Here is a 72,089-nt window from a genome sequence, read left to right on the forward strand (position 1 = left end):
GGTCGAAAATATTTGTCCGTATCGAATAGCAGCTATCAGGGGATGTTTGTAATGTGATTGTAAACCGCATCTAATGTCTATGTTCAACGTAGGCCTTTTATTACACCAAACCCACGGTCTTTTCTTTTGTATTTATTCAAGAGTTTTTGTAGGGCTATAAACGTGAAGAGCTTTCAAAATAGCTTTCGTAAAACAATTAATGTATTGTATTTCGTCATTTTAATATTTATTTGTATCATTAAATCGCCATGTACGTGTATGGCATAACACACTACATCAATACGTGTACAATTATTGCTTTATCGACGGCTCACGAGCAACCATTAAGATCTGTCTACACATCAAATTATTTTAACAAAAACATGTGATGTGCCCAAATATGGTAGTGATATACCTAAATATGGTTATGATATGACATCATCATGTTCATGGGCACATCGCATTTTTTTCACATAAAGTTTGATAGTATATACAGAGCTTTACATCCATTTGTGTATTGATTAGGCCTATTAGTAATTAATTTCGTTACAGAGTATCATTTATTGATTATTGATTCTTATTGATCGTCCATATGTTTGTATGACTATTTAATTGAACGAGCTAAGGCCAATTCTGTAATGTTTCTGTCCACTACAATGATGGAAATTATTACAAAACAGTGGCCAACATTAGATTTGCTTTTGTTTTTTTCAATCGAGAACTCTAAGGTGTTTCAATTTTACACCTGTAGGCCTATGTAAATCAATCGTTTATTGTATGTCATCAATATGGTATCAGTATACATGTCTTATGTCCTGGCGTAGAGATATTGTCATTGTCCTGGTCATTCAACAGTGAATTCTGAAACAGGGGACAGCAATTTATGAATGAATATAAGCATGAGCTTTAACAAAGTGGGCGGAGCTTTAGCGTGAAATTATTGTCGTCTTTACTATTTGAGGACGATAAAGTTGGAATAAACAGCACGACATAATGCCGTGCGAGAATCGACAGATATATCAAACTTATTAGGCCTACGTTACCTAGTGGGTGGACCCTGGCTACTAATGTAGTATATAAAGATAATAATGGCGCAAAATACAGGGCTACTCTAAGCACTTAACAATCCACAGAAAATGTTATAAAAGAGCAAAAGATTGATGTATTTAGGATAGTTTTGGGTTTTCTTCTTTCTAATAAACCACTCTGCTTTATCTTCTCACCGTAGATCTAAAATTAAATAATACATTCAGAGTCCAGAAATATTATTCGTCCGTCGTCTATCTGTTTCAAGATTTGACAACATTTAAATCCAGGCATGCTCTCTTGTGGCACGATTGTCATTTTATTTTTCTTTAAGTAAAATTGCATCATAAGATAAAAGAAAGAACACGTAAAAGAAACATTTTATGAACGCATTAACACAGAAGTTTCATATTGCAAATTATTTATCGTTAAACTTGCATTTGAAGGAACAGAATTTCACAATTTATAGCACTCGTGGTCGTTTCTATAAAACATAATTGAAATTGTAAAGTGCTCAGTTTGTTTCTTGGAAAGGCGAGATAAAATCTTTAGTAGTATTATGTTTAAATATATTTTATCTGAAAAGAGGCAATTGAAATGTAATGGTTTTAAAGTCTTTTGAAATGTAAAACAGTTATCAAATGTAGTAGTGTCTATTGGGCATGTCGATTTGCAAGGACCTGGTATTACGTCCAGCTACTCTTATCGATTTTTCTCGACGACCGAACACCGAAAAAAAGGTTGAAATTGCCAAACCAAACTCGACGTATTCGAATATTACATCCATTCGAAAATCGAGGGTTCAAAGATGTTTCCTAAAAATATGCAAAATAATAAAATCACACTTTGCCATTTTGTAGTTTTAAAAAAGGTTTACTTCCGTAAAAAAAACAAATAATGCTTTAACTTCAAAATAAACGGAAATTCAACCAAAATCCCATTGGCTGACATATTTTTAGGAAACATCTTTGAACCCTCGATTTCCGAATGGATGTAATTTTCGAATACGTCGAGTTTGGTTTGGCAATTTCAACCCTTTTTTCGGTGTTCGGTCGTCGAGAAAAATCGATAAGAGTAGCTGAAGCATCCCATTTGTCGTGGTCGGTGTCGCGCCTACACGTTTTACCCCAATATTATGCGCCACTGAAATTGCATTAAGTTCTATTTTCATTCATTGTAAATTAATTGTTTATTAGTATCATACGACCTGTATTTGTTTATTCCTAACTTTATATAAAATATGACTAGATCCTATTCGTATAAGATTCATTAATTGTTTAAGTATGATTATAAAAACGAATAACAACGTGATTTTCCATAATATATTCAAGAAAACATGAGCATTGTGTTCGTTCGAATGTGCGGCCACTCCGAATCTTTTTATATTGAATTGTAAGTTGTTTGTTTGTTGTAGCTCTGTTTCGATTAGTTTCTCTACGCAGATACCTTGCTGACACCACTGTAACAGAAAAATAAAATAATTATTTAATGCGAGTGAGAGAGAGTGATAACTGTAAGTAATAGTTCTACTTTCGTGGCGACTACCTAGCTGTAATACATTCATTATTCACAACGTTAACTATACTTTACTACACACGCGCGGTCCGATCCGAAAATAAACAAAAAACTAAAATGGCTATAGCCACTAACGGTCAACTTAGTTGAAACCAGGTAGTTGGAAGGTGAACACATGGATTCATCATCGTGAAACCGGAAATTACTTTGACCGCGTACAATTGAAATTGAGTTGAAAATCTACCGATGAAATCAGAAGATAAAAATATGGAACAATATCATAATAGTGAAAACTAATGTTATCAAATTTACATTTCGCGGTACATCTGAGATAGATTAGACAGAGATTTGTCTCGAAGTTTTTCCATTGTGCTCGCCTATGTCAGAATTAACCATAATTTATATATAGATACTAACTTTGTTCTCTCCGCATTTAGTACCATCTAGCGGTGGTCGCTTATCGGTCACACAGTCTTTGTTAGGAGAAGATGTACAGTACAGCTGGCCACACATATCCTGCGATAGTAATGATTAAAAAATAATAGAAATATTTCTTTTTCATATCACCCCTTATTATGGGACACTTTCGAGACCCAGCAAAGTGTCCCATTGTAGAGTTTACCTTGAATGGGGTTTGATTGTATAGTGATAGAGATATATTTCCCCTGGTACGTTTTACGGGAAAGTGTCCATTGATCTAGATTCTAGAAGAGATGATTACTGAATATGTATGAGCAGCCATATATTTTTTATTCAAGAAACCAACAAAGCAGTACAGTGTAGTTAATATATCGATGTCGAATTCATGCTGAAATATGGTAATTCGGCGAACAGAATTATGAAAAATGCATTACAGTACTTACCTCTCGATCACAACTAAACGACTTTTTTCGTCTTAGCATACTGCACTGATAGTCTGCCGTGTACGTCATCCCTGTAGAATGGTCACGTGATAGCACCTCACCCCCAATACCGAGAGTATTCAAACAGTTTGTCCTGCGTCCTCTGTTTTTATGTGAACCAAATAAAATCACATTTTATCGATGAAAAATTGAACAAATTATGTTTTAAAACTTTCTCTAGATTTTGACCAAAGAATCTAACACTTACTTGATAAAACTCTTTAATATGTGCCCAAAAATGGTGGTGATGTGCCCAAATATGGTATCGGATGGTATCATCGTGTCCATGTTCGCATCACATAAAGTTTGATAGTGTAGACAAAGCTTAACACTTACTTGATAAAACTCTTCAATGCATCACTACTACATGTCGACCATTGCATCGATTTTGGTCCCCCTGCTGCAAACCCTGACATAATGTAAGTGTTGTCAGGACATAATGGATTACTGTACTGGTAGTCGTGGTATATACCAAGTCTATAACAGAATTATCAATTTTATTTTATTTTGTTCAATCTATAATAGGCTGTTAGCTGATGGATAAAATGAATTGAGACCAATTCGAAATAGAATTACGTCATGCAGTATGCCTATATAATAGAAGTGTGTGCCTTTATCAACTAAATCAAAAGAAAATGGAAGAGGAAGGTAGGCAGCCTACTAATATAACTCTTTCCTTATTTTGTCAAACAAGCCTACATTTTTTTAAGGGTCCGTTTGTACTTTAGATAGATAATGTCCGGTGCCCAGAGAACCCTTTTTTCGCTGGATTTAGTTGGTGTGAACAGTTTTTATATGCCACACCCATTTACTACTGCTGTACTACGGGATGAAAGGATAGACATATCACCGTATGGCCTTTTAACTATTCATCGGACCACCGGACCAGTATCCGGACTCAGTGTGAACGTGCTTCACGTAGCTCAAACCTAAAGTTTCAAAATACAATTTCTAAACACAACGTGTTATATGCATTGACTGTTTGATTTATAGTGTAATTTTATGAAGTTTGGTGAAGCGAGGATTTAGAATGTAAAGCGGCTTAAATCTTAAATTAATGTTCCTGATTCAAATCAACGTAATTCGTTTCATGACAGTGTTGTAATTAATTGCTTTATATTTTAAGATCTGTTGAAGATTTTACTATGTTTAAGTGCATTTTGCTTCTTTTTGTTTTTGCATATTGTACAAGGTACCTAACCATCATGAAACCCGTATTATTATTAATCAATTCTAAATCTTTCGTTGAATTATTCGACAATAAAGTTGTCTTGTATCTTGTATTATAAGCTAGGGCATATTATGATGAAATGTGTGACAATTCTTGTAGGCCTACGATCCAAAGGTATACTTACAGGTGCCCAATCTCATGTGCAATTGACATCGCTAGCCCCATTGGACTAACATCCTCTACTATTGCCATCTTCATATCGTCTGTACATGTCCCGCCGACAAAACCCTTTCCCGTCGCGTCGAAATTAGAATTTATGTGCATATCCTTTCTGCAAAAAAAACATTATTTAGTAGGACCGCTGTGTATAGGGCTAATGAAATATAGCAGTCCTCCTTTGGAGTACTCCTGTTCATATTACATCCCTATTATGGGGACATTTTCTCATGAAATGATTGGAAATATATGTTTTAACATTGTGGCCAAGTTTGATATATATAGAATGTCATGTAATTGCAAATGTTATCTGGCATGTTGGATTATGCCCGTATTAGAGGAGATAATTAAGATGAGTGAATTATTGCATAGGTGGATTTGAAGTAAGCATGCTCTGTCACAATAGTAAGATGACCAGATTAGAGGGATTAATGTGCTCAGATAAATGTTGAAATGGCATAGTTAAAGGATAGAGTGAAATGAACTCATGGCCGAGAAACATGCAATGTCACACGGGGCGAGGGAATGGGTCAATTTAAAATTGAAAGGGGGTTGATGTTTACTGCATCATGTAAACAATGATAATATGGATGATGAAGACGTGATAGAAATGTATGTTACGTTACTAAAATTACGGTTTTACGTTAAGCTTGGTTCCCACTTAAGCTTGGTTCTCACTAGCGACGCAACGTAACGCAAACTACGCAACGTAAGCAAAAATGCCCTTCCAATAATTGTGTTTGCCCTCGCCTGCGTGATTTTGCAGCAATATTGCGTCGTCGGTTCCCACTTGTGATTACGCAATACAGCCCTTTGCGTCGATACGTCACTACTTTACTATGCGTTCAAGTGGAAACCAACCAGTGGATGGCCGAACGTGATTGGTCAAATTGCTAATGCTTGGCACCAACTAGAGACGTAACGCAACGTAAGTTAGTTGACGAATCACAAACGATGGATTTTTCGAACAACGCAACGTAGGAAAATGCTCTTCCAATCATTGCGTTTGCCCCTCGCCTGCGTGAAATCAAACCTACGATGTTTGCAGCACTATTGTGTCGTCGGTTCCCACTTGTGATTGCGCAATACAGCACTTTGCGTCAGTACGTCGTTACGTTGCGTCACTAGTGGGAACAAAGCTTTAAGTTGCGATTACGTTGTGTTCTAGTGGGAACCAAACTTTCCTTGTGACTTGCGTTGCGCTTCCGTCCTTGCATTGCATTGAATAAAAACAATGATAGTAGGCCTTCTTCTCCAGAATGAATGACCGGGGTAATAATGTTCAGCGCTTAGAGGTTTCAAAACATTAGGCACTATATAAATCCAGGATATTATTATTATTATTAATATTCTGTTTGTTTTATATGACTATGCTTTACGTGATATCTAACAAATCAATTAAAATCTAATTTATAAAAGGCACTTCATCTTTGCACTTGTTTACTCACCTCGTAATTAAAACTGCTACATCAAAGCTAATGTCAACATATCGACTCGGATCTCTTTCCAACCACCGTCTAAAGTCCATTAAAATGCTGTTTGCATCGTCCATGTCATCTATCAATTGCTTTAAAGCCAAAGTGATATTTGTTTTAAAATAATGTTATTATTATGTATTGTCCCCCTGAAAAATAATTGTTAATTCTTTTCTTTTTTTTTAATATGCCATTTTAATGTCACATAATAGTTATCCACTTTGAACAAAAATTGAACCAAAAAGAAATGTATTTATCTAAAAAACTGTAATTTAAAGCAAAAAATAGGGTTTTTGGTTGAAGTTGACCATTTATCTTGTCTATGAAAGTAATTAACTTTATTTAAACTACAAAATGGCCTATTAAATATTCGATTTTATTAAAATTCATTTTTTTTATGTTTTTGGGGGACAATACCTCTTTAAGTAGGCCTAATTTAACTTTATTAACACTCTACACAATAACCTATTAAACGTCTGATTTAATTAATATTCATCTACATCTTTAAAATAATGATACTGTACTTATTGAACTCTTTCCTGCGTTCAAATAAATAATACTCACATGAGGCTTGTTTAATATTTCAATCCCGGTCAACATAATACCAACATTCACACCGAGTGAGGGGGAATCCCAAAGTTTCGCCACCTTGAAAATAATATGATATAATGTTTTAACGGAACAACGGTGGTCGGGTTTTAAAGCTTGTTCCCACTAGCGACGTAACGCAATCTACGCAACGTAAACAAATGCCCTTCCAATCACTGCGTTCCCCCCCCCCCCCCCCCCCCCGCCTGCGTGAAATCAAACCTTCGATGTTTGCTGCACTATTGCATCGTCGGTTCCCACGAAACATGTTTGCTATCAAACTCAAGTTAATTTTAATGTTATTATGCTGTCGGATGTTCGGCAACATTATTCACGACATCACCTTAAACGGTGTCAATCAAGGACTTGCCAAATTTGAAAAAAGGCTCTCGATAAAATCAGTAAAAGCAGAGGCTGATATAAACTACTTTAACAATTGCAAAACGTTCGGCGTGTTTTCAAAATGTATAATATTATATAAACTTATATTTATTGTTATTGTACATTTTCCCCTGCATTTTCTAGTTTTTTCCAAAAACATGTAAAATAGGATAATAGGCCTACATCATGCCTCTTTAAAATCGTTTGAATTTACCGGCGTATTATTATTGCAGCCGAGATACATATTTTAATTACAATAAGCTTTTGATTAAATATAATAAGGCTATATAATAGTATGTCTATATTATTTTTACACCGTTAACGTTGTTTTTTATCGTGTGGACGACCGAGACGCATTGTGGTGATGGAGTAATTATGTACATTTTATATAATACGATTATTTACCACTTTTAGCATTTCCATGACGTAGTTTTCCGTATCGTCCCCATGGTAACTATATGTCAGGTGATCTATAACTACAAATAGTTCAATATATTTGTCATGTTTTAATGCAATTCGTGAGTTGACTCCCTGAAAAACAAATTTGAAATTTGTATTGAAAGTGCTAATACTAATAGTGAGAAAGATCGACAATATATGTTCTAATTCAAATATGATTTTGTTTGCACAAGTCTTATCTTGTTTCTTCAAAAGTTATTGGACCGGCCCCGAATTATCTCCCCCCCCCCCCCCCCCCACAAACTAATCAACATAATTATTAACAATTTGTTTTAATTATAGGCCTATTAAAATGTAATTTAATATTTTAATTTTTATGTTACTTTGGGGGTATTTACTGTCGAGTATCATTGCTCTTGATGGTGGTGTGTAATACACTGAGAGCCTTCATTTAAAGCAATGAGATACGTTCTTAGCTATCATAGCCTATTTTATAGTGTTTGGAGATCCCATTAGCCTCATCTGCACATACCCTTGTTACTTGTTCTCACCCTCCCCTTTCCTCCCCTACCTTTGGTTTCATTCTCCTTTCGGTATTTGGGATAGGTTGAATAAAAATGACGCGCCGTTGTTGATTAAGATTGATACGTGATGTTTTTGTTTATTATAGGGCCTAAATCAATAAATTTGCACCATTCCATCATTGAGGTATACCTCCATAAATATATCGTACACACAGAGAAGATATAGGCCTAATAATCAAACCTATCTTCATATCTGCGACAGAATAATACCTTACACAGTATAGATGTATGGTATAAGGATAGCTCTCGGCTATGAACATGCATAAAACGGATATCTTCCATTTGTGATAATACAGTAGATATCCGGTAGACTATAATAGCATGTATAATGTAGGTTATATCAGTATTGTGTAAATCGTAATCATAATTACCTGATCCGATGATACCGCGCCCACTCGGTCACAGATGACATAGATAAGCACCAGATTTAACCAATACATAGGCGCATCAGACACGTTCAGTTTTAGGCCTTAAAATGTAGGCCGGGAAATCCGAATATTACACCGTAGGCCTACTACCAGTTGAAATGGATGCACACCAAACGTGTTTTACGGGAAATAACAATAGTGCTTTAAGTACCAGTAGGCTATCAAACACATCGATGTACATGTTCAATAAACCTATTGATGAATCAACAATACCGTTCAGGTTCAATGAGTTTACGTGTTTATTTTATTATTCTCCCACCAAAATAAAACGGTAGGCTTAATTCTAAAATAACGCTTATTAATAATTTAAAAAAATATTTAATTTGTTTGCATGTTTCCGTGTATTAGGCCTACACATCCACACAAACTTGTTTTTAGTAAGGAAATGACTATAAAACAGTAAAAAACTGTTGTTATACTAATTAGTGACCGGGTCACTCCGGTGGCTCAAATGTCGGTACAAGTAGGCCTACAATGCAAAAGACAGGACATTCGATTAAGATCAGCACTTAATTTCACAATGTTGAGCTTGAGTTTTATCAATTTAAGAAAAATGCCGAATGTATTCAGTAATATAGAAAATAACTCAAGTTAAACTTTGTTATAATGAAGAAAAACTTTCTCTTAACTTCCTTAAACTTGTGAATGAAACTAAACTGAATATGAGTCAGTATTAAAATATTAGGACATTGAATACAATATCATGGGCCGGACTATTAGTAATTCGATTATTGTATAAATTATAGTATTGTTATTTTCGTTTCAATTTTAATGTATTGTTTCCACAAAAAACATGACCATAAATAAAGATGGTTAAATTGAACAGAGAGACTATTTTAGTACATTTTTTTTTCGATCAATTTTTGGTAAAAACGAATAGACCTAACTATTATGTGGCATATTCAACAGAAATTGTTAGTTGTTTAAAACTGTAAACCAGTTAATTACCCCGTGTGGAATGATTGAAGAATTTTGAATTGAATTGAATTGAATACATTTTTCTCACAAATTAAATTTCTCTGTTACTGACAGGTCATTACTTATAATCATTATTGTATTACTATAATTAATGTTTATATACATCGATTCTGTATTCATTTCACTTCGAGCATTTAGTTCCTAGAAATTGGACGCTCATGTTTCAATATTTCACCTTTTCATTTTCTTATTTACGATTTCGTCAAATAAAATTTTCCATTATTACTTCACTTGCATCAATTAATGTTGACAACAATTGTCATTGTTTGCCATTGATATATTTTTGGATTTGTTAATATCGTTATGCGGTTTTACGGTTTGTTTGCAGACACGTTTGACATTATGAAAAGGTGAATGAATATTGTTCATACTTGCTTCAAGTCAGTATAGTTATTGTCTGTTTTATGTTAGTATTCCAATCAGCCTTTCAATCAAAGTTTGTGTATTTTTAGCTCAAGTATTATACGTATGAAGCGCTACGTGTGCCAAAATATTTTTACCAATATTATATTAAGTTGAAATGCCGTCTAGAACTTATAGACTATTATACTGTTCTGATTCATTCATATAATACTTTTGCGTATTTAGTACGTTTAAATTACGTCGCCGTGTCACATCTCGACGATGCATGTATCCATTCCCTTTCTCTTCTCCGTAGGACTAAATGCTGCATGCTATCTTGACAATGTTTTATTATCCGATTTCTCAACAAACCACTTTCCAGTAAAGTCGCTGACGTTTTTACACGTTAAGATAGCGTCGTTTGATACCTTGATTAATAAAGATAAACAAATTAATCAATCGGTTAAATACATTGTGACAACACAGGATAGGGCCTACGGTAATGTTCGAACTGTCTGGTGTGTGACGAGGATGATGCACTACTAGTAATTTGTGGGCCCGTAAACTCGACACAAGTAAAGTTGGATAGGCCTAGATCAGTTTCAAATAATAGGCCAATATTAGGCTAATGAACCATCTTCATGCTGCAAAATATTAACAGCTGCGCTACTCCCATCTGTATTTGAACAGTAGACAGAGAGGGTGTAGGTTTGTAGAGTCGAGAGACTTCAGACCCGTCCCGGCAAATAACGATGCCCACACCAAGTATTGTACCGTAGTTGGCATGGTGTTGGATGTCAGCACATCGAAGTTGGTGAATCGCTACATTACATATACTCGTTGGTGAGCAATGGAATGGTTATAAGCTTTGCTTAATACCTACTTTTTTTAAAGGTGTATATAACGGATGGTGATGTTCAAAGTACGGGTTATTGTCGGCCCTATTGTATGAGCAAATGAATACCCAACGTCTTCTGTCACTTCTGTTTTGATCGCTCCGATGTAGAACGTTGCAGTGAAAGAATATGGCATCACCTGGATCAAGAGACGCGTACTCTAGTGGAAGATGCTTCTTAACTTCTTCTAAACGCACTGGATCAGCCATCACTTGGTCAGCCACGTTTACGTGATCTATACGACCGAGTTTGTGTGAACCCTTGATAACCTTAAAAACAAAATAGTAGGACTATCTTATCTACAATTTAGAGGTTATATAAGCGCGTTTAAATGCTGATAATATAGAGCGTTTTTTACGCGCGCGTTCCAATGCTGAAAATAGAACGCTATGTACGCACGCGTTCCAATGATATCGACTGCTTTGTACGCGTGCGTTGAAATGTTGATAGATCACTTTGTACGCGTGCGTTGAAATATTGATATATCGCTTTGTACGCGCGCGTTCAAATGATGATAGGACCCTTTGTACGCGCGTGTTCAAATGCTGAAATACTACAATAGAACGCTTGTTATGCGCATCTCTATTGTCAATGGGCGAACGTTTATATCGCAGTGTATTTCTTCACGTAACCTCAAAGAATGCAATGTTCAATCGAACCGAATATCTTGGTAGTAATGTAATATTATGGAATTATATTTCTTAATCCAAATTGATTCATTGTTACCTGTAGGCATCCATTTTCACTGTCACATTTGTCAATTGCGATCATTACAGAACCCATGTTAGGAAACAGACATCCGTTATTGTACCAATATCTGGTGAAAAGGAGTTTCCAAAGGTGTTTAAACTAAAAAAGGATAAACTAAAAAGATGGAATAGACAAAAAACATATACATATGGAATATTTTACCCGTAGTCCTGATGCCAAACAAATTGTCCACCAGTCTTTGCCTCTTTCATCATCAGCTTGGAGTGATAGTGGTAAATTTCACCGCCTAACAACTGCAAGGTGTAATCAATTGAAAATTAATTGGAAATCAGTTCGGTAAAAAGTTTACGAAATAAACTGTTGTGGTTTTAGTCCATGCCAGATTTCTTGAAATGACGCGCGTGTATTTTGTGTTTCTTTCCGTGGTAATATTATATACAAACAGTATTTTATCGGATATAAAATTTGACGTAGATGGAAAAACTAGGAACTTGGTATTGTTTTTAGATTGCAAGCTTCCGTTTTTACGGTGTTTGCTATTAAAGGGTTGTGTATTTTTTAGATTTAGAAAAATAAAAAGATAATTTACAGCCTAGGCCTATTAAGTTTGTTTAAGTTACAAGCTAAGGTCCACATTCATACAAACCTTTTCCATCGTTCCTGCAACTTTCTCACACTTTCCCACCATTCCCGTGACGTCATCGCCAGGGTGATTCCACAATGCCATTTTGCTTTTCAATCCTGCGCCATCGTCAAGATCGTACGCATGCTCTCTAACACCACCTTTGGCTCCGATTGCTGTTTGTATTTTAATTAATTCTTCTTGACTAAACACGGATCTAAGATTACAATATAATAAATAGTTAACCTAATGCTATACTAAGCAAAATGTTATGTATAAAGTTGAAAGATAGTATCAAGGTACGTTCACACAGATGACCAAAGAAAATCATGAACAGAATCTGGCGCGTTCTGTTCTTATCGCGAGCGATGGATTATTCTAAATGTCGCTTTTCATTGGTCAATTACTCGCTTGAGTTGCACTTGCGTCTTAAGTTGCTTCCAAATGGGAAGGAAGAACCAAGTTTATGCTAACGCATTTTCACGATTCTTTATCCGGCCATAGTCTTCATTCACAGAATGAATTATTTACATATTTTACCAATAAATATAGAAATAGCGATAACTTACTTAATGATGATGTATCCATCAACTTCAAAAGTTGATTTGATCTCTTCGGTCACGGAAAAATTCTCCGAAAAAGTGAATTCTTAAAATATAATAACATTGATGCTGAATTAATTGTAAAAGTACAAATAACATATCTAGCCGTTTGTGTAACTTGGGTTGAATTGCACATTATTATTATTTACATCCTTCCCAATCACTTGTTCAAGCGATGGAACTAACATGTTTCGGATTTAACTAATAGAAAAGCAAATAATGTTATTCAATGTGGTCACAAGAAAATCTTTAGAGGAAAACGCGAATTTGGGAAATGAATATTGCAGGCACCGGACCTGAAAAGGTATCATACAGGGCCTACAAAAGAGACAGAAGCTCGGAAAACTTTATAAAAGCTTGTTAGGCTGTATACTAACTGTTTAAAGAACCCAGTTCATTATTCGAGAAGAGTATAGGATACCCCGGTGAACTGGTTCACAAAATAGCCCCTGTATCAGGAAGATTACCACCTATCTGATAGGACGGTAATACATTTACTATTGGTAGGCCTAATCCTTGGCCACATTGCCTAAAGACATAAAATAAAATAAATAAATAAAATAAAATTAATGAAAATGAAAGGCATACTAACCTGACATTTTGTTTGCTACGTTCACTTGAAAAAGTTAACCTTTGCGTCCCATTATCAGTTCCTCCCCTTGGTAAATACCGTTAAGCCGAGGGTTCATTTTATGTATAGCTGTACTTGCCTGGTTATACACAGGGCTCTCGAACGTGCACGTAACCTGCGGCCTATATAGATAAATGATATTACGATAATAAAAAAAAAAATGGCTAGGCCGAAATACCTATAAACGTAGGTGGGAATAGGAACAAAACATAACTTGAACTATTCGTATTGTGTACTCAGACACACTGGCTTTATTTCCATCAATAATGTGAGACAAATCATTGGAATAAGTAGGCCTACACAATATATTAAACGGAATACCGAGTGGTTTTTCCATCGGAGGTATGCTCTTAGTTTGGTCTGGCAGTGGTCATCCAACCACTTCCCCAGGAAAGAAAATCATCGCATCCAAAGTTCCTTTGCTAGCCTTCTTTTTTTCACAACGTGCGCTTGCCTTACTGTTCCATATAATATATCCAAGTTTTCTGTAGTAGTTTGAGTTAAGCCTGCGTGACCCAAAAGCATGTCCGAATTTCAGTTGGTCAACATGTACGGCATCAAATCTCTCCTCACTCACTCAGCGATGCTTTGATTGGTCCAATCCTATGAATGATTAGCATATGGTAACACCTTTGTTTTCATTGAACAATGGTATAATATATTTAATTTTGTTCGTAGGTCTATAGGCCTACCTACAATTCAGATTGTATGTATTACTGGAATTTAATAGTCTCTTATACATATAGGCTACAGTAAAGCAAGCGTAAATAATCGGTTAGGCTTATATATTCGCTCAATATCTATACGGTATAGAAAATAATTTGACATTAAGCATGTAGTAAGGCAGGTATTGATTAAAGTGACGGCTACAATTACTGAATTCGCCCAGTGATTTATGTCTAGGGGCTTTATGAAACTAATAATTGCCATCTCAGACATAAATTAGATTTGCAGAATAATTAATGCGTATAGAGGGCGCCGTTTGATTAAAGATTGATGACTTTAGTAACCATTAAACTAATATTAAGCGGTTTATGCTCTAGCTTTACAGAGAAGATAATTTATACAATATAAGGTAAAAAAAAAATCTTATTAATATTTCATTATGGTGGCGCCATATAGAGATATTAGTTTCTGTTTTGTTTCAGGTTGTATATTATGGTTTTAGGTAGGAGATTAAGAAGCGGTAATTTTTCATCGTTAAGTCCGTTGCGGTTGATCACTCGTGTTAAAACGTGATCTATTTCAGATCATTGCAAGAAAACTTGTCAAAGAAAGACTGTGATTTTGTGTTTATCTTCGGCTACTGAAGACTCTAGTTTAGCTTATGCCTACATCATTGACTTTTGTCTGACTTCTAAAAGGACAAAATAAATCAGTTTTGTGTAGGCCTGTTGAGCGTCAGCGATTGAAACAGACCGCGTGTATGAGTGCTCAAACTTTCTTCCAATTCGGTGGTTTTAGCGGATTATTCGTTTGAGCAACCGGTGCTGAAACATTGTTGGTAGTGTAGCCTATATTATCTCATTTATAGCATAGTAAGATCAGCCAAGATGAATCGAAATCGAAGCAAATCATTGAAGGAACCTTCCAAAAGATCAAAGCCACCGTAAGTAGCCTATTTATGATTTTTATTCATGATGATTGCAAACTGATTTTACACCAATTTACAACGTCTAATACAGTTAGGCTAAATAGTATATAACACCATGGAGGTGAGGAAAAGGGATGAGAGCTTGGGATTGGGGAGGGATTGGAGAGAAGTGGGTCCAAATTATTTTAATTTCTATTTGTAAACCTATTCCTATAATACTATTTTATCTAAAACACTCCAAAAAGAAGGAAGGAAGAACTCTTTATTTTGCATTGTGAAAAATGTATTAGTTAAACGATTTCTAGTTATATGCCTCCCATGTATATCATCCCATCCCATCCTGTTTGCTATACACAGGAAAACAAACTCGTTTTAGTGTGATAATTGTATCTCTTTTAATTTAGGGAGGAGGAGGAGGGTGCCCACTGGAGAAAGGTCAATGTACTCCCTATATGACAAATAAGCCTATTATAACCTAACATACTATACTGGCTCTAAATGTGATCATATGTGACACTCTTTGTCTATGATACTGTAAAAAATGATGACATGTGTTGAGATACAGTACAGAGAATTGAATGCCTGGCGATGACCGCAAACATATATCTTATTCGCTGCTGGTTTTATGTAGCAAATATCTCTGCTGTGTTAGATTTCATTTTATTTACGTAGATGTCAAAATTATTTTGAATTTTGATGACAGCATCAGTTAGCATTCCAATTTTATAAATGTCGCAGATTTATATTTCAAAGTATTTGTAGTTTATTGACACTGTTTGTTATTCAGCTCAGCATCTTTCTGTATGCATATTATACAATGTAAACAAATTGTATTATTATTGCTTTGATAATTTAGTATTACAATAAAGCTAGGTAATATGATCATATTTTTGCATTTAATGAATATTGATAAGTTAGTTAATGTGTGATCTTATTTTTGCGTATAACAAATAATAATGAGCTATGTTTTTTGCCATTTTTTTGCAATTAACGAATAATTAATAATAATATTTTGACATGATCTACATTGAAATTCTGGTATTGAGATAAAAATATAAATTCTTGTTTTTATAATGACTGCATTATATCCCATGTATAATCACATTGACTAGAAGGCTAAATATGGACTGTGGTTAATCCCATTGTAAATACAATCCAAAAAACTTTGCCATATGCAGTTTTTCAAATAAGTATAAAACAGATTTTTTAAATTGTAGCCTCCAAATTATCAAGATGATTTTGAATTGGAAGATCCTTGGATGGTTTATTCTTAAAATTTGTTTTTAAGTTTATGTGATGGACATGAGAACCTAATGTAAACATTTTTTTTAAAGTTTATAGCTCTGTCTATAATATCAAACTTTATGTGACAAAAACATGTGATGTGCCCATATATGGACACTACCATATTTAAGCATATCAATACAATACCATATTTTGGCACATCACATTTTTTTTGTTAAACTAGTTTGATAGTGAGACAGAGCTTTATACTGTAAATGCATAGTGTATATAAATGTATATTGATAGAACTAACCAAACAAAGTCTCCTTTTAATATTAAAGTCCATTTTTTGGAGAGTGGGGTGCCAGGTGGAAGCATGTCAAATCGGTAAATACCCGAAATATTTTTTTAACAATTATCATCAATGATAAAACTTAAATATTAATTAAGAAATAATTAAAACCAAATATTTTGTACATTAATATATATAAAATAATAACAGACCTGTACAGATTGTTGTACAGTATTTTATTATTTTTATGTATTCTTTAAAAATATTTTTTAATTATTTTATTATTATTTATTGCCAAAAACCAGTTACAAACAAACAAAACACAGAAACTAAGGGAGTAGGCAGGAACCTAAAAGTGAACCTAATCACTATAACAAGAGTTCAGGTTCCGTACTCCCAAAGTAACAACAATGATATAAAATAAACTATATAAAAATATTTAAAAAACAAATAGACGAATCAACAGTGTCTGTCTTTAATTTTTGTTATAAGCCTTTTTTTAGTGTCATACTACAAACAAAATGTTAGTGTTTTGAAGAATATTAATTTAATAATAATAATTTCATATATATTGTTCACCAAACCTTAACTAAACTTGAGATCCATTAATGACTATAATCCAATCATTATATTGTATTTATTTGGCATCTATCGGGCGTTTTGTAATTACAGATGAAGCAGTATTGCTACAAGACTGACCTGGATTAGGCAACACTGCTTCTCAAGGGATATGTGCATCGAATATTCATCTCATGTTTTGTGTGACAATATTCCCTTAGCTATAAACTCTTGTAGAATATATTATAATGTTTTCTGATGGTTTCCATTGGACACTGACTGCTAACTTTAAATATGCCATTTTATTTTAAGTATTACCAGGGGTGGATCCAAGAAAGACTGAACTATGGTGCGTTTCCTTCTTTTGACAGCTAAAATCTAATTATACTACCTTTTGATATCTATTTTGAACAGACTGTTAATATTATATGTTAGTGCTCCTCTATTTAAAAAATCATGGATCCTCCCCAGATACAGTATGACCACTACTAATAAGACACCTTCGGGACCAAATATAATGTTTTCTTAATAATAATGGGTTGGCGTAGTGTTAAAAATATAGTTTGCCTGTACCTTATTAGGGTATCGGGTGTAGTAAGGGCGTGTGGCGCAGTGTGTTGGACGTTCGACTACTGATCGTGAGGTTTGAATCCAACTCTGTCCCGAGGCAAGATTTACTTACGTTTGCCTCTCTCAACCCATGTGTATAAATGGGAACATGGTTAGATCATCAAGACACAACTTTGCGCTGATTACTAGCTGCATTATGGGAGTATGTTTCCATACTTGTTTGATCAAATAAAATGACTGGGGTAATAATGTTTAGCGGTTAGAGGTTTCACAACATTGTGTGCTATATAAATCCATGTTATTATTATTAGTATCTCCCCAAGTACCACAATGTGGGCTACAATTTCCCTAGCTGTGAGTGTGAATGATCAATCAATTTTGAAAATTCAATAATCAATATTTAAATTAATATTAATTATTATAAGGTTTAGTATATAATAATTAATATTAATTTAAATATTGATTATTGAATTTTCACAAATTTATGCTCGTGTTTGCTATTTACGTATATAGGTCAAAGAAAACCTATTTTTGTTTTTATTGTCATTGTGTCATTTTATTGTGTCATTTTATTGTCATTGTTAAGCTCTGTCTGCGCTATCAAACTTTATGTGACAAAATGTGATGTGCCCATATATGGTAACGACGATGTCATATCACTACCACATTTGGGCATATCACTACCATATTTGGGAACATCACACTTTTTTTGTTTGATAGTATAGACTGAGCTTTACTGTTGTCTTTTAAAAAAGAAACATACATCACTTTCGCAATTTAACTGAAAATGTTTAATTAATTAGAAATTAACACTGACATTATATTTCTGGTTTGGTATTTCTCTTTTTCAGAACACAATTGTTTTCATTTCAGAATTACATACAAAATATATTTTTAAAAGCATTTTTAAATAGGCCTCAAATTGTTCTAGCTAAATTTCATTTTAAAAATGGTGATGGTTATTATATAATAATAAAATTAATATATATTTATATTGTTGTTTTATTCGAAACCCAAATGAAACTAATTTTGTTGATTAATTAGGTTGTCTTGAATCTATTCATCTTCATCTATTTCTCCTTTGGTCTTCCTGATGTTTTATTATTCGACTGTTATTTATGTATCAACCTCTTTTATAAAAATGTATGATGTATGGATTCAAAATAAAAACAAACAAACTAACAATTGTCTGGAAATTGAATAAAAATTATGCTGAGAATTGTAGTTCTTTACACCAAGCTTACTAGACTAATCTGACAATCTGAAAATTACGCCTTAATGATGAGACCAGGATTTTTAAACGTTAGGCCTCTGAGCCGGGGAGGGGGTTTGGGGGTTTCCAAAGGGCCTACAATTTATGGATAATAATAATAATAATAATTTATATAGCCCAATATCCACTGAAACTGCTCAAGTCACTAGATCTTCATGAAAAAAAAAACATTTGAAAGTTCCTCATATGTAGGTCAAAATTATAAAAATTATTTTTTATACACTGAAATGTTGTCATCCTGTATAATATTATATGCTTATATTAGATTATATTACAAGTGTCTATTTCAATAGTCTCTTGTCATTTTCATGTTCCTAATATCCAGTGGATATAATGTTTTTTTTAACTTCCTATCTACCCATGTCTATTTGTTTGAGCATTAATTTTCTTCTAGAAGATTTATTATAGAATTTTTTTTTTTAACATACCTTTTAAAATTATTTATTGCAACATAGTTGATGAACCAAATGTGTTGTTTTATTACTACAAATATGAGTAGAAAAAAGTACAACATAAACCAATTTTGATTGAGATTCATGGAATTTTAGATAAAACACTTAAATAGGCTAATGTAGCATTTAAAAAGAATTTTTATATTATGCCATATATATGAATGCAATTAATATTCCAAGTATGGTATTTGCATAGACATAGAATTAAGTATGTTTTAGCAACTTTAGAGTATAATTACCTGAATACATTTGGACTGCACTAATAATACTGTGTTATTCTCTGGTATAATCCCACCCACCTAGAACACGAAATTGGTACAACTTTGGTGAGTGGGACTATACTTGGGAAAAGCCTGGTTCAAGAAAAAAAATTCTTGTAAAAACTCATCTTAACTAGCTAGAGAGAGGCCTACATTCAGACCAAAAGTCAATACTGGGACTATACTCATGGATACTCATTATTGATTGTCTCCATCCCCGAAACCTCGACTAAGAAATACCGGAATGGTGTCCGGCGGGGGATAGTTTATTACCATTAGTTAAGGTCTAATGTAAGCACCTAGAGGGGTCAGTGATCCATTAGGCGCTATATAAATACTGTTTATTATTATTATTATTTATATGCCTGTTTGTGAAATCAGACATAAAGTAGGCCTACAGTAGTAAAAACCTTACCAGTGCAATTCCTATCATGTTGATACCCCATTCGTATGGATGCATGCAGTAAGAAAAATGTATATAATGAACAACTCTACAAGTTATACTCCTCTCTCTCGCCCTTATAAATGATAGTGTTACAAAAGATTTAAAGATATAGTATTTTACGTAACACACAAGGAATTAATTCTTGCGTTTCAATTTACCATTGTAAATTTGAGCTTATGCCACAGATACAAACAGGATATAATCTTATTGCAAAAAGTAATTAATTACGCACAAGAATACAAATGATGCAGACAGACTGGAGACTTGGAGAAAGAAAACAAAAATAACTTGTGGCTTTAACTTGATGGAGTAGTTTAGATGTCGCATTGATTATTCAACATGTTAGGAATATTGTCATTTTGTTGTTATACAATATATATTAATTTCTCCGTCAATGTCATCTCCAATAAATTTAATTTGATTAGTTTCCGCCGTCCGTAGCAAGAATTGTCATAACATTTTGAATGTTGTTTTTTTTTTTAAATAGGCTTTTGTATCATTAGTTATACCTGGTACTTAATCTATCATTGGTTAGCTTCTAGATTTTACAAAAATGAATAAATTTAAAATATTCGCTTCCAGTTTGCTGGGGATTTAAATCTGGGAAAGGAAACTAGTGAAAGCAAAATAAATTATTTTTTTAAAGAATATATTTTTAGAGTGACCCTCATTATGCCTGCCTCTTTACCACTCACTGTGTGATAAGGTACTAGGTTTGGCGTTCTAAACACGGGATAGTTCAAGACTAATGTTATATTGCATTGCTGTGTCCTTGGAAAGACACTAGGCCTACTGTTGTTTTCTCTCCCCACCCTAGTGTAGTAGCTAATGAGCTGGTTACTTGCTGTACAATTAGGGGAGCTGTCCATACATACTTAGTGCGTAATCACGATGCTAAATCCCCATTCTCACCCCTAATAAGAGGACACTCTTTGGTCCCAAAGGTGTCCCCTTAATAGAGGTTTTACTGTACTAAATTTTGTAGTAAGTAGTAGTAGTAGGTAATGAGCTGGTTACTAGCTGTACAATTAGGGCAACTGTCCATACACGATTTAGAATCTTTGTGCATAAGCACGACACCAAACCCCTATTCTCACCCTTAATAAGAGGACACTCTTTGGTCCCAAAGGTGTCCCCTTAATAGAGGTTCTAATGTACTTAATGTTTTATTTAAATTTCCAAGACAATTGCTCTTCAGGATACAATGAAATTATCAATGCAAAGTATTGAATTCATTGCCTATTAAAGAATATAATGATGTGTAGAGATCCTAAGTAGGCCTAGCCTAGTTATGTAGTTATCAACTGAATGTCATTTTCATATTTCCAATAAAGGCAGAAAGCTTTAATACAAATGATTGCATATTGTCAGCTTAAAAAGATTGTCCAAAGTTCTAACAAATCATTCCCAAGTGTCGTATCTAAATCATTTTTGACAGAGTGTTGCAATTTCATTTGTACAGTCATGTGCATGGCATTGTAGTCAGTGATTATGCATTCATGTTTTAATAAGAGTATCAATAATTTTCCATTGATCACATGGTAAAGATTAAGCAGTGATAATTGGTTGTTTTTCTTCGTCGTCGGTCAGTTGTACTCAAGCATTAGGGAGGTGGTAATTATTGGGTAAGATATATCAATGCCTCATTGTTATACAGTATTTAATGCGTACGTATGTTTTATGGCCTTGTTGATATAGGCTGCCATTTTGTGTGCTTTCACAGGGATGTAGGCATTTGTTTAGTAGTCATAGGCTATAGCCACGGCAATTATTGAATCAATGAAGTTGAAAGATGGAGTGGTTTCTTCCGTACTCTTTAATAGTTTTGATTTATATATCTATATTTATGCATATGGTGATCAGTATCGCTGTTGGATGAAATTGAATTATAAATAAATGTGGCTTTATTTTTTTTAATGAATGAATATTTCTGTCTATCCATGAATACAAAACATTATTTTAAAATGTTATTAAAATATAGTATTAAATTGTTATTATTGTTTTAAAATGTTATTATTGTTTTAAAATACCATTTTCTCATTGTTGTTGATTATTAAATTGATGAATCATATGTTAGTTGTGAACACATTGTGCAAAATTTATGAGAAAATCTTTGTAAATCCTAGGACTGCCATTACAACAGATTATCAGAGAATGCCTAGGCTAAATAAGGGATGCGTGGTATTCAGTAGGCCTATTATTAGTCCTGCAAATGAAGGATAAATATCAACATATTGTTATTAATATTTCTTTAGTATATATTTTTCATATTTATATAATATTCATTTTTCCTAAAGGGCATTAAATGTCAATACTACAGTATTACCATATGTAATAAAACTCATAAATAAGGATAATTTATTCAGCCATCTCTTCATTTCAAAAACAGGTATAGTCGTCATACACAATATAAATTAATAATGATTATGTATATAGATACCGTAGACATCTGGCGCATACTACAGTTTTAATAATAAAGAGCTTTCGTTTTGTAATGACCGACGACAAAACTTGGGCCCCCGCTCCTCACCTTATCGACACATGCTTGATGGTTTCTAGGTCTAGATGATGACACATCGATTGACCTGACCTAGGTTGGTCCTCGGTCGGTCGCAAACTGAACATTCCCTATATTATAAGAAACAAATACTAGACCACACAAACATCTAATAGCGATTAGCCATACTTAAAAATTTACTGGACGCTAAGATTTTTTAAACCCACCTTTTTTTTCTGAGACACATTTATATTATATACCGAAATTGTAATTATAAAGAATGACTAAATAAATGTGAATTGAATTGTTAACAAAATTAAATCCAAAGCAACGCACGCTTCACTCGTATTGTAATACATTCCGAGTATTTGCTCCATAAAGTCACAGTAAACTATGTGCACTTTGTATCTGCCTGTAGTAGATCTCTATAATGGGACATCTTTGTTACACGATAATGTGTCCCCTTATTATGGCTGGAAAAAATGGAGTGAATTGCATTTAGTAGAATATAACTTAACACAGCCTTTTCGCATGGGGCAGTAGATGAAAGGAGATCGTAATTTATACAAAATATTAATCTGAGCATGCGTATTATCTCAGTATATTCAGTTCCGTTCATTATCGGTACTGTATTTGGTCGACAGAAGGAGCAAAGTTATGACATAATTAGCCTGCCTTAAGACAGGAAATGGAAATCTTTAACCGTTTTTTTTTTGCATGTATTGATCGGGTAGTTAAACTTGGTTAGTTAAAAATGTCTAGAATCCGGATGCCTTCACCAGTTCAAACCATCCAATTTAAAAAATCAAATATCGTACATAAATTGCCCTGCTCCAATTTCAAAAGCTTATCACATGTTTACAATCCACCCACATAAATAATTCACTCAGAAACAATCGTTAGGAGACTACAAAGCCAATTAAATTCATTAACCAAAATGCATTATTTTGTATTTTTATGTCATTTAATAACATTTAGCATTTTAAATCATCCTTTTTGAACCCTGATATTTAGTCATACTGATTTCTAATTAGATCCTTAATTTGAAAATTAAAGAGCAAACAAACATGGCATTTAGTTTTACAAGTAGGAGAGGTCTGTAAATGTTAAGCTCTGTCTATTTTATGACAAAAAAAACGTGATGTTCCCATATATGGACATGATGATGTCATATCACTACCATATTTGGGTACATCACACTTTTTTGACAAACTACAGTACAGTAGTTGGACATTGTAGACAGAGCCTTAGATGTTGAACTTTAAATTATAGGTCATCAGTTCAAAACGTTTGTCGGAAAGTTTCATCCGCTACACTCGATATTCGACATTGCTTTTATTTATCCCATGAGTATAGTGGGTACTAAGAAGTACTAGTAATGCCATTTATGCTCAATGGAACATTTAAGCTATTCTGGGAAGTATGTGTACCAATGTTAAATTACTGGGGATGCTTTACATGGAAATTGTGAGCTACATTTCATGATGGTACAGTACGTGAAGGACAAACGGAAAACGTATTGTCCCCAAAAACATGAAAAGATTAATTAATTACTTGCCCAATTAACACTTTGAATAGGTTATTTTGTAGTATTAATAAAGATAATCAGTTTGGTAGAAAAAAGACAACAAAAATGTTTTTACTTAAAAATTACTTTTCAATATCATAGCTTAATTCTGTATTTCACACCAAAACATGAAAAATAAAAATGAATAAAATCAAAATAATGATTTAGAAAAGTCATTTTAAAAGACAAAATGAATGTTAAAAACTATAGCTGAAAGTGTAATACTTACAGGCTTCAATATAGCTGTTCTTTGACTTGTTGTTTATATTAGTATATAAAAATTGGATATGGGAAAAAAAGTAAATAATTATTCATTATGACTTGTGTGACATTAAAATATGTCTATTCAACAAAATATTAGTTTTTTTCAGGAAGACAATTACTTTAAAGATGTACTGTCCCTCTGAAAAAATAATTCTTAAAAATTTGTTTGTTGAATATGCAATTTTAATGTCACCTAATAGTTATTCACTTTGACCAAAAATTGGATCAGAAAAAAATTTATTTACATAAAAAAACTGTAATTTAAAGCCAAAAAAAATACTAAAATTGGCTACCAGCCAATGGGGTTTTGGTTAATTTAACCATTTATTTTGAAGTGTTTCCGGTTTTTTTTTCTGCGGAAGTGATAAACTTTATTAAAACTACAAAATAATCTATTGAAAGTCTGATTTTATTAATCTTTATTTTTCATGTTTTTGGAGGACACTACATCTTTAAATGAACACAAATTTGTACATTTTACCTAATACAAAATATAGCATTCACAGTATTTATAAACAATTTATTGTGCATTTATTAAATTGTTGAATAATCAACGGCTTATGCAATATGATGTAATATTATTTTATCTCGCATATGTCATTGTATTGTCGATATGCCCTTGGGAATCTGTCAAACAGACGCCAGAAAAAAAATACAACAAATCAAATGCATTGTTTATATAACAACAAAAAGCTTTTAAATTTTATCTTTAATATATTTGAATTCTTATTTGATGGTTACAGATAAAATATATGAAGAAAAAAATATGTTTTATTTAAAAAATGTTATAGATTGTAATTCATTCTAATGTGTTAAATAAAATAAAAAATAATTAATATCTGGTTTTGATGGTCACTGAACGGTCTTGATTATTTTCTGTGTAAATTATTCCCTAAGGTTAAACAGAATTCATTGGCTTTAAATTTGTTAAAAAGAATTTGAATTCAAATGAAGTTCAAGGTACCGATGTAATGTACGTTGAACTATTAAGGATCAGTGTGCTTCAGGCTATGATGTTTATAGCACGAATAGTAGAAAGGTTGCATGTAGGCCTGCTTTAAACCGCAGTCGATTGGCGGTTAGGATACGAGAACATCTGCAAACCACAGTCATCCACTCCTTAGCTATAGTTCTCGTATAAAACATTTTCTTGGATAAGGACTTAAAACTGAAGGTCCGGTATACACATTTGACTTGTGTAGACTTTGAAATAACTCTGTGCATCTTCAGAAAGAGTGTGAAAATGGGGTTCTTGTCCCATTTCGTTTATAACTCTGTTGGGCTAACACCCCTACCTGTTAAATCACTTAATTTGGAAACCACCAAGAGTTGTCCTATGTCCCAATGAAATGAAAAGGGATTGAATACTGTTTAACAGTGGCGGATCTAGTGTGGGGCGTACGCGCCCCCCCCCCCCCCCCCCTATTTTTTAAAGATTTTTTTTTTTTTTTTTTTAAATTAAATAGATTTTAAAAACACGTATCGTTTCGACTGTCATTTTCATAGTGAAAATAGTATGTCGGAGCACATCGTCAGCTTGATCGCATTTCACCAAGCATGTACGTTGACATACTATCAATCTCTAGCGTTACCAACGATCATTCACAGTTAAGTGTAAAACTAAAAGGAACAAGTTGATAAAAGCCACGTGGTGAGCTTGGTTGCGTTTTACTAAGCAGGTCGGCATCCTTTGTGATCGTCACTCCCGTATTGTAGAGTAGCGGTACGTACCTCCGACGATCAATAGAGTTTATGAAGTCACATGGTCAGTGCTACACTACGCGCCCATTTATTAAATACAATAAAAACAAAGGCTAGGACTGTAGTGCCTATGAAAATTATCCCGTTAGGCCTATATTTTATTAAAACATATTACTATTAAAATATTAACAATGCTGCATGCAGAATTTCATGACCCTTGTAGTGTTTTATTTGCTTTTCCGTCGATGATTCTCATAAACAAATCGCGATGACAAAAGGGGTGTTTTGTTTTTTTCAAATCACTAAATATAATGTAATGATGATCGAGCCGGACCGCTAATTTTTAAACGATCGTTTAAACCAGGTCGTTGAATATGCCGTGATTTTAATTGTCAAAACCATGATCGTCAGTCGATGGCTCGGAGTTTCGATAAATCTTGCGTCGCATGTGTTGCGTGGTGGTGGAAAACACTCTCAGCAAGTTTGCTTCATTAATATGCATGAGACTCTGTGACGACCCGCTTTAACGTGACGTCATTTTACTTTAGCTGCATGGATGATGGATGCGAAGAAGTAGTCACCGTGATCGACCCGGCGCGCGTGTAAGAAAATAATACCGGCCTAGGCTAGGACAAGTTTATGCTTATATAAAAGCTGAAAAACATCGTCGCGTTGTAAAAATTTAGATGTAAAGTACAGGCAAGTTGTTATCTTGCTTTGGTACCCTAGGTAAGTATCAGCTGCATGTTCCACATGTCGTAATTTGCGAGCTTTAGAGTGTTTGGTAAATGACATTATGAATTGTTTGTAAATCGTTTTAAACGACTTACAATGCGCTAGAACGCCAAAATTTCCAGCCGACCGGGGGCCCTTGCCGGCCCCGTGGCCCCCAGCCAATGTTTGCTCGCTTCGCTGGCAAAGCTACGCCCCCCCCTATTTCTAAATCCTGGATCCGCCCCTGGTTTAACCTACTACTACCTACTAATTAACCTTTGCATTCTAAACTATAAGTTCGGTTCCTTTTAAGATACAACGCACGTCCACAGTTTCAGGTTGTTCTGTCTATCGAAAGAAGCATTTGATATGATAAATGGCTATTGAATTAATCTTTTAGCTCAGGTATAGCAGTTTTTTACCGGGTACTAGTTGTAGATCACGATTTGACCCAAGGCCTTGTTATAGAAGTGAACATAACACCATCAGTTAAATATAATAAAGGTTGTAGAAAACAATGATTAACATAAATGAATATTTAACAATGCGTTTTCTTTGAAACAAAGTAACAATATAATAATATTGATTGATGGACACAATATATACCCTGATGAACTGCAAAGACCAATCATACAGAATTACAATTGATTTATAGTATTGATGTAACTGTATTAATCTTTCATAAAGCGTTATATCTTTATGGATGTCTATCAGTGTGACGTAATGGTCGACCCTGAAGTGGTAGTGAACTTATTGATACAAAAAGCCAGCTCACGTGCAGTTGAGTTTGTAATCATCACAAGAACAGATCTCATATATTAGGTGTATTATATGATTACAATTGTTGTGGTACTGTAGTCTATAAAACAGGACTGACAAAACAATGAACTTGTAAGTATATCATTACATTGCATTAAATATAAATGCAATGTTGTTTTGTGGGACATGGGTGAGGAGTTCTGCTGATTTCTCTGTTGGGTTTGATGTGCCAAATCTACAAGAAACCAGTTTAGTACCAAGAGCAGACCTGATAATGACACCTTTTTGTATGCAAATTAGCTAAACACAAGTGCATTCTACATTAAAATGTAGGGAAAATATTCATACAAAAGTAAGTGGTGTTGACCAGTTTTATCCTGCAAATGTAGTCTAGGTATAATACCCAAGGTGTGTGAATTACACCCCTCCCCTCCCCTTCTCCCATCTCAAAGTATTGTAGTTGGAGATATCTAGATGGATGAGGAAACATTTTAGTGATGTTGTATGAGAGGAAGTGTTCAAAGAAATTAAGACTCCAATTGCGTCTCTTACCTGTGCATCCAATTACTGTACGCTAATTATCTGTGCAAGTTATGATCCTGGTGGCGGTAGAGGTAAATTTGTTCTTCAAGAAAGTGTGTTTTAAGGTTTAATAAAGAAATAACCAACAGGGTGGAGTGTCTGAAGAATTGATTTTAAACATTTTTAATACATTGGTTGGGGTGCATTCTCGCTTCCTCCATATACATAGTACAGTAAAATCAAAGTGCGATTCAATTTTAATAATAATAATAGTTCATTCTTATACATATATATATCAGCAGAGCTGATAATGATGATGAAGGGCTAGTGTTGCCCGAAAGCTCTGCTAACTTTTCTGGCTGTTTACTTTATCGTTTTGATTTAGCTTTTCGCTTTTTTTTTTGTATCTCCATTAAGATCCAGCCACTGATACCCACAGCATTGTCATTTTTTTTCAGTAATTTGCCTTTGGATTTATATTTAACAATATATATATATATATATATATAAATCCAAAGGCAAATTACTGAAAAAATTTCAATGTTGTGGGTATCAGTGGCTGGATCTCAATGGAGATACAAACAAAAAAGCGAAAAGCTATTATATATATATATATATAAATAAATAAAATAACATCCAAAGGCAAATTACTGAAAAAAATGACAATGCTAGCAAGTGCTGCCTGGGTGGACAGAAATAAAAGAAATATAACAAAGGGAGACAGGGTGGAGTTTGAATAAGAGTAGAAAACAAAGAAGCTAGCTTGGTAGAGATATAAACAATTTAGGAGGACAAACACGCAAGAAAACATCCTCCTATCAAGACACAACTTTGCCCTGATTATAGCTGCACTATAGTATAGTGCAGCTATAATCAGGGCAAAGTTGCGTCTTGATCTAACCGGTACCCATTTTATACACCTGGGTGGAGAGAGGCAAATGTAAGTAAATTGTTTGGCCTAAGAATACAAGCAATGCGACGAGAGTTGGATTCGAACCATCAGTAATCCAACATCAACACTCACTGAGCACACAATGTATTCAATACTGAATGTTTTCCCCTGCGTGTATATTATTATTAGGTATCCTTTCGCTCTATAGGTTAGGGACAAAAGACAAGTGTTCACTATAGCAACATTAAGTCGTAATTTGCAATAAAGAATCTTTCCCTATGGTTAAACGTGCAGTATTATATACATTATGCTATATACATGCTATATACAGTAGTAACGATTTGATAAATGTCGAAGATTTATTTTTTATCTTAAAAAAATGAAAAGTGATTTTAAAGTTGTCAATAAGATTTTATTTTTTTTTTCAATGTCGTAAGTAAGTTTATCAAGCAATTCATTTATTTTATTCATTTCATTATTTTTTATAAACAATCAATTTATTTTTAAACAATCAATTTCTGTCCTACTTGTACAGATTTACTTGCAACAAGCATTTACAAATTTCATTACCATTTTATATCGATTTCTTTTTAATCTATTTCTTGCATCTGTATGTTGTCTCTTTATCTTGAATTACTGTTTTTCATCCACAAGTGATATCTAAGATGTTTCTAGTGTAATTTAATATACTCTATTAAAGCCTATGCATTACTTTACATAATACTAGATATTGTCTATTGCACTTGTATATCATGAACTACAAATGCATTCTATAATTGAGAATATATTTCAGTAAAGTCAAATGTGTTTCCAAATGAAAGTGGAGTAAAGTTGAGATATCGCTATGATTTGGGAGTAGCATAAACAATTGAATTATGTCTATTTTCTCTCAATACCACCACAACTATCTAAGCCTTCTTTTCAACCAAATGAGGGTGGGTACATGTGCGACTGCCAAACTGTGACTATGACACTTCTATTCAGAGGACACCTCTATTAAAGGGACACTTTCCTATGAAACAATTAGAAGAAATATGTTTTAATATTACATAAATATTTATTCAGGGGATGCTATACCTCTTTTTAGAGGACACTTCATTGAGACCCGAAGCAAGGCTTTGATATGGGTTCTAGTCCAACTTATAAATTATATACCTCCCACTTTTGTTCATACTGGTAAATATTAAAGGAAAATATAATGTAGTGTGTAAAACTAGTAAATATGAGATGATATACATATATTTTAACACTTTTACTTTATTTATATAAATTCATATTATTTATGTATTATGATACATATTACAAGCACTTAGGTTCAAAGACACAATTTAAATGACATTAAACTGTGTTTGTGGCTTTTCACGTAAACACATCAATACTAGAGGAAATAATTATTCATTATTTTGTAATGTGAGTGTGTATGTTAGTGATCAATACAGCATACAGTGTATTGCATTTCTTAATTAACAAATAATATGTAATCAACATATTTATTAATTAAATTTGGGTCGGCCAGGCTTAGGCAACATGACATTTTTTAGGGCTATGGTAATAAAATTGATCATCCTACCACCACCAAAAAAAATGTGACCCCACATTGGACCCTTAACTTTTGTTATTTACCCCTTTCTACGCACTATACTGTATTGCTAAATTTTATAAGAGTAAAGTTCATTGTACTGTTAATAACAAAATCATTAATTTTTCCAAATCTTTACACCATATGCCTACAGTCTTTAAGCTCAACACTATCAAGGTTTATCGTAAACATTAATCATTAAATATTAATATAGTAATATAAATTTTTCAGATAAGTTTTTGATAAATTGTCAGTGTGGCAAGAATATATACATCAGTAATTATCATTTCGCAGCTTTTGCTCATAAATGTGTATTCGACACGTTTCAGCATTAACAATAACTGTATAAGCTATCCATGTTGGTTTTAGTGCAAGACTGCAAATTAACCTGTCGCCAAAGGATTACAAGATAAATGGTCATTTATTGCCATAATCATGTGTTTCCATTGTAAATTTACATTTCACAGTATGCATACTGACCAGGATATGTGTAAAAATCAAATGGCTAAAACCTTTTAAAAAGATTTTATTCTGCTATATATATGTAGAAGAATTAAAAGGTCTATTTTTGTTGATTCATTTCTAGAATCGTATATTTATTCCAATCGGTCAAACTAACTGCAGCCTCAATCCACTGGACTTTATTAGTTAAATTGAACCTTCTGATGCTGGTTACAATTTTCTCAAGTGTAAATTAACCCAGACCAATGGTTAATTTAACCAATGTCTGGCCACTAGCTTGGTCTTGGTAAAATTACAGTAACCATACTAATGTAAAAAACCCTATCTAAATGTACTGACCTTCATCATGCAACAAAATCAGTGTTTTTAACATCATGGTTACATTTTGATTAAGTACAAACTATGATCAAATTTACCAATGACCTCGGGTAAAGTTACATTTTAATAAACCATTTTGCAAGTCCAGTGCGAACAAGGCTTTAATTTTTACGGTTAATTTTTTGTTTTTAAAAACTGTTTGAAATTATTCATGCAGACAGTGGTAAAATTTACTGATCAATTGAATTTGAAAGTCCAGTGCGAATAAGACTTTAAAGGCCAGGTGTGGGCAAAAAATTTCTATTGATCATACATTCCAATAATTATCGATCTATAGTTTCCCCTATGTTTCATAATTTTTGGGATTTTATTTGTGTTGCAGGAGCTTTTTGAAAATTAGCACTTTCATATCAGTGGGGGGATAGTTCAAATTACACAGTAAAATCTCTATTCTTCTGTACACAAATTTTGAAAAAAGAGAGGCATTTTAAAAAGCTATGAAAAATAAACGGTGTGGTAAAAAATGTTATCAGATGACTAAATATAGGTAATATAACTTGAATTTTACATTTCTGGTATTTTTATTCAACTTCAGAATTTTATTTTCATGCTATAGCAAAAATTATCCACCGTATATCCACCATCTTTTTTCACCTTCTAGGGAGTCACCAGACATGTTATTACATTATGGAACTACTGAAAAAAAGTCTTCCTGGTTTTTTTGGCAGAATTTTGCCAAATTTTGTATTTGACCATATTAGGGGAAATTCATGGTTTTTCATCTTGATTTCTGTTACAAATATTTGATTTATGTACAATTAACCAGATATTATATTTAAAATTCATGCCTGTACTTGAGCTTTAAGCAATTTAGCTTGATAAAATTGCAGAGAATGTGATGTGGGTTTAAGTCCCACCTGAGAACAAATGTCTTCCACAGTCTATTTTCATATCAGGTTATGCAAATTTTCTACCATAAATTCACTAACAAGAACTCAATAGATAACCCAATTGTTTTCATGGTACAATAATTATTTAATTATTCCCATTTCGTCATGGAAACGTTTAATAACGACGCAATAATTGATTTTGTCATTTTTAGAAATGTAAGGATGATGTCTCTACCTGAAGGAAAGTTGTATCACACACCAGAGTTAGAATATAAGGTATTTATATCAAGAAACATTTCAACTTTTATCTGCATACAGTGTCACTTAAATTCTAGGAAAAACATATTAAGTTTATTATTCTAGATTTCTCATCATTAGGGCGTTTGGTTTCTTTTTCGTAGCTACCTGCATATTGTTGACGGCATAGAAATAGACAGTTCTGTCATTATTATGTGTTTGAAATCAATGCATTTAAATTTTCCTGCTGATCCTATATCATTCTAAATTTATTTCAGTTAAGATAATTGGATTGCTAACTCTTGAAAATCTTGTTTACCTCAGCAGTGCCAATCCCAAATTTTCTTTTTTGTTTGTTTTACATTATTGGTCAACAAAATAAATTGAGTTATTTTATTGAAATTTGCTGCATAGAGTGGGTTTTAAATTTGTAAAATGGGATGGAAGTAAAAATATATAGTTTACAAACCAATCAAATAGGTAAAAGGTGTGTACGCACACACTTTGAGTGTATAAGAGGAGAAACCACCTCATCATATTGGTTAGGCTGAGAAATTAAAGTCTGCCAGTTGCTGCAAACTACAATGTTCATTTTTACACTTCTGACATATATCCAGTTTAATGACACTCATGATTTGAAAACTTTGATAGTTAATTTTGATCTTTGTTTACATTATATATACATATTATATTTGTCCTTATAAAATTCTGAGTACAGTACTTTCGAGTGTCAGGTGTCATGTTCATCTTTTTTGTATTTTATGTGTAAAGAAAAGTGCTAAATTATAATTTAGGACTATGTAATATAATTCCATAGTAAATGTCATTTGAAATATCAATCTCAACAAACTGAGTCGAGTTGTGCATACACAAGTTCACAGGCTAGATTTTTACAAAGGTTTATTTCCTCAAAACATAGTATGAAAAGGGAATTTCAGGAAAAAGAGGAATCTTGGGCGTTGGAAAACAATGTTCTAAGCACTGCACTCTCTTTTTCTCTCACCAACAACCTTTCTCCTTCCCCTTTCTACTTTGTAGCTGTCTTGAATGAGCACCCAAGCTGTTACACATGTTTAAGATTTTGTCCATTTAATAGAGTTGTTGCCTTAATAGGGATTGGCCATAGTTTTAAAACATATATTTTCCCTTGTTTGTTTCTTATGAAAGATGTAGGTGCAACGTAAATCTTATTTGACTAATCACAAGTGATGGATTATTCGAACTGTTGCTTGTCATTGGTAAATTCACTTGCATTACGCTTACATCCCTCTGGGAACAAAGCATAAGCACCTAAACGGAATCTTTCGCATTTCGAGGGGTTCGGTAGATGCGATGTTAATTTCAACAGGTGTACTACATTGTACATTATAATTGTGTATGTGCTTTGTTTATACTTTCAGGGCTAACAACCCAGCCTTTTGAAACTTTTCTTGTTAATTATACCATACTCTCACAAAGCTTATTTGAAAATGGAAAGTGGCAAGGTATTTTAAACCAAACATCTCTTCTTGTTGTGTAGTTATAGCTTCATCTGACAATGTTACTCTAATATTTATATATATATATATATATACACATTGAATGACACTCAAACTACCCTTTAGCTCTGTCTACACTATCAAACTACTTTTAAAAATGTGTGATATGCCCAAATATGGTAGTAATACGCTTAAATATAGTAGTGATATGCTTAAATATGGTAGTGATATGCTTAAATATGGTAGTGATATGCTTAAATATGGTAGTGATATGCTTAAATATGATAGAGATATTACATCATCATGTCCATATATAGGCACATTTTTTTCACATAAAGTTTGATAGTGTGGATAGAGCTTTAGTGAATGCTATAAATACATAGAACTGTGTGATGGGGAAGATGGGAAAGTATACAAGGAGGAATGGTATTTGCACTTTGACAGATTTTCTCATTTTCTATATACAATTTTTAAGCATGTTAACAGATTTTAACAGTCTTATTGTTGTTTTCATGTGTTTATGTAGTCTGGGCTCCAGACAGAGTTTTGTAAAAATATAAATATTTTTGCACATATGGCGTTTCATACGTGTATTACTTGAGTTTGGATACTCCGTCTGGGGAAACACGCATAAGTCACGTGGTTTGACACCAAGAATTCTTGGTGCATAAATTATCCAGTTGACTAGTTTCAGCCACATGCCATTGGCTACTCACTCGTACGTCGTTTTAATATTCATATTTCAGAATTTCAAAGTCTCAACGTCTAAGACGATGCGCATGCGCTATGTTACGTTTAGACAATGTGTACTTGGGTACATGAAAGTTTCTGAAGGCTAAAAATGATTTTATATGCCTAGTAGTCTGGTAAACATTTGATGAGATTTTTCCCAAGAACATGAAAACTCGTCGTGATATGATAGTCTAGTTCTCCGCCAAATCAAACATTGAATGGATCATTTATTATGCGGAGAAAATTTGATTTAATTCCCACCCAGACCCTGTCCTGTTCTGTGTGGTGGTGTAGCCTTGTTGTGTGCCGGTCGGTGGTGGTATGTACCTTATTGACGTTTTATTTGGAAGGTCATACGTACGAGTTGAGTAGCCCTACGAACCCGCCTACGAAGGAGGCCTAGGCCAGAACAATCGATCGATCTTTTTCATTTTGAAACAAAATGATCATTGGTTGATTCGAAATCCATATTTACATACCGCCCGCCCCATATAGCCAAATACTGTATGATAACCTACGTCATTCTTATCGGATGTTTGCGGTTTGCAAATCGATTTCTATACGTGTTTGACAAGTCTGTATTTTCAGACAAAAATCGCGGTCGAAATAAAAACAAATAAATAAAAAAAAGACAATAAATACAGACTTGGGGCAAGTCTAGTGTTTATGATAAAATATATTAGACAATTTGTGTGTACGATATTTTAGTCAGGAAGGCAATAGAAATTTCAATAAAATTGGTTGGCTATCATATGTAAATTAAAATACTCAATATATAATTTATTGTGAAACAAAAGAGATAGAAATTTAGGCTGAATGTCCACAAATACATTCTCTAAAACCTGGCAAGGATAACAAAAGAACAACCGTAAACATATAAAACAAATTGAATGCTAGTGTCTTTTATGTTGTAATATAAATATCAATAGATTAGACATCATAATTATTTTAGTAAAACATTTATTTATATTTATTCACTCATCAGTGGAAAATTATTATTTCCAATTAATGTCATTTGCATATGAAATATACACAGAAATTATGTTTGCTCTGAGATATACAAAAACAGATAAAAAAACAAAAACTATTACAATTCAATATTGTGATAGTGCCCTCTATTTTTTTCTTTGATTTTTTTATTTATTTATTTTTTTGCTGACGACCTTTGTACCATGACTCTCTTGGGATAGTCGTGACCTAATTAATAACTGTCGTCTTTAATTAGGCTAATGATCTCTATCGATAATTTTGCGTAGATACAACAATGACTTGCGTCTGTAGTATATATTATTCAGATTATTAATTATTAAAATAATATTTCTTGAAATATTGTGACATCAAACATAGATATTCAATATGTCATCAATAAAATTAAAATTAAATCATGTTTTAATTTCTTATATTATTCTTTGACTTAAGTATGAATATACAGTACATTTTAAATCTAAATCTGGTATTTTTATTTTTGTCATTGGAAATTACTATCCAATATCAACATAAACAATATTATTTAAAAAGCAAGATTTTGAACATTTACATACATACACATACAAATCATATTTTTGCCTCAGTGAAAAGAGACTAACAAAAAACTTTAAAAACCAAAAATTTAAAATAATTTACCACAAAGTAAATTCTTTTTATATTATATACTAATTTTATTTTGTATAATGCAGGGAGAACTCCCTGTATAATGCATGGTATTATTAACAGACTGTAAAATGATAAAGGAAGATAAAAGATGGAGAAATGGAGCGTGACATATTAATTGGATTTTCCATATGGTAAATATGTTTAGAGACCAAACCATGAATACTAATTGATAATAGTAATTATAATATACTGTCACGACACACAGCGAAAGTACACACCCAAAAAAATGAATGTTACTAAAATTTGTTGTAAATATTTCCCATATTAAATATGTTAACTTTCTTGATGTCAAAGTATAGAATTAAATTATATTAAATTATAACAATTTTTAATGTGGATCATAAATTTCATCAAAGTACCAATATTACAACTTACGGTACGTATGGTAATTTTGTGATGTTATGATTATATATTGATGTATCAATTTTTCAACTTAACACTTTTTAAAGACAGTTTCATGATGAATTTTGTATAACATTTGTTTACTGTTTATGACATTCCTAATTATTAATTATATTATTATAGGTGTATTATCCTATACTGCTATATAGCAAATTTAATTCGTTTTAATACAACAATAATTCCCTTTATATTAAATGGTTCTACATAAACATAATTCATTCAAATCCTTATTTTTATTTATTTATTCTTTCTTTTGACTGGATTTCATTTTCAGTAACGTAGTATTGCTACAAAATGTCCAGTTATAGTAAAAGAATAAAGAAAAACTATAAATATATACAGAAAAATAAAAGCATACATAGGCCGATATAGATTGTTTTATTGTAGGAGATAAACATTTTTTTACACATAATTATTAGCATTTTTTTTAATTTAAATTTATTTATTAAATTTATTTATTATTATTATTATTAGTGTTATTATTATTATTATTATTACTTGTATAGCGCACATTTATACAACATTTAATTATAATCAGCGGCGCTTCACATCAATTAGTATCGTAACATTCTTTGAAATATAGTGCTTTTAAATGTTTTTTAAACTGATTATAGTTGTCTAAGTGTTTAATGTGAATTGGTAATCTGTTCCAAATTTTGGGTCCTGCTACGGCGAACGAACGGTCAGCAAATGTCTTTCGTTTAGTTCGTGGGATTGTCAGGTTATAATTGCTGGTGCTTGAACGAGTACTGCGAGAAACATTCCGCACAGTAAGAATATCTCTCAGGTAACTTGGAGCGGAACCTTTAAGCGAACGCCATACAAGACACGCTATTTTGAATTGACATCTATGAGACATCGGAAGCCAGTGCAAGGATTTATAACTGATAACAATACAACAAGACAAACAAAATGGTCACTTTGCACAAAAGTGGTAACATATGTAAAAATAATGCATTTCTGCTGTTAGTAATTAATATTTTTAATAATAAAAGAGATTATAAATAGGTATAAAAACAATATAATAAAGGTGGAAAATAAAATACAAAATACAAAAGTGAAAAAAGAATAAATTAAAAATGCACTTTAATTTAGCATCGAATTATATTTTATGGATTTTTAATGTTTGATGGATTTTTAAAATTTGATGCACAAAAACAAAAACTATGAATAAATTGTGAGCTTATCGTTCCAGATGGTTGTAAGATTTGAATTATTATCATTAATAACAGAATCATTTTAATCAGTTTGATTATAGTACCTCCACGTTTGATTGTTGTCATTTGTTTGCTCATTTGGCATCTAATACTCGATGCGTGTCTCATCAAGCTTAATTGTGATATCCCATCTTAAGGTGGTATATGTAGTTCATTTTATTTGTCGTTAGTTAATTCACATCCTATTCTACCCACCACACACCAACTAACGCCTTCGTAATGACAAGTCGGCATGCTTTTTTTTCTCACCTTCCAACCAATAACATTGTGTGGTTCTAACCACTTTAAGTGAAACAGGATTTCTTTACTATTAATCAATTGGAACGCTTTGAATACAAGCTGAACACTATGCATCTTATTATTTCGCTGTTTTCTGTCATGACATGAGGACAATACCTCTAGCAACAAGCATTTCCCACCAAGAATTCTTTCTGAAGGAAAATTATTCACTTTCAACTGTGAATGTTAAGCTGCTGTTGTTTACTTATGAAATTTGCTAGTGTTTACGAATGAAATAAGCTGGTTATATACAACAGTATTGTAAATAAGGATTTATTTATTCAGAGACCGGATTTGTTATTCTGCATAGAGTTCAGGGAATTGAATTTCACGTCACAAATATTGTTTAATATTTCATAATGTCTAGAAAAGGTAGTAGAAAGGTAAGATTGTTGTTTAATATATTATTATAATATCATAATCTAAAATATGTTAATTGTTTTTCTCTGGCATCATAATTTCATATTTATGGTTTTAGCATGTTTATCATTATTTATATCTTTGTTATATTCTTGAACACTAAATCTATAAATTATCCACAGCTTTTTGAGTTTTTAAAAACATTTTTCATGCTACATTTTCTACTTCCCTTTCCTAATAAAAGTAATTTCTCAGAATCTGACATCAAACTTTCTAAAATACAAGAAAGAAAAATGTAATGTTATGTACATTAGATCAAACAATCTATATGGTTTTTTGAGCTTTTTTACAGATATTTGATTTTATAACATCCTTAGAAATATTTAGGTTACAATAAACTAAAATTAAAGTCTTTTTTCCATTGGAAAATTAATTTTGGAAACATTTTGAACCTCACAATAAGCAAACATCATACACATATTTTTTGTTCCAATTTCATCAAAACTTTGTATGTAGGCCTACAGTATAGTGTTATGTAGACATTTTGTATTTTAAGAACATGTTATATTTGTTAGTTTCATGTTTATAATTGGTAGAAGTACTAGGTAGTTGAGTATTTAATACTAACAATATCATTTGGATCCTTTGTGGGTTGATATGATGTTTTCACCTATTGTACAGAGTGATGATTTATATTTTAATATCTCTCCATCAGATTAGGGTCACATATTTTTATATCAACTATGCTGCATTGTATAAATACTTTTCCCAATATATTTCAACACAGTAAAATCAACAATTGTATTGAAAATTATTGAATCACCTTTAATACTAATGATTAAAATATGTACATATTATACTTGAGAAGAAATTTACATATTTTTAATGAGAAATTAAATGAGATCAAATGGCATGTTTTACAGATAAATGAAATATTGTCAGGGGATTTTTATTTCTAAATTATTAATATTATGCTTGAAACGTGAAAAATTATTACTATATATATTGCTTAGTATCATTTGTAAATTGCTATGATGATTATATTAAATGATATATAATACAGTTTACAATTTAAAGGTACAACCATGTATTATCTTTTTGTGGAGTGATTTGCATTGTATATTCACATATCATTTCCTGCAATACTTTAAACTAAAAAGTCACTCAAATGAAGATCAATTTTTTTAGAATTCCAGCATTTATTTCATATGCTTTTATCCGTTTCTACCTTTAATTTTGCGACACAAACAAAAACTTCTAAAAATCAATTTTTTATTAATTTAAATTTATGATACAGGTATTACTATTACTTCGCTTTTTACATTTATATTCATCAATATACTGCTATATCTAATTTATAGAATATTGATTTTTACAAGTAGAAAATAAAATATTTAAAGGAATATAATACTATATACAGTAGATTTTTTGTAAAATTGCGAGTCATTATACAGGTATGAGAATGGGTTTAAGAATCAATATTGTTTAAATACAGGATAAAAAATATTAAGGGGTTTTTTAAATTCTTAAGATTATTAATTGTCCTAATGTAAAGTTTAAGAACTTTAAAAAAGTATTCACCGATTTCTGTCTTGTCTGAAGTGTAACTGTATTTAATTATTTTGGAATTAATAAGTCTAATAAATCAGTCTCTTTCAATCTCCCTCTTCCAATAAATTTTCTAATATATTTTTCTTTTTTTGTTGAATTGTTCTGTATTTCATATATTTAATACTACGGTAATTCTAAATTTAAATAATGTTTATTCATTAAAAACAGAATAAGAAAGTTTGTCTAAAAAATAAACTGCTTATGCAATACTACTAGTAATAAGATGGCTCGATAAAATCTCAGAGGGGTTTTACCAATCACTGACACATATTCCAGAATTGTATTAAAAAGATCTATATCGCATGCTATTTAAATGACTATTCATTAGTATATATTTTAGTGTATATTTACATACTTATTTACGTTAGTAAAATTATACTAAATGATTCAGAAATTTCTTTAGGTGCTGAAAAAATAGTTACAGTACTTTATTAGTTAGGTTTTGACCAATCACTGACATATTCCAGAATCATATTATAAAAGATCTATATCGCATGCTATTCAAATGAATATTCATTAGTATCATGTTTTCTCTTGTTAATAACTTTCTATATATTTTTTCCAGGAAGTGGTACAAAAGTTAGTTGTACGGCAAGCTTGCAGCAAAAAGGGCGATGACAGACGACGGCAAAAACAATTGGTCCAGGAATTAAGACAAGGCCTATCCGAGATACGTAGCGATGCGCAAGAATCTCTGCAGGCCATGCATCAAGATCTTCACCGCACGGAGAAAGCGTCTGACGTTGCTCCAATAGAAGAAGACATATATGCCAGTGACACTTTGAAAGCTATGCATAAATTACTGCAAGCAAACAATAACATTGATACGTCTAAGAAAGCGGAAGAAAATTAATCGAAATTATAATAAAGTGCAAGGAAAGGATAAACATGAACTATAGACTATGTGAAGGATAAAGACAATGTATAAAAAGAAAGAAGAATTTATTAAACAAAGTGGCTATGCTTAAAGGCATTCAATCATTTTGATACGTTCCATCAAGAGGGTGCAATAACCATGTTTTAAAGTCAAGAACTTCAGTCGGCAGAGTCCGCACAGTACTGCTGATTGACGCATATAGCCTTATGTACTAATTATAAATATGGTTAGGCCTACCGCTCAAGTCAAACATAGCCATATTGTTTATTGAACAACCCGAGAATAAAAAGAATACAAATTTAGACTAGTAGGTTGTACAAAAGATTGAGGTAGAGGAGAAAAAAAAGATAGGATGTTTTTAAATTTATGACATTATCTAACATTTTTACTCTTCAATGTAAGTGGATTTTTATATTAATATTAAACGCATCTTAGGTTTATATATATTCTATGTGCAACATTTTTTGGTGAACAATTTTTCAGAAAAATTAATTGCGCTGTATACTGTATAACAATATTTTAAAAATTGAAAATATAGAATATTAAACCCCTATTAAGATATAGTATTACTAGATTATTTAGTAGATTTTGTTTATTGTGGTATAGTTTATATTTACATATTTATTTATGTTATTAAGATTGTAATAAATGATTCAGTAATTCCTTTAGGTGCTGAAAGAAATAGTTACAGTACTTTATTATAGTTCTATATCTACTGCACAGTTAAAGCCCCATTCCCTACGTTTTTTAGATCTAATTTAAGATCACAAACTATATTTAATGTAAAAATAATACTATATGGTCCTATTGCGATAACTTTTTTCGTCTTTAAACGGTTAAAAATGTGAAAAATAAGTCGATTCTAATAATTATAGCGGCCCGCTATAAATCCCAAAATGCATTGCGCGCGGATTGATATTTTTGTTTTTCACCTGTAATTCGCCCACTTTTCGATCGATCGTGAGGCCAAAACAAATGGAAGACTCCTAACTTTTCAGCGAAAACATCGGGTTTTTTCCAATTTGTATCAACGGAGTCGGGCAAAAATAGAAAGAAAATTAATGCAGCAACTATACAACGTCAGGCTAGGTATATAGCTAGCGTACGATGTTCGTACGTTACCGATGTTTACCAGCTAGGCCTACAAAACTAAGCCTAGCTAGGCTGTGCCTAAGACCGTCCACGAGAGGTCGATCGCCGCGAGCTACTTAGGTAGTGCATTGTTTCTCACTTTTTATCATAATTTACCATAAAACGTACATTTAAGACAAGGAATGACATGGTTTAATGTTTTTAAAGTGATATATATGTATTATTTTCCAAAAAACGTCCAAATTTGCAGGGAAGGGGTCTTTAACTTAAGGAACATCATTGACATACGACACCCCTAACCACCTAAAACATGTTATACAATGTTAAAACAAATAGGTAATACAATCTACTATTTGTTATTGTGTATGAACATGTCTTGCTGACCTAACTTACACTACTACTGCTCTGGTTTATCTTAAAACAGACCTAAATTTACCTTTAGATTTGTTTTTTTTTGCTTATCACTTCCTGTATCCCTGACCAACCAACAAATATCTGGATCCGCCCATTTTGTCTTGCTAAAATATCAAAATTTATATAATATATTTAAGATTAAGACCGAGGCTGAAACATGAAACAAAAAGGATTACACTCATTTTATATTTTAAAGTAAAAAAAACATCTTTAACATTTTTACATGTCAATCTATTCCCAAAATTATGAGCACATATCTATATTTCCTTTTTTAATACTATAACGATTTCAACTTTTATATAATATTTCATAATTAAAAATGTATACTACTAGATTATCTTGTAAATTGAATAAATAAGCTATCTCAGAATGTTTTATTTTGTACATAACTTGCACATAAGATTAGGAATATAAAAGAAAGATTACCAAAGGCCAGTGTATTCAAACTTGAAGATTAGAATTTAGAATATAATTATTCATTTTAATGTGCAAAAGATCATTTTTGATCAATTATTCTGAATATTATCTTTGATAAAAAATTGTTTGAGTTTGAAAATAATTTGTCGGTAATTTCTTCATAGGATTACATTTAGTGTTTATTAAAATGTATTATCAATTATATTTTCAATCTTCAAGATTGTTGAAACTACTATTTTTAATGTACTCTGTTTCCTCCCCTATCTCCTACCATACCGCCAATACCAACATCATCAATATTTTAGTTATATACCTTCTGCATCCAACACATGTTTTTCTTATATCTAAATATTTTTATCAATATCCTCATCATGTCTATGCATGTCATCTTTATCATTGCTGTCATCATAGACATGTTATCAAAATCATGCTCATAGACGTGTCATCAACATTATCATGCTCATAGACATGTTATCAACATCATCATAGACATGTTATCAACATCCTCATGCCCATAGACATGTTATCAATATCATCATGCTCATAGACATGTTATCAACATAATCATAGATGTTTTATCAACATCCTCCTACTCATAGACATGTTATCAACATTCTCATAGACATGTTTTCAAAATGATCATTTTCATAGACATGTTATCAACATTCTCATAGACATGTTTTCAAAATGATCATTTTCATAGACATGTTATCAACATTTTTATGCTCATAGATATGTTATCAACACTATCATATTCATAGACATGTTATCAACATTTTTATACTCATAGATATGTTATCAACACTATCATATTCATAGACATATTATCAACATTTTTATGCTCATAGATATGTTATCAACACTATCATATTCATAGACATGTTATCAACATTTTTATGCTCATAGATATGTTATCAACACTATCATATTCATAGACATGTTATCAACATCCTCATACCATCTCATACTCATAGACATGTTATCAACATTTACCATACTCATAGACATGTTATCAATATTCTCAGGCGCATAGACATGTTATCAACATACTCATAGAAATGTTATCAACATTCTCATGCTCATAGACATATTTTCATCAATATCCTTATGCTCATAGACGTGTCATCAACATCATCATGCTCATAGATGTGTCATGAACATTCTCATGCTCATAAACATGTTATCAACATCCTCATAGATATTGTTATCAACATTCTTATAGACATGTTATCGACATTCTCATAAAATGTTATCAACATTATCATAGACATCTTATCAACATTATCATAGACATGTTATCAACATTATCATAGACATGTTATCAACATTATCATAGACATGTTATCAACATTATCAACATTATCATAGACATCTTATCAACATTATCATAGACATCTTATCAACATTCTCATAGACCTGTTATCAACATTATCATAGACATGTTATCAACATTCTACTATATATCATAGGTATAGTTAAGATAGTTATATACATGTTATTAAGTTACCTTAGACATAGGAAATCTTGGGGGAGAACAAATTGAAACTGGTATAAAAACAAATGAATGTATATACTGCAACATTAGGAATAGCTAAAATGCCGAACTGGTAAAGGGCGTTAATTTATCTAACCCTAGTTTATTTGATTAATTAGCATATAATCTTTTAATGTATTAACATTTATTACAGTGTACATATATATTATAGGCCTATTGGGCTATATTATTTCTGATTTAAAGCGGTATTTTGTTTGAGGATTGGTTTTATTTATTTCATTCTAGATGATTACATTATTAATTAATAAAATGTCTAAAAGATATTAAGGTCACGTGTGGTATTTTGATATTGGCAATAGATAATACATTTTTCTTTTAAGTTACCGACACAATGGGGTAATAAAATATCAAGAACACAAAGCATCGAAAACTGAACGTTATTAATAAAACGTAAAACTTGGAAATCCTTATTAAGGGAACCCAACAAAATGTCCCTGAATAAGGGGTGGTCATAGTGTTCAAGATTGTAGTTCATCTTGTTCATTAAAACTGTCCCTTTAATAGGAGTGTCCCCGTGAATAAGGTAGGTGTTTGTTTTACAGGAGTGTCCCCTTAATAGAGCTGGTGTGTAGATTTGAATGTGTAGGTAGTAGGATTGAAGGAAATTAAAATGTTGTTTTCATTTTTAAGCCGTCTGTATCAGTACCCTTGATGGTTCTGGAAAGAACAACTACACCATTTGTTATTATTATGCAAATCCTTTAAATGCATGCAAAGCGTTGGGCTTATGCTTAAATATTGTCTGTCTAAGACGTTCATTCAACAAGTTCGCTTTCGGGCGCGGCGGTTCGTCTGTAATTATCTAGGCCCACTTGAAAGCCTACATTTGGTAAGGCGGGCTAAACCCGATTATTTTCCACTATGTTTGTTTATCATATTAAAGTCAATTCTTCTTTTTTCCGATATCTAGGTCTGTAATGTAAAGTCGCAATTAAGACAGAAGTCATCTACAACAACTCATTTTTTAAATGTAAAATGTATGGAACGCACTTTACCAGACCGTTTGACTGCTGTTAAGCAATTGCCTTAATGTAATAGCGTCTTAATATCGTCATACATTATTTGTTTGCGTTTTACAATGTTCAATAGTGAAAGTATGGGGCGCTAATCGATGTTAGAAAATTAACTTTAACGTCTTAATTTTGTTCACGCCTTTCTCATCTGTCGTAGGATGGGTCCACAACCGGTATTTATCTCATTGTATATATAGGCCTGTAGATACGTTATGTTTGAGTATGTTTATGGCGGTGGTTTTCACAAATGGCATTTGATAGCAAATCAACAGCCTTTCGCATTGAAGATAGAACAGTTAAATTCTACTGTAAGTGTCTTTGTAACTCGGGTACAGGCTTGAATTTGAAATATAATATTTGAATCTTAATTGTACATAAATCAAATATTTGTAAAGGAAATCAAGACGAAAATACATGAATTTTCCTTAAAATTGCAATTCTGCTATAAAAACTAGGAAGACTTTTTTCAGTAGTTAGGTAGTTTAACCTAATATAATAACATGTCTGGTGACTCCCTAGAAGATGAAAAAGGGTGGTGGATATACGGTGGATAATTTTTGCTATATAATGAAAATAAAACCCTGAAGTTGAATAAAAATACTACAAAATTTAATTTATATTACCTATATTTAGTCATCTGATCATCTGTTTTAATCTCAGGCGATAGTACTTGCACTAGAAAATCAGTAGTCTGGGTTCCAGACGGAGTTTTGTCTTAATATTAGTAAAAAGAAAATATTTTGGCACATATGGCGTTTCATACGTATACTACTTGATTTTAGACAAAAATCGCGGTGGAAATAAAAACAAATAAATAAAAAAAAGACAATACAGAACAAGTCTAGAAAATCAGTAAAAATGATTTTTTTTTTTTTTTGTGTCTATGACTGATTCTGCAAATTTTAGAATTCAGATCACGCTTAAATTATTCAATATCGGCGATTATTAAGTGAATCTCACTCTTTAGTGAATTATTAAAGCAGACTCTTCAAAATCAATCTTTTAATATTGATTCATTTCACTCTTGAGTTAAACCATAGAGATATTATAGTGAACAATATCTCTATGGTTAAACTATACATAATGGGTTCGTTATATCACTAACTCTCAATGAGACCCCACCGATACTGTTTAGGCTTACTAAATAGTTGACCAATCACAAGGAACAATTCGAATAATCCATCGCTTCTGATTAGTCGAATCGCATGTTGCATTACGTCCTTGTGTTGCGTCTGTAGTGGGAACCAAACATAATTCTATAGTAAAAACATCTCGGCATTTAATGTATGAGATTTGCTTTCATAGGGAGTTTTCGCACGAGCACCTTAAACTATTTCCCAACATGCAACGTGCAGGCTCCGCCCACTTTGTAAACATATTGATATGCGCGTGCGTCGAGAACCTTCCTGAAAAATTTCCTGCTATAAATGAATAGAAATAGTTCTTATTGATTGAAATTATAAAACGCATAATGCCCTTATATATAGTCCTCTGTCATTAACGACCGGATGAGCTTAGTTATGCGTGTATCTACTCAAGGGTATATTAGTTTGACATCCATAAAAATTATTAATTAATAATTCCTTTGGTCAAAGCCACCTTAAGCTTGGTTACCACTAAGACGCTACGCCAGGACGTAAGCCGCAACGCAAGCAAATTGACCAATCACAGGCAACAGTTCGAATAATCTATCGCTTTTGATTGGACAATTCGCGTGCGTTGTAACTTGCATTGCGTTCTAATGGGAATCAGGGGTTTTATGAAATCTGTATTTATACGTATAAATGCGCTGCCCTCCTATATATCAACTCAAACGTCTAACTATAATAGCATATAATGATTTATATTTTCTCGAATTATTGATACAGTATCATTATTGACTTATTTAATTTATATTGGGAAAATTACAATATAAAATCTATTTTGGAATATGATATGCATATGCATCATTCCAATTGCGAAATTAAGCATTTAACTAATCCGAACATCGCATTTATTTAAAAAATTCATTTTGTATGAAATAAATGGTGATTAAATTACAGTTCCTGTTTATTGTTATGTTCTCAATTACACATTGACGTCACAATCATTAGGTTTATTTAACTCATGGGTTTTCAACTTTCAGGAGTACTGTGAACTTTATTTTTAATTTGATTTCGAAAGCAAGTAGGCATAATAAATATCTAATAAACATGTAGGCCTAGGTTATAAACAATATTGGCCTATATAATATATACAAATATGTAGAATAATTATTAATATAGTGCTACTACAGTAAGTTGTATTAATACAGTGCTTTTAAATAACAGGTAATTAATTTCAATCCGAAGTAAATTTTAATTAGTTCAATGCACCCAACAATCTTTCTAATCCCTGTATTTTTCTTATAGCTTCATCATCATCAGGTACAATCCTTTTTTTAAATGAATCATTTTAAAGGACGCAGTTTGATTTCATGACGTAACAAGCATTTTTCTCGGCATGCTCAGATTGACGTATAGACTTGATAGCAGTTGTGGCGTAACGTAGAGACCCGATGGCCCTGGTTTAGTAACCCTAAGTGGCCCTCTATCCAACACTGGAGGCCTAGGGCGTTTTTAGCCTTTTTTCGACATATTGTAATGCATTTTTTCCCTCTGAGCACTGCTAAGGGGCCCCCATAAGCTAAGAGGCCCCTGGTGAGTATAGTGGCCATTTTTGTTCAAAAGAAAGCTATAATTTATTGGCATAATTAAATTAAATTTTTAAGTTAAAGTAAATTAAAGTATGCCAGACGTTTTTGTAAAATAGGGCAAATAAAATACTTCGTTATTAGACTGACTGTAAAGTTCCTTCGTTCTTTTGTTGGCGATTAAACGTCTGTTAAACACCAAATTATTCCAGTCCTAGATAATTAATGACCGTCGGATGAGAACATTGAACTTGGATGGTATCCGTCTTGCTGATTGAGAGACAATTTTGTTAATATACCCGATATCCCCCCGATATATACAGTATGTTTAAACGCCGACTACATTTTGAATATATAGTGTATAACAGGATACATGTAATTACCACTAGGACTTTTAAAGATAATCAAAAGCATCGCTTAATTATGGTATACTAAAAACATAATTTCCCTTGAAGCATGCAACACGGATGTTTTATTTTATTCAAGAGACGTTTGATTACTCAGATAGCCTGTAGGAATAGAAGTTCGTTTACTTTTTCAATCATGTTGATGGCTTCAACAAGCCATTGTCACCATGCTTTAGAATAAGATGAAATTTAGAATGTACTACACTAAAAATAGTGTTTAGATCTTAAACATCTATTTTGTACCCACCTTTTCCACACATTAACTTTTAAACACGTAATTACACGTTTAGCGTGTTTATACCTAAACGTGTTTATAGCTACATGTTGTTTTCCTTTTGTTTTAGTAGTCAATATGTCACTATCATGTTCAGTCAACATGTTTAGGTGCGTGTTTAGCGTTGCGTTCATCATATGGTTTTACTGTATCGGAAAAGAGCTCCACACATGAGCTCCACACATGGCAATTTAAACACGTTTAAAACCTAAACGTGTTTTTATATTGCTCCAATATACACGTCACTGATGTGTTTAGTTGGATACAGACTACATGTTTAGATTGTATTTAGAACCTAAATATGTTTATGGCTAAATGTGTGGGAAAAGTGGGTACAAAATAGTTGTTTATTAAGATCTAAACACTTTTATTTTTATTGTAGTATAGTAGAACATATTCCCTGGACACCCATATTAATTAAAGGAAAGAAATATATATATTAACTATACCAACTGGTACTGGTTCAAGTAACCATCTACATAGAGACATCTGGTAGCCATTGACATGAAGTTGACAATTAAAATAATGCTACTTTTTTTTAATACAAAATTTCAATTGGATTTTATTTTTTTCCAATTGATTCATACTTCTTGAGGTTTTTTTGCCTATTTTAATCTCAGAATGTATAATGTATTCATTTTAATTTGAAAAATGAAAGAATTAAATGTTTATTTATTTATCTATAAGTGACATAGTATATTCAAAATTTGAATCCTTGCCCCTCTTGGATGGCCGTGGCCGCCTCTCGATAATTGTAGTTGTGTTATAAAAAACAAATAGTGTATACAAATTCATTATTGTTATATTAGTCTCATTCCAAAATTGTTTATATCTCTACCAAGCTACCTTCTTTGTTTTCTACTCTTATTCAAACTCCACCCTGTCTCCCTTTGTTATATTTCTTTTATTCCTGTCCACCCAGGCAGCACTTGCCAGCTTTATGCTATGACGTTATCCAAATTCCTTCACAAGTTGCACCGATGAAGGGCTAGTGTTGCCCGAAAGCTCTGCTAACTTTTCTGGCTGTTTTACTTCTCGTTTTGATTTAGCTTTTCGCTTTTATTTTGTATCTCTATTGAGATCCAGCCACTGATACCCACAGCATTGTCATTTTTTCAGTAATTTGCCTTTGGATTAATAAACGAACAGTTACAACAAATGACATATTTCCATGGGTCTGTTCGGCGGATTAATATCCTTTTTGCCTCGTTCGTGATAAATCCATCTTTGTTTTTATAGAAACCATTAAGATATTGGATCTAACACGAATCAATATTCTAATTTAATTATAATATTCTATAGATATTCGCCTGAAAATTAATTATCCAAGACATATTAAACAGTTCGTGGTATTAATAGGCTCCAACAATGGTCAATTATCACGTATTGGTGTTAGAATTAATTCTGGATTATAACTGGACGTACCTGGTCAACCTACTTTTTCTACTATGACTACTCTTTATGTGTGTGGTATACAATTTAACGTTAGCACTTGCAAAATTAAGTAAGACATTTAATACTAATGGTATTATACGCAGGAGAAAGTCGTAGAAATCAATTATAATTAGCAATATTTTGGTGGTCTCTGCGTTGTTAAATTACTTCCGTCATGACCGGGTTTTTTAGTTGTCGAAAATGTAACTATCATTTCTAAATGACGTTTTAATTTGTACATTATTTTCTATCTTCTGTTTGATTCATTCTTTAAACACCAGTCAGGTGGAAAATGGCAAAAGGCTTCCTACTTTATAGGAGTTTTATCAGATAATCTACATTGTTTTGCAGGTCTTGTATTGATTTATATTTTTGTTGTATTACACCTTATTTATAGAGGGTGACCCTAAACAGCGTGTTCTGACAAGCAAGGGGCCCTTTTGATGATGAATGACAGTGGCTGTGTGTATAATAGTACACCGGGGTAACCCCCTACTCGTCTCGAAAGATGTATTAGGTTATTTAAAGTGCACATGAGCCAGATGTGTATACTGGACCTACGGTTTATAGTCCTTATCCGAGAAGATTCGTTCTACCACCAGAACCATGGAGCCAGTGAGGCTCGAACCCTTGCCGGTATTACGGTTCCATCGTCTTAACCGCTGGGCCATTTATGTAACATGGCCACAGTGCTGATTTTGCCATCGCCCCAACCTCACACATTATCTGTATTATGCCTATATTAGCAGTAGGCGTCATTTTTCCAATTACCGTGGTGTTTAGTGAAGTTTTGTTGTTTCAAAGACAGAATTTATCTTAAATTAAATGACATAATAAATCCTAAATAAATGAAACACAAAAATAAATGATATATTGTATAAACGACAGTGCTATGTTTAACCTATTTTAATGTACTTTTCAATTGTGCCAGATGTAATGAGTCATTACTGTTCTGTACTTTCTTAGTAAATGATGGGTGAGTTAGAACACAATGCTCTCTAAATAGCTAAGGTTCCATTTACCAAGACAACTCTAATTATAATAACTTAAATAAATTTAATAAATGCGCTGAATGACGTCATTCACAACACTTCATTAATTCGAGCGTTGATTAGTTTTGCCAGTGAGTTATGCAAATTACTTAATGTTGATTTAAACCTGTTATGTTTAATGCGTTAATAAAGTGTTGAGATATAGAGGGCAGTAGTAGATAGTAGAGTACTATGGTTGGTCCATATCAAATGAACTGCTTGAAAATGTTATCTTTATTGTAATTATATACTAGCGTAAGTGAGTGGGTTTTTTTTATCGAGATACCGAACCCTATCCCAAATTATTACTAAGCTGATTATTATTTATTATTTTATTACCTCTTTGCCCTTTAAGCTAATCTTGTTACCAGTTCCAACTTTATTGAAAGGTAAAATGGAACCAGATAATTATAGTGGGCAGCAAACACATACAACCACAAGATGCTTCTGTTCTACGTTTACTAAGCTAAAGCTTGTTTCACACTAGGAGACGCAATGAAAGGACGATAGTCTGATTGGTCAAATTGCTTACGTTGCGCTTACGTCCGACGTTGTTGCGACTTAGTAGGAACCAAGCTTAAAGGCCAGGTGCGGGCAAAAAATTTCTATTGATCATACATTCCAATAATTATCGATCTATAGTTTCCCCTATGTTTCATAATTTTTGGGATTTTATTTGTGTTACACAAGCTTTTTGAAAATTAGCACTTTCTTATCAGATAGTTCAAATTACACAGTAAAATCTCTATTCTTTTGTACACAAATCTTGAAAATAGAGAGGCATTTTAAAAAGCTATGAAAAATAAAAAATGTTATCAGATGACTAAATATAGGTAATATAACTTGAATTTTACATTTCTGGTATTTTTATTCAACTTCAGAATTTTATTTTCATGCTATAGCAAAAATTATCCACCGTATATCCACTATCTTTTTTCACCTTCTAGAGAGTCACCAGACATGTTATTACATTATGTTAACTACCTAACTACTGAAAAAAAGTCTTCCTAGTTTTTTTGGCAGAATTTTGCCAAATTTTGTATTGTGTAATTGTAATGTTTTTTCGTCTTGATTTCTGTTACAAATATTAGATTTATATACAATTAACCAGATATTATGTTTAAAATTCATGCCTGTACCTGAGCTTTAAGAGTCCTCCTTAAGTTGCGTTCGCATCATCAAGCCCGGATCCGGTGTGCCGGAAGAAAAATGGGGCCGCGTTGCGTTAATTTAAGCAGTACTTCTTTACATTCAAAACACATAACACATAAGCCTAACACAATTGATTGTGTTTATATGTTTAATAATAAAGAATACAAAAGGTAATTACAATATGTATACCGTATTTATATACAATAATATAAAATAAAGGTGAAAGCATCTACGTTGATATAAAGCATTATATACATTTAACAAATCATATTTGAATTAAATTAGTTTAATTTTTTAAATAAATATTCAGAACATAACTTTATACCAATAACGTGTTTGGGTTTTTATAATATTCAATAATACCGAAAATCCCATTAGTGTTTTCTTCCTTAGCAGCCATTCTTTTCCAAAAATGTCTAAGCTCTTTAACAAACCTCGATCCCCTGCACTCTGAAAATCAATGGAACCACCATCCCCGCCTCCCGAAGGTCACCTCATACCAAACCAACCCAGCCCAATGAATAAAATAATTCATTTAATCTCATCCAACTCCCCCTTCCCCTCCCCATGAGTATGTCGTAAGAATACAATACAATAACAACAAGTTCGTAGATAACCTTATAACTGCCATTTTAAGAATTAGTAAATGAAGTAGGCCTACGCCCGTATCGTTGCTGTACATTAAATCGAGGACGATATTTTTTTGTTTTGTATATCGTCTAATTTGAAATTAATCTATTAAGAATTCAGGGAGACTTACTTACATTAGATGTTTAACTTAAACCCTTATAACAATAGCCTACACTAATTGAACGTTATCGCCAAATAACGTTACTTTTTAGGCCATCAGCTGCAAGTATAGGCATAAAGTATAAACACAAAAGGGCTACAAATATAATGTGTTTAATACACTAAACAACACATAAAACGTCATCACAAATATGCATAAATCTAAATTATACAACGGAATTATATAGCTACAATATAATACATAAATATATTACCATAAATTACCTACAATCCAATTAATTTTCAAAAATATATTTCTAATTCTATAGGTATAGAGTAGCAATAGACCAGTATGCCCACAATTACTGTAAGTCTAAAATTAAAAGGAAAAACTAGATATGGTTTTGTTATAAAATTTTATTTATGTTATGTTTTTTTTAAATATTCGTTTTGTTAGTTTCCATGAGTTCAACTATATTTTTATCTTGCAGTATAAATTGTTTCTGACCACAAAGGACGTTTTGACGATCTCAAACTGCTCAACTGAAAATATGGTACGAATTTTTGTTTCTTCTAAAATTGTTATAAATGGACACTTAAAAAAATTCAAGTTGAAATGAACTTGTTCTTGGAATTGTCCACAATGTTTGGTTTTTTCAATACACTGTGCATTACCAACGTTGACTCGTGAAAAACGTCTGGTTGAAAGACCATCAACTTAGTACAAAGTTTTGCAACGCTTGTTGGCGCTGTTCACGGAATTGCCTTGGTTAATTCGCATACATCTCCTTGATAGCCTAGTGAAATAAAAAGCATTACATTTTGTTATTTGACAATATTACTAATACAGCAATACATCGTAATTATACAGTTATGTTATTAGTATTATAAGATAAAATTACTTTATTATTATGTTATACGACATCAATTTTGACTCTAATACTGTAAAAGTTAAAACGCAGCAAGGCCTAGGCTAAAACATTGAATAGGAATTTTGTATTCATGTGTAAGAAAATTGGGTAGGTTATTAAATTGATTGTAACACGGACACGATAGGTGCAGGCTACACTGAAAAAGAAAAATGCATCGTACCGTTTCGACAAATACATCTAAATCCGTTAATTTCCGCCACACAGTCTCCTCCATTTAAACATGGAAAACTCAGACAATAGTCGATTATATTTTCACAGAACTGTCCGTCATATCCCGGCATGCACCTGCAATCATATCCATCCAATGTATTAACGCACTGGCCACAGTGCAAACACGGTGATGAAACGCATGAATCTACGTATTTTACGTCACACAGTTCACCCGTGAAACCATACGAACACGCACATTCGAAATTCCCGCCCATTTTTAGTTTACACACTCCGTGGTTATTACACGGGTTTGATAGACAAGGGTCTTGGATTTCTGCACATCCTAGCCCTCCATATCCGGGCATACAGATACACCTGTACCCCGCGACCTGATCTACACAAATTGCTCCGTTGGTACATGGCTTGTTCTTGCACTCATCATTGTTCATTTCACATCTCGAGCCTGAAAATCCTGGACCGCACGAACAATGATATGAATTTACACCATCGATGCAGTTACCATAAAAACATGGATTTGATGCGCATTCGTCAATATTCATTGCGCATGTCTTACCAGTGAATCCAGATTGGCAATCACACGTGAAATTTCCATGCTGTGAGCTACAATCGCCACCATTTTGGCATGGTTGACTTGCACACGCGTCGATCCAGTGTTTGCAATTTTCACCGTAGTTATTACTCAAACAAAGACACTTATAACCGTTGAATTTGTCAATACACGTCCCACCGTTAATACAAGGGTTGCCAGCGCATTCGTCTACCTGTAATTCGCATAGTTCACCAGTCGTGCCCGATTCGCATAAACAGATAAAACCATTAACAAGATCTTTACAGACACCAGAATTACGACAAGGATTGGATGCACACTCATCGAGGTCGACCGCACAATATCGTCCTTTGAATCCTTTTTGGCATCTGCACGAATACGTCCCAACTTTATCAACACACCTTCCTCCGTGCAGGCAAGGCGACGAGGCACATTCATTTATATTTACTTCACAATTTTCTCCAGTGAAACCTTTAGCGCAGGAACAAGAATAACCATTCACACTGTCCTCGCACCTGCCACCATGTTGGCACGGGTTGCTCCTACATTCGAAGACTTCAGCCTCACAATGCTGGCCTTCGAATCCAGCAACACAAATACATTCATATCCGCTGACATGCTCAACGCAAGAGCCGTTGTTAAGACACGGAGCTGAGCCGCACTCAAGAATTTCCAACTCACAATGTCGCCCTTCAAATCCATCTGCGCATATACAGACGTAGTGGTTTACACGGTCAATGCAGGTAGAATTGATGGCACATGGATTAGAGGCACATTCATTAATATCATCATCACACGTATCGCCTATAAAGCCCGCCGGACAGACGCAGATAAACGTATCGTTACCGTCGACACATTTGCCTCCATTTATACAAGGTAAACTTTTGCATTCATTGATATTCAACTGACAGTTTGATCCTTCGAAGCCGCTTTGACATTGGCATGTATATCCCACACCTTTATCAAGTATGCACAGACCACCATTTTCACATGGATCAGAATTGCAGAAGTTAACATCCAATTCGCAGACGACACCTTCAAAAGCGGACGGACAAATACATCTGAAACCATTCACTTCGTTGATACACTCGGCGTCATGTAGACAAGGGGAGCTATGACATTCGTTTATGTCATGTTTGCAAGTAAGACCGTGATAGCCTGGCGAAGAAAATAATTTAAAGATATTAGGTAAGTGTTTGTTGCAAACATGTACTCTCTGCCTGACTCCGGACCGTGACAAGACAGGAAAATATCATAACTTTTTCCAATAATACGTCATCGCGCTTCATGCATATTCAAATATTTCGTTAAGAAGAACTTCCACTAACCTGGGTTGCAGTAGCATGTGTATCCATTGTTTCCATCGATGCAGACGCCGTGGTTACAAGGACTGCTCTGGCATTCATTGACGTCTTCCTGGCAGTATTGTCCGACAAACCCAGGCTGACACCTACATAGACGTTGGCCGCTGTTGTAGTAGCAGATGCCGTTGTTCTTGCAAGGGTCGTTGATGCAGCTGTCTGTATCGTTTTGGCAAGTTTCACCAGTAAAACCAGTTTCGCAAAGGCACTGGAAATCATTGACCTGTTAAAAAATTAGTGACATAATTACTTGAGTTATAATGAAACACGGAATGTAGATTAATATTGATTAGATCTGTAGTGTGACCATCTTCCTCTTCCCTTTCCCCATCATCATCACCACCACCGGCAACGTTGGTGCTGGCAGTGACGTAACGGCTATGAGCGCTTCGAAAAGGCTAAACGTCTTAGGCCTCCAGCGTGGGAACTTGGAGAGCCACTTATGTTTCCTAAACCAGGGGCCTCAGACCTCTGAGTTACGTCACTGGGTGCTGGTCCTGATGTACCGTAAGTCAAGTGTCAACTATTTTAGAGTATTGTAACAGTGGTGGCGTGATGAATTTACTCACATGGCTTTAAATCGATTATTTCTTTGGCAGAAGAAACACTTTTGTTTTTAGCAAGATTACGTAACTGGTTTTGTTTAATAACTTACCTTGTCTACGCAAGTAGCTCCATTAAAGCACGGTTCCTGGAAGCAGTCATCAATATTGACGTCACACGTGTTACCAGTGTACCCCGCTTTACAGAAACAACTGAATGAATTGACCGCTGTGGAAAACAGATATTTTTTTCAATTATATTGAATACTTTTATTCAACAAAATTTTAAGGACGTATATAAGTCAGAGAAATCACAGTTTTTTCGCTATCGCCTTTAAATTTCACGTACAAGCTTATCCATGTAGTTTGGTCAGCTACTTCATCGATAGGATATCGGTACTTATTAATTCATTGTTACTTATTAATTAATCGATTATTAATTCATCTATATTTATTAATTCATCGATATGTTTTCATTCATCGATACTTAATAAATAAACCTATTTAGTTGGAAATCCACGTAAATCACACATTATGCACCCGGGTTTTCATTTTTAAAACTTTATGATAATGCCCTATAAGCCCAAGTAGATTTTATTTCCTTCATATTAAAGAACCCTGTTGAAACTTATCCCTATTAGAAATTTAATACAATACTTTATGTCGGGTTTATCAACTATGTGTGGTTTCAACACAAGTGTTCTATTAAAGGCCTCATGATTCATGGATTCTTTTCCATGCGAATTTGATTTTGGAAAGCTTTTAATCCAATTATTAGACTAGCAAACGTTTGTCATGTTCACACACTTGAATATTATTACACGTCACAGTTAAACCACACGTGTTTGTAGTACTATACCCCAGCGGACAAGGATCAATTGGATTTCTAATCCACTGTTGTATCTGATAAGTTTCAATCTCGTTCTTGAATACAAAGCATTGAGAAACTTTCTCCATGGTTTAAGCAATATGCGCGCCTACCTAATTAAAATAACGTAAGTATTGTGATTTATTGCATGATTAGGACGGTTCCACAGTGTGATATGCCCAAATATGGTAGTGATACGACATCATCATGTCCATATATGGGCACATCACACTAGTTTGATAGTGTAGACTGAGCGTCTTGGTAAAGTTGCTCCTTGATTTCATTCCTCTTTGTTATGGAAGGTCTCTAAAGCTCAAACTTTATGTGAAAAAAATATGTGATGTGCCAATATATGATCACAATGATGTCATAAATATCATCATAACCATAAATGTTGTCATATTACTACCATATTTGGGCATATCACTACCACATTTGGGAACATCACCCTTTTTGAATCAAACTAGATTGATAGTGTAGACAGAGCTTAAATTGATACAATAGAACTCATATTAAAAAGACACCTACGGGACATATGCCCCCAACATAATTAGCTCTTGTACCAAAACTATTTTTCTTTCTAATTCCACGGCGAAGTAATTTAGTATAGAAGTGTCCCTGAATGGGTTTAATTAAAAAGGGGTTCTAGTTATACCATAAATGAAGTTTTATTTTACCTTTCCATTTAGCTCAATCCATTGGATAATAGGCCTACAGTATTTAAGTGCTAAATTACAATGATACAACAATTATCCATATAAAAATAGGTACCATGCTATTATTATTATTATTTTGATCTCATCAAAAGTAATGATTGATATCAAAAATATTATTGCAAAAGATTTCCTGTGAATTATATATTTAGATTAAGATTAACTGCTATCTGACGTCACGCAAGCATCTTTCACTTTAACAATATAAAACATACGTTATAATTATCGCAAATAACCTGAAATTGATCGGTCGAATTTTATCATGTCACGCAGTATCGCTGGGGAGAGGGTTTACACTTTCTTACAGCATACACAGCTCTGGCTACACTATCAAACTAATTTGACAAAAAACTGTGATGTGCACAAATATAATAGTGATATACCCAAATATGGTAGTGATATGACATCATAATGTTTTGTCACATAAAGTTTGATAGTGTAGGCAGCTTAAGCATACACACAGTGGCGTAACGGCTATGAGTGCTCACTGGCTTAACCTAGGGGCCCCGTATCTTATGGGGGCCTCTGAGCAGTGTCCAGAGGAAAAAAACAAGCATTAAATATGTCGAAAAGGTCTAAAAACACACGAGGCCTCCATCGTTGGAGGGCCACTTGGGTTTCCTAAGCCAGATGGACTCGGGCCTCTGCGTTACGCCACTGCATACACGCCATAATATTTCATACTGAAAGCGTCTTGATTTAAAACACGGTTAATTTTAAATGTTTTTTTTAATGTTTTGATAATTGACATTAATCTACCACGTGCCATTACACAAATTTGATTCAAACAACATAAAACGAAAATGAAAATTTACAATCAAGTTTTGGAAGATAAAAAACTGACCCAAAACATAATAATTGGGTTCAGGGAAATTTCGTAAATTGACTTTAATATTTTTAAATCGTGAAGCCTATTTATTGCAATTATTATTTGTAATAATAAATTATTTTAGAATTTAATGATACTTATATTAATAACCAAAACATGAAAGCTATAGGCTAAAGTCGAAATCTTGTAAAACCCATTTTCATCTTAAATGATACACGAAAAGATATTTCTCAAAAATTATTAATAGAATGGAGCAAATAAAGATATCTTTTACTTTCAATTTGAATTGTTTAGCTTAGAGATTAAAACATCGTAACAATGTTTGTATACTGAAAACGTCACAGCTTAATAAAAGCTACCAGCGGTACGCGACGAGATATTGGTCAATAAGTTTCGCGTACTTCTTGCTTCAATTGCGTCCTAGTGTAAACCAAGCGTTACATTTAAATATTAAGACTTGGAAAAATATTTTAGGCACCTATTTCTCAATGCGGTTAAGGTAATACATTTGATTTCAACATGTGCCTATCACATATGTGAGTAATCCGCACACCGATAACATCTTACAAAATTACCTGAAATCCCCTTGCGTCAGATATTAAAGTTTAAAGAACCGCTCAGCCAATGAGCGATTAGGACAATGTACATCGATGAGTTGTCCAACACAACGAATAACAAACACTCACTGTGATTGGTTAATATAATAACAAACTATAGTCTATCTTTAGTTTACACATTGTTTTGTTGTCTGAATTTGTGCTGAGAGTGTTTGTTGAAACTTTTTTTGTTACCAGGGGAGTTTCTGGTGTTCTGCACAAGGGAATATGAGCATGGGAATTCGGTTTATGAGTTCACGTAAACACGCTTGTAATTTGTGTTGACAATGCGATGACAGAGAGAGTAATGATTTCAGAACCGACATTTCATTAATTGTATATGTGTTTTGCATTACTACGCACTTTCACTAGCAGGCTAAACCGACTAATGTCAAACCTAGTGTACCGTACTTCAAACCTTTCTTTCAATTATGTTCTTGTGATCTGTAGTTAGTTAATTTTATAGTTTAACCGGTTTTTTGGTTTTATAGTTTTCATTCTAGTTAAATCCATTTGATATTATCAATTAGATTTATGGTTTTATTATTTTATTGTTTCTATTTTATAAAAAAAAGTGAAAGAACCCATTTTTAAATAATATCATTAAGTGTATTTAAAATACACAATCAATCAAATACATCTTTGTCATGGGCCTAATCGATAACTTTTTAAAATTTAAAAAACCGACATAGAATTGTTTTATCATAGCTTTTTAAAAACCTCGTTCACAATTAAAATATCTAAATTCAAATTATTTACGACATGAGGATAGTAGTTTGAAGAAGTTTGAAAATGCATTAATTCATAGCTAAAGGAATGGGCAAGGTGAAAATTAATACAGATTAAAACAATAAAATCATAATAGGCCTACCTTGTAAACACGTAGCACCATTTTCACACGGATTACTTGCACATTCGTCGTCATCAGTTCCACAGTGTGACCCAGAATAACCTTTGACACATTCACAATGGTACCCGTTCACACGATCCAAACACGTTCCGCCATTTCTGCACGGAGATGATGAACATTCATTTATATTAACTTGACAGATCCTTCCACTGAAACCAACGGTGCATTCACACGAGAAACGAGCAGATTCATCTATACATACTCCATCATTTAAGCAAGGATTCGATTCACACTCATTTGAATCCAACTCGCATAGTTCACCATGGAAACCTTGAAGGCATGCACATGTGAACGAATTTACAGAGTCTACGCAGATGCCGCCATTTTGACACGGGCTAGATTCACATTCATCGATAAAACTTTCACACAAAACTCCAGTGAATCCAAAAGGACATGTACAGTAGAAGCTCCCAGGTACGTTTGTACATAAGCCTCCGTTCATACACGGTCTGATTACACACTCGTCAACATCATTTGCGCATGATCTACCGGTAAATCCAAGCGAACATTTACATTGGAAGTCCGTTTCCTTGTTTATACATGTACCACCGTGTAAACACGGGTCTGGTGAACATCTATTAAGTGATATTTCACACGTCTTTCCTTTTAAACCATGTGGACATATGCAAACAAAACTTTCTAACAGGCTAACGCATGTACCGTTATTCAAACATGGCATCACATGACAATAATCAATAGCAATGTCACATAGATCCCCGGTAAATCCTGGTAAGCAATCACAAGAAAACGCGTTTTTAAGATCGTTACACGTTCCGTAAACGCATGGCCCACTTGAACATTCATTTGTATGCGTTCCGCAGTGTTTGCCCGTAAATCCAGGTGGACATTCGCAAATGTAATCGCCGATTTGGTCGACGCACGTAGCACCATTTCTGCATTGATCGCGTAGGCATTCGTTTATCTCGCTTTCGCACCACTGTCCAGTGTAACCCGTCTTGCATATACAACTAAATGATCCTTCATCCTGTTTAATACACGTTGATCCTTTTTGACACGGTTCTGCAGCGCACGGATCATAACTGTCAACATCACAATTTTTCCCGCCATAATTCTGTGGACAGTTACATTCATAATCCCCTTCTAAATCCAAGCAGAGCCCATTATTTTTGCAAGGGTTACTTTCGCATTCGTTGAAATCATATTCACATGATTTTCCATAGAAACCCAGCGGACATCTACATGCATAATCATTCAACAGGTCAACACATGTACCTCCATGACTACATGGATTTGGCAGACAATCATCCACATTGCGTTGACATCTAACTCCACGAAAACCGAACGAACACAGACAAGTAAACGAGTTCGTGCCATCTACACATAAAGCCCCATTCATACAGGGGTTACTTTTACATTCGTCTACTTGACTATCACAGTATTTTCCTTCGAATCCAACTGGACAAGAACATCGGAATCCACGTTTGCCTTCTACGCACTCTCCACCATTCTGACACGGGACGTCACCACATCGACTATCCAGCTTCTGATTGCAAGTGGTTCCTGACCAACCATCAATACATTCGCATTTAAAATAGTCAAGACCATCTGTACAAATACCGCCATTCCTACATGGGTTTGAACTGCATTCATTCTTCGTACGTTCGCAAAATGTTCCTGTGGAAGATTTAAGTAAAGTAACAGCATGGAGAAATAAGTTAGGATCTCCATGGTAACAGTGACCACTATTGTAATATACTTTTAAAACTCTTACCAACAAGGAGGAAAATGTTTGTTCTTCATGTTACCAATGAACTTCCTTCTATTTTCCCCAGGTTTTACTTAATGAATTGGCACAATACAGTACCATCTCTTTCTCACTCGTCATTACCAGGCGCAAACTTACCAATAAACCCAGGTGAGCAGTGACAGAAGAACTTCCCTGCAAAACCTCTCTGGCACAGTCCGCCGTTCATGCATGGCTCGCTGGCGCACTCTTCCACCTCCTCCTCACAGTGTTTACCCGAGTAACCAGGTAAACATAAACATCTGTAATCTCTGGTAAGATCCTACAAATCAAATATTCACAATTAAATCACCTTTTTAAAATTTGTAAAGCCCCTATTACAAGGGGAACCTCCGGGACACAATAAAATGGCCCCTAATTGGGAGTCGCCTATATCGGAGTTGGCTGATAACATAACATTATATCATTTCTCAGGAAAAAATGTCCCCTTTAAGGTTGTCACCTGAATGTTATGTGTAAAAGTCCTACTATTATTGTTTTTGGCTGTGTATTTTACGAGGAAATGGTTACGTTCTGTTTTTGAGATAATAATTCACATGTTGGAATTTTCATAGAGGTACATTCGAGGTTTTATATATAGGCCTAGATTCCGAAGAAAAAGTATATTTGCACCCCAGGCAACACATGAGAAAATTGATAACAAATACATTTCGACTTACTTGACAGTTTGCACCATTTTTACAAGGATTTGGTAAACACTCATTTATATCTGCAAAATAGAAAAGTTTTTGGCAGGCCTTGTTAACAAAAGTAATATTTATTAACCAATAAATAAGATAGGAGAGTTCATTTAGAGTCTTTCTATTCTGGTGAATATTTTATAATAACAAAATTATTATATTGTCGTCTTATATGCCGGTTGTTAACCTTGCAACAATAAATAGGCTACATGCCCGGTTACATTTTTAATCAATCTTTCATCATGATTTTTATGGTTTTTAGACATAGGCTTATATTTGTGGAGAGATGTTTGTATAAACTTCTTCTGAGAAAGTACTAAAACCATGTGAAAATGACTCATGCAAATTGTATAATAGAATTATTCCACAATCGAAACACAAACTTCGTTAAAATGTATTATTTCCTTACACATGCTTAAGAATTCAACAGAGCAAATTAATGTTGTCTGTATACATTGCATATACAGCAACACTCGGCACAGACACGTCTATTTTCCCTAATGAGAACAAGCCTAATGTGCTTGATACAGCTAGTGCTATGAATTAAGATAATGAAATAAACCCGCTGTATTGTAATGTTTGATTTTATTTTATTAAAAAGTGACTAATCGCTTTGATATCATTTGTCTGAAACAACGTTTGTGTAATCGCCTACGGACGAGTAGTCAAAAAATAATTAAAATACACCCCACTAGGCAAATGATATTAGTCATAATGTGTATTAGTTTTGTCATAATTCTGTGTTTGTTTAGGAAGTTCTGGTATTTTTGGGAAAATATGTCTGTAATCGTTAGGATGATTACAGATATAATAAAATATCCTCCACGGTTAAAATTATGTATGTGGTATATCTGGCTTACATTTTTTTTTTGTATTAAGAACCATCCGCATTTTTTAGGCCTAGAATGTGTCTTTCAAGATCATAGCATCTATATCTGTCATTACATGAAACAAAGTCATTTTCTACGATGTCTATCAGCGACAGAAAAGTTCAACTCCCATGAGTGCCTCTTCTTTGTTTAAAATGTCAACGACTTTTGGTGTAAAAATAGAACCTTGAAGAAAACGTCTTAAAAGATAGTTACAACCCCTCTTCGTATGTTTATAATTTGGCTTAAGCCTAATATAAATACATTATAAGCCCAGTGCCGTAGGAGAGCCTCATTGGGTTAATCTTTCAAGATAATGCTTTATCTGTTCTATCTTTAGACCACATGGAAAGTTTGGTGTATTACGCGCCTATATTCATGATATTAAGTTGGAGATATTTCGAAAATATTTTAGAGGATTGGACGAGATATAATGGACATTTAAGTGCACTCAAGTTATTGAAACAAATGAGCGATTCGTCTTACGGTTCCGTAAAATATTACACAGCATTTGTAAGAAGGGTGATGGTTAATATAGGCCACTTATGTAATTTTGAGTAATTTTTAAAAGCAAAATTCAAGCTATTTAGTGTCTTTAGGGTGTAAAATAATTAACAAAAATATGTTGCCATTTTTCTAAAAAATCTTTAGGGCTAATGCCATATGAGTTCTATACTATAAACCTTACATAAACCTACATGCAACAGTATTCATCCATTTTGAATCTCAAAATGGCCGCCATTTGAGAAAAGGGTTAAAATCTACTTAAAAATTGTGTAGGCCTACTGTTAAATGACATATAGGTTTAAATCACATCTAATGATTAGGTAGCGATATGATTGTCTCCCATCAGTAATACAGTTTGTTTTTTTATATTAATTATTATTTCCACATTAAATCCATAAAAAGAGTGGATCTATACTTTCGAAAATTTCGAAGGCTTACACACCACAGAGAGGAAAAACACAAAAACAAAGTCTATATGAGGTTACTCACCAGGAATGCGATGTCTTCCTTTTAAACTATTTGACGTTTTTTTCTGAAAATATAATAACAACATGCATTTTCTTATTTGTGTTGACTGATTGATTTGCTGAGCAGTATCGTACCGTAATCGTTATATTGCAGTAGGCCTACTTATCGATCATTAACAGACTATTAATTTTAATATTATATATATTTTTTAAAACTTATGATTTAAAAAAAAGACAACGAAAAAACTGAACATTTGACATTTGAAAGGCTTACTATGACCTCCCACAAGTGGAGCAAAAAATTACAAGATTAATAAGTAAAGATTATTAAGGATATGTTACGTAATTAAATTTCAAATAACAAGACATTTTAATTATTTTACATAGTTTTAAATACGCTTATATTGCTTTATCAGATATACGATAAGATGTAACCTATTTGTTAGACGCATGGGAAGCCAATGTTTTGTTTAGTGATTTTAAACAGGTAATTTTTAAATGGGTTACAGGTGCTGATAAATAAAACTTTCTTTTTTATTCCAGTTCGATGACTTGATTTTCATAAAACAGTATAGGCATAAAAGGCGGTCCTACTACTGTAATATCATGTGTAAAGTATTAGGTAAAGTTATTTTATAGTAAGATGAGTGTATTAAATTTAGACTTGCAAATTACGCCCTCTCTAAAACTTTGGTTAACTAAAATAAAAATCAGTTACATGTAATATTGTTGTCGAAAAATAGAAATAGCATCTGTTTTTGTGCAGTCACGCCCTGAGGATTGAGCAACCATTCCCCCAGCTTCCCCTGATTATAGTAACCTGACACATGTCCTCTGGTTGCGACACAATCCATTTAATTAGTATTAGGTCTCACACAAACCTATTATGTGGAAAGTGTATCGAGTTTAAATTACCTAAAAAGTACTACTAGTATTTATATTGTCTAATCTGTACATACTTACCCTATTTGTCCTATGCCATGAGCCTAATGTCCCGGAAGCAAAGTAGAGGACAATACAACTAATTATAAAAATACACGAACTTGAAGTTGGTGTTTTTAATCGTACAGCAACCATCTTACAAAGTAATTTGTTAAAAAATCCATAAAGACGAACAAATAATTAAATTTACTCAATTAAAGACACTGTTAGCAAAGAATCCATTGTTTTTTTTATTTATCCGATTGTTAAAGCAATTAAATTGTAAACAAACTGTCATGTAATGTCCTAGCTCAATAGTAGAAAGTTTCTGCCTAAAGTTAATATTTTCAATGAAAGCAGACAACGTGTTGATAACTCCGCCCATAAACAGCTCATATTGTTGATATATCCATACGCGTCAGAATTGTTTAGTATCTTGTGTAATCACGCGTGTGAATCTGCTGACAAATCAATGATCCAATAAAATAGTTCCAGGTGTGTACAGATACACTTTTACTTAGTTTTAATTCCAAAGTTGTAATATAGGTTAATCGAAGGTGTTCAGCGGGTCAAAAGTTAACTGTGAGGTCATAAATTCCGACGGTGTATCTAGCTGAAAAAAATAATAATTAAGACGCATTTTGTTATTCGTGTATTGAGTGATTATCTAGACGTTCTAATAACTTTCGACACATTCATTACACCTCTGCTTGCCCGTTGGCGGCAGTGCCTCTATGCTGTCTGTTTAATGAATAGTCTGCTAGTATTAAAACGGAACCAGACGGACGAGAATAAACAAACCCAATAAAACCGCTATGCAATAGTCTTTATTTTAAACTATTCTACAAGAAAAAAAGAATAGACTTTGTTCAGTAGGGGGTCAAAATGAATCAAGTCGAGTGTCATTGTTAACCTTTCAGCCTCTTTTCTTGTAAGGAATTTTTCAATTACAAAGTAAAGTCCCAAATGATTATTGTTTGTAGACCTACTGTATATTATAGGACCTACTGTTTACAAATAGGCCTAATATTATTCAGTACATTCCGTTTAAATTGTAACATTACATTGTTCACTTTCTTCTAACTATAACATCGTTTTTAAATGACATGTAATTAGTTAGGCCTATATGAACTGCAATTCATTCTAATTACCAAACTTCCTGTAACAAAACGTATTAAAATATAGCCAAGGAAAACTGAAAATTCTGTCTGACACGATTCGAAAGACATTCCATATCAGGAATGAACCCGATTAATCGTTGTCTAGATGGAGGCCAGTTTGTTACAAATAAGCCGTCAATTTCAGATATTGCTGCTGCGCAAATCATCATTTTATGCGCCGGGCTTAACAGCGAAACGACTTGCTGAAATATTATAGTTTGGCCTATAGGCCTACATAATATAATAAAATTAACATACCTCGTTAACTTAACCGCTGTGTTTCGTTAAGTATAAAGTAACCAGGAGAGTGTAGGTATAATATCATAATAACTTCATGCAAATAGTAATACTGTTTAAAAGAGTATTTTCTGTATGTTTTATCAATCATAATTGTTTAGGCCTATATTGTATTTTGGACACAACAAAGTGTCCCCTGAATAGAAATGTCCTCGAAAGATGAGTATGCTACTGTATGATAGTTTATAGTATATTTTGTATTCCGAATGTTAGTAGGCCTACAGCTTATTAAACTACAATTAGTCTTAATCATGGATGAAATAAAGACCTAGTGTGAACATAAACTTATTCATTGGGTTGATTGACATAAGAAGTGGGGCTCACTACGCTGTTTACACGAGATGCATAACATTATTTCCGATCATAGGAAGTGTCTGCCAATTTCTTATTTACATTTTCCACAATATTGTTTAAACGCAGGTGTATTATTTGATGGTACATTATCCAGATTTCCATTCCATGTGAACATGTACACGCGACGATGATGTGAACACATGACATCGTGTGAACGCATACACAAATACAAAGACAAACGGAAGCCCAAGTGAATTCATAAAAACAATTCTCTAAGCCTACCTAGATTTATTTTACATCTTCCCGAGTTATTGCAAGCCTCGAACTCCCTATATCATTATTTGATATTAGACCTATCGCAGTTTAGTTCAGTTGTTAAAACAATTTATAATACGAAATTATGTATGGGGTCTACCTCCTTGACTAGACCTGCCCTGTGACTTATACCTGGCTATACTCGCATTATAACTCAAGTTCAACCTTATAAGCAGCTGTATAAGGAGATTTTAATTGATACAGGAAAAATCGTATTTTATACAAAAAACATTATACGACATTTGACATTGCGGAAAGCCTATTACATAATAATGCAGTCTGTTGCTTTAGTTTATCGCAAACACTGGCGTTGCTAATAATATATAGCATAAACTCAACATCAAAGAAGAAAAGTTTAAATGAAAATAAGTTAAATTGAATAAATATATTTACCAAAGTACCAAAACTCGTCGTGTAAGTTTCAGGTATATATGTGTTTAAATAGTTAATTACAGTTAAGAAAGAGTTTATGATAATCCTATCAACATTCTCCAATGAGATATGATGATTATTTAGTGGATATATTGAGAAAAAAAAATGTTGATTCCTCCATAGTGGATGAGAGACCAATCAGGAGACCTTCAAGTGTTTGTTTTAAACATTTAAGCATAAGAAATACCAAAATATAACCAACAATTTATTTTATTACTTTAGGTCTACTGTATTGAGAGTTTGCTGTCAGTTTGTGGATTTCCTTGTCAATGATATCGACTGGATTTGGCCTTTTTCGTTTTTCTTTTCTTTTTTTTTGTAAAAGAGGAAATTTAATACTGAATTAAATATGTTACGATTGCGTATAGACACAGGTCAAATATGTCTACATGGAGTTAATTGAACTAGGGAACCAAACGTTTTAACTTTAAAATCAGGTACCGGTACGCTAATAGGACCTAAGTATGTATAGCATTACAGAAGTTTTAAAAAACAGGTGAATGTTGTGGTTTTTGATTTATTCTCTCAAAGAAATTTACATAAATTTGGAATTGTATTTTAAAAATATTCTGATGTATCGACGCGCTGAATATACTGTAGTTTACAATAGTTTACAAAATATTATCAATGTCCTTGTTAACGCCACTAACTGAATTAATAATTAGTTTAATTTTTAAGTCTACCAATCTTTTATAAAATAAAACCATTAAAGTACACGTTGAAACAAAGTATTAAAATGCCTACAATTAATAAAAATGTAAATTAAAATAATACAATTATGTTTTTTCAATGTCTACTCTTTAAATCAAATTGTGTTCCATATGCCATAGAAAAATAAAAACCAAATTAACATAATATAACTACCTGTAGGCCTATAACCTAGATTTGATTAAACAGGCTTACGCTAACATACTGCACCTTGAAAAAGACCGATTCCCCCCCCCCCCCCTTCCCCTTCGTAAGATAGAAATATCAATACACTCACCAGATTTAATTATGTGTTATTTGACTGTATTAATCATCCAAAAGCAACAATATTATTCCTTCTTCTAAATGTCTTCCCACGCTTAATGTCTCAACCTATTCCTCTGTCATTCAGACAGAAGTGTTTCCATAAACTGTATCAAATTCAAAACTTTCCAGTAAATATGACGTCATGCCACGTGCTCGTCATGGTTCAATGAAGGTTCAGTATGAATTTGAGTGGAAAAGGGAGTAACGTTTCTCTTTCTGAAGTTATCTTCTAAAATAATTACTGATCTGAATATGGTGTCCGGTCTTTTAGGCCCATAAAAAAAGTGATATAATAAAGATTTTCCTTGAATTGCAATATGTCTGCGTTTGTTCTTAACTTGAATTTGGCAATCGAGGAAATTAAAAATTACTTTATAAATAATACTGTAGTACTTTGTTTTCTCCAATAAGTGCATTTACTGTACATTTTCTATTATTGTCATATTCAATATACATTGACGTAACAATGAAGAATCCCTCCTTTGCTGCGAAACGAATAAGAGGAAATCATTATGTTTTAAAACCCTGTCACGTCCAGACCCAGCACATTTTAAAATGGTATAATCTGCATGCAAGACATGACATAAACGTTTAACTATTTTTTAAATACACAGGCCTTCCGTGTTCTGCCATAACATTATTGTAATATTACATCACATGATAGAGTAGCAAAATATTGATTTATCTATTACTTTTGTTTTTTTTTTAATCCGAACTTTCGGTTTAGAACAATTATTATTATTTAAACGCTGTATGAAAATGCACTATATAAAATTTAAACGAGCTTATATATGTGACGTAGGCCCTATACATATAAATAGAACCCCTTCCCATAGAACGGGGAAATACCGTATCTATGTTTTAACACAACACTTCAGCGAGCCTATCCAGAAGACACCCCAAAGGGAAGTACACCTTTTTGAGTCATGTACTCATAATAGTGGTTTCTTACAATAAGTTTATACGGGTGAGTGAATTTCACATGTTTAACCACGCTTTCTGCAAAAATATAACTATAATTTTGAGCCAATAATTATCAGAAATTTAAAAAAAACCTCTTCGCTTGTCAGTTATACATAATTATCATTAAAACTTGGATAATAACCTTTATAAACAAATTAGACCTATTTGAAAGTCATGTTCTGCTAAAACAGACATGTAATTATTACACGATATATGCTGCCCGATAAGTTTCCGTTTTCTCTAATTAACACTATTTTTACTCCTTAACTTGCCCGCCTTAATTATTTATCCAAGCAGACAGGATCCGAAGGTAGTCTGACTAGTGCATTTTGTTTCATTTTTACAACTTTTAAATAGAATACTTGACTATATTCTCGATAAGAACAACTCCCAGTCCACACAGCTATGAGTACCTGGTTAAAAAAAATAGTAGGGAGTAGGGGTAAGGGAAGTGTTCATCCCACAACAACATAATGTACAATAGGCCTACTTTACACGTTCAGAATAAAACTGGATCTTAGCATTTTTCGTATTCGTATTTAATGTTATATCTTGGGATGGGTCAAACTTTCTTTATAATATGACCCTTCCCCCACATGATTACTTCACTGTATTTATTATCCTGTATATTATTGTGTATTGTAGAGTGGAGCTGTGGCTTGGTGGTTATGATGCTTGGCTACCAATCTAAGGGTCCTGGGTTCAAGTCCTGTCATATGTCAGGGTTTTTTTCTCATGACAATTTACAACTCCACTCCCAAAGACTTATAATAAGTCTTTGTCTATGTAGAGCATCTTGTGTATATGTTTGTCTTATATGTTCTAGTGCAGTATTTGGAGAGCCATCTCGATAGTGCTTTGCACTCCTGGCAATCCTCAGGGTGCTGCACCGATGTATTGTCATGTATTGTTGTGCCTGAAAATTGAATAAAAAAAAATATAAAAAATAAAATAAATAAAATTGAATTGAATATAACGGACGAGTAGCGTATTGGAATACAACATTGTTATCATTTGTATCTGACATCCCAAGACCACCCCAAGTGGATTAAACAGATATCATAGGCCTAATAGTTTAATCCTTAATCCTTATTAATAGGATATACTTGATACAGATTTACTTTGAATTACATTACAACCCTCTTGAATTGATTACCACATTTGGATAATTACAAACATACTTTGTGGATATTTCTGTCATTAATCTGTTAAAAGTATCATTCCAGAGAGACCAAATTATATATGTTTTTCTCATGAGAAATGTTTTTGTTGTAAAATTTTAACTTCATTCTGCGTTTAATTGATAGGTACATTTCTGTTTTTTTCTGTTAATTGTCTAGGCCTGCGGTCAAGAAATACAATACAGTTTCTTTAGAGATAATTACCAAAAGATCCAGTGAATTATTTAAGGTAATATAAAACTAGCATAACTTTATGTTTTCTTTGTATAAATATTGCTTCGTTCCTTAATTTAGAGTTGCCCTTTTATTTCATATTTTAAGGACTCGCAAAAATGTATACATAGGCCTATAAATTGTTGTTTTCCCCTTGTAAAAAAAATAATTTGGTTTCCTAAAAAATGAAAACGTGGAAATAGGCCTATACATAGTTTTTTTTGTTGG

The 72,089-nt window shown here is 33.0% G+C and overlaps 4 protein-coding genes and 1 long non-coding RNA gene across 11 annotated transcripts in view; 2 read left to right on the top strand and 3 right to left on the bottom strand.

Annotated features, from left to right (window-relative positions):
- Positions 1-911: 911 nt before the first annotated feature.
- Positions 912-8,931, bottom strand: LOC140046986 (A disintegrin and metalloproteinase with thrombospondin motifs 19-like). Of its 2 annotated transcripts, XM_072091775.1 has the most exons (9): positions 8,608-8,917; positions 7,659-7,784; positions 6,849-6,932; positions 6,258-6,376; positions 4,778-4,924; positions 3,759-3,899; positions 3,384-3,525; positions 2,938-3,036; positions 912-2,464 (listed from the first exon to the last, which is right to left on the bottom strand). In XM_072091775.1, the coding sequence occupies exons 1-9, from the start codon at positions 8,674-8,676 to the stop codon at positions 2,204-2,206; spliced, it is 1,188 nt and encodes a 395-aa protein (XP_071947876.1). In that variant the 5' UTR covers positions 8,677-8,917; the 3' UTR covers positions 912-2,203. The 2 variants fall into 2 exon arrangements, with proteins under 2 accessions (XP_071947876.1, XP_071947877.1); XM_072091776.1 differs by lacking the exon at positions 6,849-6,932 and having other exon boundaries at positions 8,608-8,931.
- Positions 8,932-9,591: 660 nt separating this feature from the next.
- On the bottom strand, positions 9,592-13,414 carry LOC140047719 (L-proline trans-4-hydroxylase-like). Its single transcript, XM_072092755.1, has 7 exons — positions 13,408-13,414; positions 12,783-12,861; positions 12,238-12,430; positions 11,793-11,884; positions 11,607-11,697; positions 10,868-11,149; positions 9,592-10,412 (listed from the first exon to the last, which is right to left on the bottom strand). The coding sequence occupies exons 1-7, from the start codon at positions 13,412-13,414 to the stop codon at positions 10,317-10,319; spliced, it is 840 nt and encodes a 279-aa protein (XP_071948856.1). The 3' UTR covers positions 9,592-10,316.
- Positions 13,415-14,622: 1,208 nt separating this feature from the next.
- LOC140046987 (uncharacterized) lies at positions 14,623-44,866 on the top strand. Of its 5 annotated transcripts, none has more exons than XM_072091777.1 (3): positions 14,623-15,055; positions 32,492-32,555; positions 40,814-44,866. In XM_072091777.1, the coding sequence occupies exons 1-3, from the start codon at positions 15,000-15,002 to the stop codon at positions 41,099-41,101; spliced, it is 408 nt and encodes a 135-aa protein (XP_071947878.1). In that variant the 5' UTR covers positions 14,623-14,999; the 3' UTR covers positions 41,102-44,866. The 5 variants fall into 5 exon arrangements, with proteins under 5 accessions (XP_071947878.1, XP_071947881.1, XP_071947880.1 ...); XM_072091780.1 differs by lacking the exon at positions 14,623-15,055 and adding an exon at positions 21,591-21,739; XM_072091779.1 differs by lacking the exon at positions 14,623-15,055 and adding an exon at positions 27,158-27,748.
- Positions 44,867-52,772: 7,906 nt separating this feature from the next.
- LOC140046989 (uncharacterized) overlaps positions 52,773-72,089 on the bottom strand; it is a 29,345-nt gene continuing 10,028 nt past the window's right edge. Inside the window, exons 2-11 of one of the 2 annotated variants that reach the window (XM_072091783.1) lie at positions 69,476-69,608; positions 66,035-66,605; positions 65,094-65,136; positions 63,208-63,257; positions 62,648-62,810; positions 60,745-62,418; positions 56,981-57,096; positions 56,293-56,548; positions 54,407-56,122; positions 52,773-54,111 (exon numbers count right to left, since the gene is read on the bottom strand). In XM_072091783.1, coding sequence (XP_071947884.1) covers positions 54,068-54,111; positions 54,407-56,122; positions 56,293-56,548; positions 56,981-57,096; positions 60,745-62,418; positions 62,648-62,810; positions 63,208-63,257; positions 65,094-65,136; positions 66,035-66,148 — 4,176 coding nt within the window. In that variant the 5' untranslated portion in view covers positions 66,149-66,605; positions 69,476-69,608 and the 3' untranslated portion in view covers positions 52,773-54,067. The remainder of the gene's footprint in view (positions 54,112-54,406; positions 56,123-56,292; positions 56,549-56,980; positions 57,097-60,744; positions 62,419-62,647; positions 62,811-63,207; positions 63,258-65,093; positions 65,137-66,034; positions 66,606-69,475; positions 69,609-72,089) is intronic. The other variant, XM_072091782.1, reaches the window with a different exon arrangement.
- LOC140046991 (uncharacterized) overlaps positions 53,830-72,089 on the top strand; it is a 19,092-nt gene continuing 832 nt past the window's right edge. Inside the window, exons 1-2 of the long non-coding RNA XR_011844889.1 lie at positions 53,830-53,868; positions 71,808-71,877. This is a non-coding gene — a long non-coding RNA (uncharacterized lncRNA). The remainder of the gene's footprint in view (positions 53,869-71,807; positions 71,878-72,089) is intronic.

This window comes from Antedon mediterranea, chromosome 4 (genome assembly GCF_964355755.1).
Source record: "Antedon mediterranea chromosome 4, ecAntMedi1.1, whole genome shotgun sequence".
Classification (NCBI taxonomy): domain Eukaryota; kingdom Metazoa; phylum Echinodermata; class Crinoidea; order Comatulida; family Antedonidae; genus Antedon; species Antedon mediterranea.

Coding starts and splice junctions, on each gene's coding strand:
- LOC140046986 (XM_072091775.1), bottom strand. CDS start 8,676: ATGTATTGGTTAAATCTGGTGCTTATCTATGTCATCTGTGACCGAGTG. Junction 7,785..8,607: donor GCGCGGTATCATCGGATCAG/GTAATTATGATT, acceptor TTTGTTTTTCAG/GGAGTCAACTCACGAATTGC. Junction 3,526..3,758: donor GCATTGAAGAGTTTTATCAA/GTAAGTGTTAAG, acceptor ACATAAAAACAG/AGGACGCAGGACAAACTGTT.
- LOC140046987 (XM_072091777.1), top strand. CDS start 15,000: ATGAATCGAAATCGAAGCAAATCATTGAAGGAACCTTCCAAAAGATCA. Junction 15,056..32,491: donor TCCAAAAGATCAAAGCCACC/GTAAGTAGCCTA, acceptor TGTCATTTTTAG/AAATGTAAGGATGATGTCTC. Junction 32,556..40,813: donor CACCAGAGTTAGAATATAAG/GTATTTATATCA, acceptor TATTTTTTCCAG/GAAGTGGTACAAAAGTTAGT.
- LOC140047719 (XM_072092755.1), bottom strand. Junction 11,698..11,792: donor GTTTGGCATCAGGACTACGG/GTAAAATATTCC, acceptor CCTTTTCACCAG/ATATTGGTACAATAACGGAT. Junction 11,150..11,606: donor GTGAAAATGGATGCCTACAG/GTAACAATGAAT, acceptor TTTGTTTTTAAG/GTTATCAAGGGTTCACACAA.